The sequence below is a fragment of the Rhinopithecus roxellana genome, chromosome 1 (assembly GCF_007565055.1).
Source record: "Rhinopithecus roxellana isolate Shanxi Qingling chromosome 1, ASM756505v1, whole genome shotgun sequence".
Taxonomy (NCBI): domain Eukaryota; kingdom Metazoa; phylum Chordata; class Mammalia; order Primates; family Cercopithecidae; genus Rhinopithecus; species Rhinopithecus roxellana.
Window position 1 is genome coordinate 169,196,797 of NC_044549.1, and position 72,089 is coordinate 169,268,885.

At 40.2% G+C, this 72,089-nt stretch overlaps 1 protein-coding gene and 1 long non-coding RNA gene across 10 annotated transcripts in view; both read left to right on the forward strand.

Moving 5' to 3' along the window:
• The window catches only part of THRB (thyroid hormone receptor beta), a 389,921-nt gene extending 378,533 nt beyond the window's left edge, over positions 1-11,388 (forward strand). For all 8 annotated transcript variants that reach the window (XM_030933219.1, XM_030933237.1, XM_030933217.1 and 5 more), the window contains 2 exons: positions 1,892-2,150; positions 6,487-11,388. In XM_030933219.1, the coding sequence (XP_030789079.1) occupies positions 1,892-2,150; positions 6,487-6,728 (501 nt within the window). In that variant the 3' untranslated portion in view covers positions 6,729-11,388. The remainder of the gene's footprint in view (positions 1-1,891; positions 2,151-6,486) is intronic.
• Positions 11,389-26,221: 14,833 nt separating this feature from the next.
• LOC104657502 lies at positions 26,222-38,226 on the forward strand. Of its 2 annotated transcripts, XR_004059693.1 has the most exons (4): positions 26,231-26,897; positions 27,914-29,043; positions 30,029-30,077; positions 37,089-38,226. It is a non-coding gene; the product is annotated as an uncharacterized LOC104657502 (long non-coding RNA). The 2 variants fall into 2 exon arrangements; XR_747288.2 differs by lacking the exons at positions 30,029-30,077; positions 37,089-38,226 and having other exon boundaries at positions 26,222-26,897; positions 27,914-29,503.
• The last annotated feature ends 33,863 nt before the right edge of the window (positions 38,227-72,089 follow it).

A 72,089-nucleotide genomic window follows, 5' to 3' on the forward strand; every position in this document is an offset into this window, starting at 1 on the left:
CACAATGAAAGCATTTTGGCAGGTGTCTAAGAGATTATTTGCCCACGTGTTGAAACAAATCTCACCAGGATCCTACAAATCCCTCTTAAAGGAAAAGGCATCTGGCCCAGTTTTTAAACCATTGGTGATCCTTTGCAAATACTTATTCAGCTTTTATTTAAATTTGAACTAATCTTCAACAGTTGGTATTTAAACTAGAAATTTGGAAAGGAAAATTTCTATTTCATCTATAATCAGAATTGGTTTCAAAGGTGGGGCCTGCCCAAGTTTGCACACTTTGTGACACATTTTAAAAATAAATGGTTTGATCTGATTAGTAACTTCTTGTTGCTGTTCTATGCTAGTCATTCTCAAGAGTGGGCTCTGTGAACCAGCAACATAAGCATTACCTGGGAACTTGGGGGAAATGCAGAAACTCAGGGGTTGGGGCCAGCAATCTGTGTTTAACCATCAGAACCTAGACAAAAGCAAATCGCAGTGCTTTTTAAAAAACGAGTGGAAGGAGAGAATTCATATATGTATGGATTCCAGAATCAAATATGCAATGACTTATTCTGATAACTGGTAAAGTGACTAGGCTGAGCTAGTGAAAAATATAAAATGCCCAGTATTTTAGACGTAATTCAGTTGTATTACTTTTATATAATAACCTAAATTGGACTGGTCGAGTATTGCCAAGAGCATTTCCCAAAATAAATCTGTAACTGCTCTAATGAAGAGATAGATATTAGGTGTTACTCACATATTTGTTGTTTATGGAAACTCAGTCATATCCATGGTAAAAAGAGTTATGTTTCCTTCTTCTCTTGGCATTGGATTCTGACAGATCCAGTTTCAAATCCTAACCTCACTCATGAAACATTCATGTGACCACCTCACCCCCACACCCAGCTTGTTACCCTCTCAGTGCCTAGATTTCCACATCTGTAAGTAATATGGAATTCGAATATTTACCTCATTGTACTGCTGTGAAGATTAAATGAGGTGGTGCATGGAAATCTGGGCATGATGCCCAGTTCATCAAACACACCCATTTACTAATAGCCTTCCAACTACTTTGATAATGGCATTTAATTAAACAGTCTCCCCTTCCAGAAAATAAGATTCTGGTTTTTATTATTTTGCCTATGAGCAAAGGTATTTTTTATTATTAATGTTGCCACATTCTCACAAATCCTAATTAACAGGGTAACCAAATGAGCTTAAAAGGAGATTGCAACACTGGCAGAAAGACCCAGTGTGTTGAGTAATCCTGTGTCTAAGGTGCTGAGAAGAACACAACCTTGGGAATCAGGAGGACTGAATTCTGCTCTCCCTTCTGCCTTTAAGTCCCTGGGTGACTTTAGATGAAGCTTATATCTCAGGGCCTCATGGGCAACATGTATCTCTGCCAACCACCCTCTAGTTTTGTGCCAAGAGGCTCCAAGAGCAAATGTGCTTCAAAAACCAAAAGGAAGCCCAGTTGCCAGCTAAACAGTAGGGTAAGCCGTTACCTATTCAAGCTACAAGACAAAAAAACAAACAAAAATGGAGAGTTTCACATAAACCCTGCTCTCAGGCAGTTATCAGTTGAAGTTATAATACAAACCCCCAAACTGAGGGGTTATCAGCACAGCTTCACACACGACTGTTATAGCGTTTGGACTGTATCTGTCATAAAAGCAATGCAAACTCCTGACGTTAAAGTTGGTGCAGATTACAGCCAACTTTGAGTATGAAAAATGGTTGTTGAAAGCCTGTAGCCAAGTAGGGAAGGGAAAACCATGGGCTCAAACAATGCAGGACAAATGTTCATCACAAGGTTATTCCTATTGCTTTTGAGATACTGTATGTTGTTCCTGACTGGCATTTTTCCATTTGTTCTTTGCTGACATGAGCTGGTTCTTTTCAGCTGCCATGTGAAGACCAGATCATCCTCCTCAAAGGCTGCTGCATGGAGATCATGTCCCTTCGCGCTGCTGTGCGCTATGACCCAGAAAGTGAGACTTTAACCTTGAATGGGGAAATGGCAGTGACACGGGGCCAGCTGAAAAATGGGGGTCTTGGGGTGGTGTCAGACGCCATCTTTGACCTGGGCATGTCTCTGTCTTCTTTCAACCTGGATGACACTGAAGTAGCCCTCCTTCAGGCCGTCCTGCTGATGTCTTCAGGTGAGTGTGCCTAGACTCGTCAGTGGGCATCCAAAGAGCTTTTGCTTGTCTAGTGCTAATTCCAATCACTTGAGTTTTCAGTCCCCCTTTAGCTTCAGAATATAGCTCACTCTTCTTCAGTGAGAAATTGCAGACTTGCCACTGGATTGGGAACTTAAAGGGGAGTGTCAGATGTCTGATGCTTTTTGCAGTGTCCCAGGATAGAAAAAAGCCAAAGGAGCCATCTTAAAGACTCTATGAACTGATCCACCTTTGGTGGATACTCTGCAGCCCTCTTCGTAGTCTCTGGCCAAACCTGCCTCCTTCTGCTTTGGGGTATGCCAGATATGGATGTGAGTGACCACACGATTGTGTGTTAAGTTCTGTGTGTGGAAACCATGGAGGCAAGCTAGAATTTGTTCGTGGCTTAGCTACAACTGAAGTTTCAGTTATCTACTGCTAAATAGCACACCAACCCAAAACTTAGTGGCTTAAACATCCAAGATGACTGGAGTTCAGCTGGGACATCAAACACTGGTTCAGGCCTCCCTCTATGCGACCTTTCCTCCTGCAGGGTAGACTTCTTACTTAGCTGTTGATTTCCAAGAGAAAGAGTCCCAAGCACACAAAAGCAGAAGCTGCAGATCCCACGAGGCCCAGTCTCAAATCACACAGCATCACTTCATCCACATTGGATTGGCCAAAACAAGTCTGAGTGCCAGCCAGGACTCAACAGTCCCCCTGTAGATGGGAGGAGAGCACAGAATGGGCAGCCGTCTGTAAGCCACTACACATCAAACCCTTTCAGGGAAGATAGTTTTAAATAGAAGTGGTTTCAGAGTCCTCTGCATTTTCAGGGCACCCAAGTGTTGCTGTGCTTTGGCACTTGTCACTCTGCGCTGTAACTACCTGCTTCACTTGTCCACGTAAGTCCCTGTGGACTTTTTTTTTTTTTTTTGAGGACGTGAATATGTCTAATTTTACATCCAGCACCTAGGCCAGTGTTCAGTAGAATTCAAGAAATGTTTATTGGATAAATGGCTGAATATGTGGGTAAAATATACATCGAGAATCCTTTGTAGAGTCGCTGCTTCCTGGTTAACTCTATAGGATTTTTTTTTTTTTAAACCTGAGACAGGCTCTTGCTCTATTGCCCAGGCTGGAGTGCAGTGGTGTAAACACAGCTCATCGCAGACTTGACCTGCTGGGCTCAAGAGATTCTCCTGCCTCAGCCTCTCCAGGCACACACCACCACCCCTGGCTAATTGTTTATTGTTTTGTAGAGAGAGACGGGTCTCACTATGTTGCCCAGGTTGGTCTTGAACTCCTGGGCTCAAATGATCTTCTCACCTCAGCCTCCCGAAGTGCTGGGATTATAGGCACGAGCCACCATGCCTGGCCTAGAATTATTTTTTTAAAGCTGATCTAGAAATGTATTTACTATAGGAACTTTAGATATGGCAGACTTTTCAAAAAGAAACACTTCCTTTTATTATGGAAAATTTCAAGGGTAAGTAGATAGAATAGCATCATGAACTTCCGTGTACACTGTGGCACACAGACTCCAGACCAACCCCCCACACTCCCCACCTCCTAGTGTTCACACCCTGGATAATCTCCTGTCCTTCAGTGTGTGCAGGACCCATGCCTTGATCCTAACCAAGAGAATATGGCAAATTTGGTGTCACCCCCCATGTGATTACATTACATAATCTAAGATTCCCTCTTGCTGGCAGACTTGCTCTAGGAACTCTCCGTGCCAGCTTCATGAGGTAAACCACCATGCGGGGAAAGTTCCCATGACAGGAGCTGTAGACAACCTCTAGGGCTGAGGGTGGTCTCCAGCGACAGCCAGCAAGAAATGGGGCCCACAGTCGTTCAGGAGAATTATTCTCGGAGAAATGAAATTTATATCTTATCCAAGCTTCTCCTCACACACTCCCTGTGTGACTTTGGGTGACCCCTACCTTCTCTGGGCTTCAGTGACCTTTAAAATGAAGAAATTAAGCTACATACACGGGAATTATATTTCTGGAGGGACTCATGGTAATTTTTTTAGCTGAGATTTTAGAGGTACAAAGACACTTTTAAATAATGTTGAATCACACCATGAGATAGCTATTTCTTTGACAGTTTTCTCTTCCTGGTAAAATCTCCTTCCAAATAAGGCAAGGAGAGAGACTCAGTGTGGTGCTAGTCTGCCTTTAACACCTCTCTAACACTTACTAACCTTCCTTTTTAACAAAGAGAGAGTGGATCTCAGGAGCAATGTTCAGCCAGAACCTTCAGCTCCAGAGTAACAAAGGCTTTTGCCATGCATCCATTTTTGTGGTTATCTTCTTATTTATGTCAAATGGATTTTTATTACTGAATAATAAGATGTTTCCTCTTTAGTGAGTCAGTTTCACAGATTATTAAGCAAATCATAGTTAAGATAGATAAAGGGAGAAGTAGGTGGAGATGGCAAAAACTGAATGTGATGCCAGACACTATCAAACACCAAAGTGAATGATTCTTCCCAGTTCTCTCATGTTGTGAGGCTGACACTGCCTGACAGCTACAGGACAACTTAATAACTTTTCACACCCCACCCTCCCTAGTGATGTGGACCCTCTTCATTAATACTGCCAGGACCAGGAAAATATTACAAGACACTGTGCATTTGGCAAATGATAGCTGCCTGTCGGAGCCCCAAGTCTCCAATTCCTCTGCAGCCTGATGTTCTAAGCCCCATGTTTTGTGTGCCATTTCAGTTACACAATATCTTAGACTTTTTCTTCAAAGACTTTTCCAAGAGCCACTACTTCTAAGTTCCTTGGTCCTGCAGTGCAAAAAGAAAAAATGAAAATGATCTGAAAGACATTCCTTTGAGAACTTTTGTCTTAAGGAGTTAAAATGGTCTTCGGTCTTTAAAATGTTTCTCTCTTCATAAACCTGTTCAGTGCAACTCAAGCATCATCAAAATGTCAATTCGTACTCGCTGTGTCATTTATGTGACCATCTCATCTTTATCTCTTTAATGCCACAAAACCCACATTGTATTTTCCCTTTGAAAGAATACATCCGAAGCCATAATATGTTGATCTTCTATCTGGATTAAAAATTAAAGGATCCTGTGGAAAATTCTTGCACACTCAAAGAAAGAGAGAAGATAAGGGAGAGGGAGAAAGGGAGAACCAGCAAATCCACAGAGCAGCTTCATCAAATATGAAGGAAAACACAAGATAAAAATGTACAAATTTCCATTTGAGCTAAATAGGGGATTCCAAAAGCCCGTATGGTTTGTTAGTTTGTTTAGACTCAGAAGGGTGAATTGAGACATTAGCCCTGATTCTTCCTTTCCAATGAAGCAGAACCCTGTTTAGATTCCTACTGATACAAACACCTCCATAATTGGACCCTTGAAGTGTGAATTCATTTGAATTGAAGAGAACTGAGCAGGGGCGTGTTGGGCCTCCTGGAGCTATTTGAAGAATTCATCCAGGTTTATAGATTATTTTTGTCACCCAAGTGTCTGCAGCCCAGCTATTCCCCAGTTGTCCAGCCTCCTTGTGTCACCCCTTTGTTTATCACTTTTGGAAACTGACTTGAGCCTCTCCCACATACTGTGGGAAGCCCAGTAGTCTATGCAGGACTTGGGAAGATTTCCTGGGCTTTCCAGGGTCCCAGTGTCCTCTCACTCCAGCTCCCACTGTAGCTGTTCTCTTCTCTGCATGGGGTGACTCTGGCACAGCTCCCCTCCCCTTTTCTTTTCATTTCAATTCCAAAATCATGACTAAAACCAGGCTGCTATGGTAGCAATTTTACTAAAGGCATAAGGAAAGGGAAAGGCCAGTTCATTGCAGCCTGGAAGACAACACAAAGTTAAACATGGTGTTTCTTGGTCCTCAAGGAAATGTCTTACTATTCCGCATTCCTCCTTTGGCCTCAGGCCTGCTGCAATGTCCCCAGTCCCTTCATATATCTCCCCTTTCTATGCATGTCCGTGCTAGTCCTCTCCCCTCTCCCAGGCAGCCAGTGAAAATTCAAAATTGTTCCCCTAATCTTGCAGAATATTTCAGCTGTCAGCCTTCTCCTCCTGTACCCTAGGAGGGAGGCATCACCTTTCACACCCAAGAAGGTGATCTGTCTAAACAGAGATATTTATCTGAACAAAGTACTGCCTCTCTTCATAGAAATGATGCCACTCCCCTGGTACCTGGTCCCTGGAGCACCAGAGTTCACGCTGCATCCATGCTTATGGCTAAGAGGGAAGACCCTAGATCTGCCCGCCTCCCACTAAAGGCCTGGAATTGGACAAAGCAAGCCTTCCCTGTTCCATCTCTGAATCAATGTCCATCTTCTCTCTTCCCCACAGATCGCCCGGGGCTCGCCTGTGTTGAGAGAATAGAAAAGTACCAAGATAGTTTCCTGCTGGCCTTTGAACACTATATCAATTACCGAAAACACCACGTGACACACTTTTGGCCAAAACTCCTGATGAAGGTGACAGACCTGCGGATGATAGGAGCCTGCCATGCCAGCCGCTTCCTGCACATGAAGGTGGAATGCCCCACAGAACTCTTCCCCCCTTTGTTCTTGGAAGTGTTCGAGGATTAGACTGACTGGATTCATTCTCATAATTCCTACAGCACTACTGGGTGTCATTTCATTCCATTGCCTAGCTCTTCTTTGTTTGTTTCTTTGTGTCAGGAGGGATTATTTGGGAGGGAAAAGGGAAGTAGTCCTTGGCATAGACATGGATGAAATTGCCCCTGGAATGCGGGTACTTGAAACTATTGCATTTCGTTCTCCGGTCCTTTGATGTGAATGCTCTGAAGGTTTTACGGTTGTAGAGGTGGGGTGGGGGACAATCATTAACTCACCAGCATCAAGCATCACCAGCTCCCACCCATCCCCAGTCCGAGACTCGAGTCAGCAAAATGGCACTGCAGGACACTAAAGAAGCCTTAAAACCAAGATAATACGACCACCTCCACCCAATCCTGATGTGTGCAGGGCTGAAGTTAGCAGAGTACAGACCACGTTTAGTTAGATGTGGCTTTCAGCCTTTTAGGGAAAGACTTGAACAAATTTTCACCTGTTCAAGAGCATGCTGTTTCCAGCACTCTTTATCGTCTCCTAGGAGCATAACTTGGAATGCACAGGAATATTTGTGTCCTAAAAAATCAGTTGTCCTTCCAATATCAGTTTTATACCCTTATTAGATTTAATTCAAGTTATACAAGGGTGTGACTCAAGGATGTACAGATATTGACTGATTGAGGCCAACAAGGAAAATAATTATTTTCAGTGAGCCCAGAGAAATTAGAAATCTTCACCAATGTCAGTGATTCCATGGTTTCCAAAAATTCATAGTATTACCTCACAGTAGGAAGGCTTCTTTCCCATTTAGGCTCAGAAAATACTTACAGAAATCAAACCTATTCACAGGGTGGCACCCCTTTTCTGTGGCATCTGATCTGTCATCTCCCAAGCTCCCGAACTTCTTTATCCAGGTTGTATCTTTGCTGAGCTGACAACAGATTTCTCTATGGATCAAATATTCTAATCAAGGAAAGATACGCTGAAATTTCAGTCTTCTTCCAGAGAAATTCTGAGGAGAGATTAGTGCAGCTACATTCTCAGTTGAAGGAAATGCAGTGTTCTGAGGGCCCCTTTGTGTCCCGATAGCTGGAGGATGCTTCCTTCTGGTTAGATCCTCAAGCTCCTTGCCTCATTGACAAATGTCTCCTAGTCCCCTTTTTCCCTCTGACTCTGAGGCACTAGCATAGCTTGACTATCTCTAAACAGAGACTGGCCCTGCTACTGACCCTCCTGTCCCTCTTATAGCACACCCTGACAGATACTCAATAGAAAACACCTGCAGACCATGTGCACACTTACCTTTCCTGCCCAACCTGCCTTCCCAATGGCCCATGCGAGAATAGCTTGTGCCCAGAAAACAAACAGTGACACTTCATCTCTTCAGTGTCAGAAAATGGGCATAGAATGTACCCATGCAATTGAATGTATCTCATTCTCCACTGGCATAGTAGATATAAAGTATTCCTTTGCCTACCTTTTACTGCCTTATCCTGGAAATATTGGGGAAAATAAGCCATATCAGTGAGATTTACCTAAAAACAAAGGAAGGAAAGTCACTGTGAAAACCAAGTAGATGCTTTAAGTTTGGTGGGGCATAACTGGCCCAGAAGTCTGGGTGCCTGAGTTCTAGGGCGTGCTCTGTCAGCTGGTAGATTTGTAATTCTAGGTCTTGGTTTTCTCGCCTGGTGAATAAGTCATGATCTCTAAAACCCTTCCTGTCCTTAATATTGTATGCATTTCAAGGGGAAAAAATCTGGTTCCTTTGATTTTTTTTTAACACTTAAATTCCTAACTTTATTAGACAAGAAGTATGGCCCACTTAACACTTAAGGAACATAAATTTGGTATTGACTCGAAATAATAATTTGACACAATACTAGTCAATCATTTAGAGTCCTTGGAAAAAGAAGAGGAACAGCACTGAAAATTCCAAGTGTGATTGGAAATTATCTGGGAGCGGGGAATTAAATGTTCAATGCATGAAAGCAATTGTACTGGCTTCTGGGAAAAAGGAAACAAGAACATTGCTATGGAACTTGTTACCCAAAGAAAGGAAGTAAGTGAAAAGATTTACAATTATAAGCACGAAGGTCATTGGCAGATTACCTGCTTTATCTACAGACAGATCGTTTTGGGGTTTGGTTTTGTCTAGGCAGTCTCTGGCCAGGCTCCTTAAGTGCTTGCTCTGCTAATATTTCAGCTTCCTCTCGACTCCTTGAGGAACCACGCTTTGGAAGACAAACACTTAGCCACCTCTGTGCTCCAGGGTAACCCTGAGAAGCTCTGCTGTCTGGGGCAAGCTTTCTTTCCAAAGGGAATGAGAGGAAGGCAAGCAGGCAGGGTCCTGCAGCATCAGGCCTTCTGGGGAGTTTCCTCATTTTGTTTGACAGGGTCCTCAGTACATCGGACACCCAGATTTGAATATAAGTTCAGAGCCTGATCTCAAGCTAAATCAGAATGCTTTGGGGACTAACCATGATCGAGAATTGGCCAAATGGTATAGCATATAACAGTCATCCAGCCAGCCCAAGTAAAGGAACACTTGATCCTTGGCACCTTAAATGATTGCCTTCAATAGGCAAACTGCTGGTCTGGAAATCTTGTTGAAGGCTGAATACTTCATGTGGAGTAGGACAAGCCTTAGCCCACTTCAGGTTGAAAGGAAAGGCCATAGGACTCAAAAGACAATGACTCTGAAACTAAACTCCTTCCTTCTGAAGCTGACAGAGGTACTTAGTGCATCTCAAGACTCCATCTCATAAAACTCATTTGTGAGGGATTTGCTCTAGATTTTTCTAAACATTTTTTCATCTATTGTCCAGACTTGCAAATCCAGTGTGGACCTGACGGAGACACCCTTCACACCTGCGCTCCCACCCCCTCGGCAGGGAGACGTCTCAGTAGAGGAGAACACACCCATTATGCTGGGATTCGTATTTATAAGTCACTTCCCTTTTAGGGATGAGCGGTGTGGGGTGTGTGTGCGTGCGTGAGCGTGTGCGCGTGCGTGTGCGTGTGTGGCCCTCAAGTGTACTTTGCTGTTCAATTTAGACGTGCAGTATTTCCAGAAACAATGAAAAAAGTAAGATGTTTTCTTCTTTATGATTCTGCTCAAAACACCACGTGCCGCCTCAGAGCTTTTTCTAGAGCCTCGGTCCTCAATGACGCGCTTGACGTGTTGATGCCTCAGCCCAGCGAAACCCCCTCACCTGTGCCCCGGGCGACAGCTCTTCAGTGTGCAGTGCAGGCCTGGGGTGGACTGCCAGGCCTTCGCTCTGTACCAGCAACGCCGTTCTTGTTGCTCCTCCCTGAACAGGGGTACAAGCCCTGGCCCCTCCTCGACACTAAGCCCCCCACAGACTCAGCCTCCAAGGAACCGCTGAGCACCCTCGAAGCATGTCATTGTCAGTGATACCTTTTTATTCTATGGAACTCTAACCTATTCGTGTCATATTGACCTTTTGCTGCATGAGTCATAAATTATGAAATCAGTCTTACGGTTTTTGAAATGTAGCCAGCATTTGTAAGGCTAAACCTTTTTCATGAACTGAATTTAAGTGAATACCCAAGCCACAGTTCCTCTTCAAATGGAGAGTGATGATCGACGTTTGAATCTCTTTGCCCTTTCCAACGGCTATGGCATCAGGTTCTAAAATAAGCTCGTAATTTTTCCTGTTATTTTAATAATATGGAAATATTAGCATAGTGTTTCTTTTGATAGTGATAGACTATAATCCATATTTAAATTTTATAGAGAAGAAATTTTATTGTACTGTGATGTAGATATTTATTATCCAGGTAAGGATTTGCCCGGTGTGTATTTTTTACAATTGAGACATTTTACTTTAATCTTTAAAAAAAAAAAAAAATGCGTTAAAAACACACTCAAAAAAAAAAAAAGAAAAAGAAAAACAGACTGGGGGAAAAAAGGTTTGGCCTTATCACAGAATTTTTACTGTGCTGTATAAATGTTTGCAAATGCGAAAAGTGTGCATTTATAGTATGTTTCCACATTAATTAATGCCGCCTTCAAGAGCAATATTGTGCAGGTAAAACGCTGTTTGTGGCTTTCTGTTGCACAGTTAAAGTTGACCCGCCCTATGCACAAGACAATCAAATATAAATCTGTCCTCCTCAGGATGCAGATAATACTCATGTAAATTATGGAGCACAATGTAAGACAAAAGAAGACACTTTACATATGTTTTGTTGATACAGAAATTATCAGGGCATGAATGAGCTGATGTGACATTATGCCACTTCTTTCTTTTGGTTCTCTCTTATTAACTTGGCATTTTTAATTTGACCATAGAGCCAAATTGGTTCTCCATGCTTTCCTCATAGAAAATCCTTTTTTTTTTTTTTTTTTCCCATAATGTTTTCATGCCCTGAGAATCAGAAAAATACTACAGAATAGAAAAAGATTTAGTCATTGGGAGATTTGTGTTTTGCAAACAGTGTTAAGTGATATTGCTAGATGGTGATATTTTTTTCAGCCTAAAACTCTGTTGAAATCTGCGATCAAAATGTTTTAAACTATCCAAAAAAAATTTGTATATTTGGGAAAAATGGATTTTTACATAGCTTTTGTATGCAGATATAAAACTGTAATTATGAATATAGTGGGCGTAGATAAACTCATAAGCTTAAATTCTAAAAAAGAAAAAGCTTATAACAGATATATTTTCCTGTCTCTTTCTTTAAATATTATTATTTTCTACATAGGCAAAGAGTTGCCTTCACTTCTCACTTCAGCTGCTGCCAAAAGAGGGAAACAAAGATGTAAGGACATTTATTTCATAAACAGACATCTACTAGAATAAGCAAATGTACTTGAGAAGAAAGTATGGAGGGAGAGAAGAAACTAAATAAAATGCTGATGGGGGGGTTACCTCTTTGGAAGGGGCCACAGAGATGAGGGGAGGAGAGAGGTAAAGTTTTGTAGCTCAAGGACAACATTCATCTTCTCATCTCAAATTATTCAGGAATATTACTCATGGAATTATATTAACATCAGCTGCCAACTGTCAATCTCAGTTGCCCTGAACACATGTTAATTGAGATTCTTTCTATGACAAGTAACAAAAAGCTAACTCAAACTGGCTTAAGCATAAAGCTAATTATTGACTTTAATATCTGGGAAATCTAGGGTATTTGCAGACAAAAGCTTCAGACATGGCTGGATCTGGGTGCATTTACTCAGTATTCTCAGGAAGCTCCTTTCTTTATCTTATTCATGTAGACTTAACATTCACATGGTCTTTCACCTTATGGTGGCCTCCAATAGTTCCAGGATTAGCTTTACAGCTCCAAATATAGTGAAAAGAGAATTTCTTTTCTCCAACAATTCTAATGAAAATTCTGGCCTAATTCTCATTGGCCCAGTTTGAGTCATGTGCCCATTCCTGAGCCAATCACTGTGGTGAGGAAGACAGATGCATCATCAACCTTATCCTCAGGAATCCTGGAACTGGGTGAGGGGAAAGAAGGACAGTCAGCCTCATCTAAACTATGGACTGAGAGTTGAGGCAAGATGATTCCTCAAAGAAAATTCCAAGTCTTGCTGTTATAAGTGGAGGAGAATTGTGGGCAAGCAAAAGCAACCAATGCCCACACCAAAGGTAAATCTGAAACCACATCCCATTTCAGTACAGCAAGCGGGTCTCCTTCACACAGAGGAAGCTCAGCTCAGAGTGTTTATTTGGCCAGGACATGAACCAAATAAACACTTTCCAAAAAACAGTGTTTGATCGCATTCTTCCTGGTTCATGAAAACACCAGTCCAGGTAAGATGGGGCAAGCATCATTATTTCCCTAGGCCAGATCAGTTCATAGTACTATTTTCTGAGTTTTTCCACTCTTTATTCAAATGACTAAGTATAACCTTTATATATTTATCTCTTTTCTACATTATGTACCTCCCAACTGTATCCTAATGAACATATTTCCCTTCTCTGAGAAATTACTGGATTCATTTATTGTGGAGAGCTGGAACATATATATTCCAGCTAGGCACAGTTCTTAACCCCTTTACACAGGCAAAGCCAGAAGCTGTTGTCATGTCACAAACCAGGAAAAGTCTAATAATCTATTAAGAGAAGCAAGAAGACAAAGTTGGTTTGCTTCTCCACCCTCAAAATGACAGCTCACTCTGGTTTTATATTTAGACACTCAGGGCACTAGAGCTTTGTAAGTAAGTGGAATTAGGTTTGTGTACACAAATTCTGACACGTTAAATGTTATTTAAACCAAAGCAAAAGTTAGTAGAACTACTGAAATGCAGAATGTTACAGATACCATTTGAGCATGTATCTCAAGAGAATTCACTGACTACTTGATGAAAAGTGCCATGTAATACTCTTTAAAGACAATCTACCTACACCATACACTGATGAAATGATAAATGAAGTCTGTATCTGTATGGTGATATTGCCTGGAGGCTATATTAAAATGAGAAGAGAATTGCCTTAGCCTAGGTTCCCCAGAAAGCAAAGCTCATGCTGCAATTTTATTAGGCATTATAGCACCCGAGGAAGAAGGAGTGGAGGCAAAAGTGAATGAGGCATAGAAGAAAAGAGAATAAATATAAAGTGCATTGCTAAGTTGGCCACACTTAGTACGCAACACAACTGAGTATTCAATTGTGTAAGACCATCTTCTAGGAGGCCATATGAACTATGCTGATCTGGCACAGTGGCTCACGCCTGTAATCCCAGCACTTTGGGAGGCGAAGGCAGGTGGATCACGGTCAGGAGTTTGAGACCAGCCTGACCAATATAGTGAAACCCCGTCTCTACTAAAAATACAAAAAAAAAATTAGCCACGCATGGTGGTGCGCACCTGTAATCCCAGCTACTCAGGAGGCTTGGCAGGAGAATCACTTGAACCCAGGAGGTGGAGGTTGCAGTGAGCCGAGTTCACACCACTACACTCCAGCCTGGGCGACAGAGCAAGACTCCATCTCAAAAAAAAAAAAAACAAAAAACAAAAAACGAAAGAATTTATCTACTGGCTCTCCCATTATCAAAAATAGGGCTAACTTCCTCCATGTCTAGGTTGTATATACCTGGCCACAGAGCAGGTCCCGTGGTGCTTCATGCTTCAGGAGAGAAAGCAATCCTCATGTGGGAAAACTTGGTCTCTACTTCCACAGATGGGCATACCCCACATACACTGGTTAGCAGATCAGGTGGCAGGTGGGGTGAAGCAAGTTGCCCTGGGCCCTGGGGAGATAAGTGGAACTTGGAGGCTCTACAATTTTCTGATACAAGGGCTCCCTCAGCCAACAAGTTCTTCCAGTTGTCTGGACATGGGCTGTCAAGTTCCAAAGAGAATCATGAAGCTCAATAGACAATCAAACTTCAATTTCACTGTACCACTGGACCTGCCTGTATAGGGGCTTTTAATGTAATATAAACTGGTCATGTAAATTAATTGTCCTCTAAGTTACATTTTCTTGCAGAAAAAATTAAATACATGTAAACTAATCTTTTAATTACACTACCTTAGTTTTTCTTGTAGCTGTTTCATTTCAAGGGCAATTTTTTCTATATAAATATCTATCTGAAAGTTTTATCGAAGCCAATAAATTTTTTTTATTTTTCCATATATAACTTCACTTGGTATAGACATTTTTGGAAACAATGCGTATAAAGAGTAAAGTCAGAGGAAGTTGAAATAAACACTCCTTTTCTTTCAGGACAGACTGATAATGTCCTGTATATTTTGTTTTAAGTTTCTTGTACATAACACCAACAGCAATGAGGAAGATGCGTATAGAGTAAGACATCTTCAATTTACAAATCAGAAAATTCTTATGCCCACAAATCCCAATGGATACAGAGATATGAAAAACACTCCTTAGTTTTACCCTAAGTCCTAGAAAGAGGCTGTAGTCTTATTTGTTGCAGATATTCAGGTGGGTTTGCATTCCAAGGATTTTATGATTTCTCCAATGGGAATCTTTAGCTCTAAAGAGATCTTTTAGGATATCTTTCCACTACGTAAAGTCCAAGTAGACTCTGTATAATAAGTTACATCAAAAGATGAATAACCTGCCAGGTGCAATGGCTCGTGTAACCCCAACACTTTGGGAGGCTGAGATGGGAACATCACTTGAGACCAGGAATTTGAGACCAGCCTGGACAACATAGTAAGACCCCTGTCTCTACAAAAAATTCTAAGAAAAAAATTCAACAGTCATGGTAGCATGCATCTGTAGTTAGCTACTTAGGAGGTTGAGTCAAGAGAATCCTTTGTGCCCAGTTCGGGGCTTCAGGGAGCTGTGATCATACCACTGCACTCCAGCCTGTGTGACAGAATGAGACTCTGTCTCTTAACAAATGAAAAATAAATAACAAAATAAGATGTGAGATCACCAAAGATTTTTCATTCATGAGAATCCAGTTGAACATTTCAGAAAATTCACCTCCATTTTCCCCAGCACTTTGACAAAAGTTCCATTCATTGTTACTTTCCACTCAAGAGTCCCAGCAACCACCGCAAAGGATGTGTGAGGTGTTGGTGCTGCCTCCCAGAGTTCTTCACTATCATGTTGGAGTATGTAATAATTGCCCAACACATAATGAACACCTACTCTGTATCAGGAATCATACTAGACCCTTTATATTACCGCTAATCCTCCAAACAAATATGGAAGTAGATGTTAGTATTCTCATTTGACAATAGGGACATGGGACTCAGTGTGAATAAGCAACTTATCTAAGATGACACCATTGGCAATTGTCAGAGATTGTGGGATTCCAAGATCTATGTTCTTTTTACAATCTGCACTGAGACCAGGGTAAAGCCTTAGCCCCTTAAAAAAACAAAAAAGCAAGCCTGCTCTGGAAATGTTTGTCATTTTCCTTCCTAAAAGGTTCACCTACTCTAATGCCACAAAAAAAGTATACATTATAAAGGAAGGTTACCTGACCTCTCACTAGATTGTGTCCATTGCAAAACCACTCATTGGTGTTGCAACATAAAATGTAATTTCTCTTTGTAGGACCTATGTATAACCCAGCTGGATTCTAGATATGTCAGTCTGACAAGAGGACGTTTAGTTTGCTAAGCATTTGAGGGTCTGAGTCATCAAGTTTTTGGGGAGCCAAATTGCTCTGTATAATTGAAAAAGAATTTACAGTAATGGAGGTTGGAGGTGGGGACGGCAAGCAAACAAGATGACAGAAACACTTATGTGTCAAGATGTGACACTATGCTGTAGCTCTCTCAACTTTAGATAATCAACTTATTGGCAAATGCATGAGGCAGATGAATTTCTTGTGGAAACAAATGAAAAGAGGCATTCAGGTATCATATTTATATGGAACTGGTGAGCGCCAAAACAAAGGGATCTTAATAATATAATTATCCCAGAATGCATAGGATTCTGGGCATTACTTCATATTAACAAAGTTTTAAAGAATTGAGATAAGAGCTCTTCAAAGCAGTTTCATGTAGCTCTGAAGAGAGGACTCTCGCTGACATCTGGTAGATATGTTTACTTAAGACTGTACTTAGATGTGGGAATAAATTAGTAAATTGAAGGTTCTTGTGGAATTTTCCACAGGAAAGCAATAATAAAAGCCCAACTTTCCCGCACGACTGTAATTAAAGGAAAACAACAAGTCTTAAACAAAATATAGCAAACCAAACTCAGATACATTAGAAAGAGAACTTTTTTTATAAGATATTTGCAATATCTGAAATGTCACAGAATTAATATCAGGAATATGCAGGTAGATTTTGCACATCAACAAGAAAAATACATAAAATGCCATAGTAAAATAGAATATTCACAGAAGGAGAGGCCCAAATGGCTAACAAGTATATGAAGAGATCCCCCACCTCACGAGTAATCAGAAATATGAAAACTGACATCACTCTATACCCACAGATTAGGTAGACAGAAAATATCAAGCATTAACAGGAATGTAAAAAGATAAGAACCCCATCTCTTTCTAGTGAGAGTGTAAGTTGGTTCAGCCCGTTTTTCCTAGAGCCAGGATTCCCATTCTGGGAAAATACCCCAAGCTCTTACAGAGACCTATAGGTATAGGAATCCTGGCATCACATACTTTGCAATATTAGGGAGCTGAGTTCAGAGGAGGCAAAAGGAGACAGATACTGGGTGGAGGGATACCTACCATGGAAATCACTGCAGCATAGAAAGCATTGAAATAGACCTGCCTATTGGAGCTTGTGAAAAGAACAAAACAAAAAGATCTATAACATAATACTATTTATATAAACTGCAGACACAAAGGAATACCGTACATTTTGCATGGAATCATGTATAACCAAGGACATACATCAAGCACATCACACTGGGTGCCTGTATAGAAGAGACGAAAGGGAAAAAATGAAATAAATTGTAGCCATCATAAAATACGGAGTATGAGTATCTCAAATCCCCACACCTAAGGCCATTCCCCCACAAAAATGCCAGGTTTTAACCATCTCTTTACTATCTCTTCCCTGAGTCACCCATGTTGTAGCAGTTACTGCAAGAACATGGACATTACATGATTGGATAACAGAATGCTGGGTGAGAAGCACAATCTATGGCCTTGGAGCCAGGAAGATGACATTAAAAATGGCCTGAAGATGACATGGGAAGAAAAGAGAGAAAAAAAATAGAAAGCAGTAGACAGTCCTGGTTGATAGATGGTCTTCTAGCAGCAGAATCTATTTTTCCAATCAACAATATTGAACGTGAAACTCCAATACGCAAGAGAGAAAAGGCTATTCAGCCACGCCAAAGTCCCCAAAGTAAATCTGTCTTTAGGGATCCCTAAATCTCCAGTAGACTTCTGGAAACCTCTGATCTAGGAATTCTCATATGTTTAAGCCAAGTCTAGGTGCTGAGTGTATGAGTCAACTTTATTTAAAGGGCCAGAGTAGAGCCACTAAATCTCCTTTGCATCATCACCAGTCTACAGAGACACTGGCCCTAAGGCTATGCTGCCTGGGACAAGGATGGGGAAACCTGAGAGACAGTCTTTGCTGCCACTACTCCTACTTTATCCTCTGAAATCAAATTGACAAATGTATTTCATTTTTACAGGCCTGGTATTGAATGTTCAGTTTGTTTGTGTCATGCATGTGGGTTAAGCAAGTTTAAACTAAACTATCTCTGTCTCTTCCCAGTTTCCCCCAGTTCAGAGGCTTATGAACCAGTACCCAACCCATTTCATATGGGGAATGACCCAAGGAATTGGGAACAGTTAGTCTGTGGAAGACTTGAAATGGCATTCTAGCTCACACCCAAGCTAGCTGCCAGGTGGAACAGAAAATCAATTTGTTCCATGCTGCTTCCAAAGAGTATAGCCAGGATTAATGAATGAATAAATGGATACTACTCAGAAGTCAATATCAGCTCAAAAGAAGGAAGAATTATATCACACTTAACTGCCTACAAATGGACATAATGAGTTCCCCCATCACTCAAGGTGTTCAAGCAAAGACTGAAATATCATGACAACAAGGTTGTAAGAAGGCTGGAACCTCAAATAAATGACCTCTCAGATCTGCTTCAGTCCCAGGTTGTAGCATGACCATGACCGTGTCCTCAGGGATCAGCTTTTAGGCTGTCCCTGCTGCTGTATTTTAACTTCTCTACAAGGAAATGTGTGAGATTAACCTCAGTTAGATTTGACTTCTGGTGCCACTTACTTTGAATGTATAATCATTCCCTGCAAAAGCAGATGAGCCAGTAAAATAGTCTCCCATCTGCCTCTCCATGTTTTTTTTTTAATAACCATTCCACTAGCTCCTGAGAAAACCTTCTCTGTGCAGCCATGAATCAGACAAGCTGATTTGAAACCATTATCAGAGAGAATGATGTGCCAGAGTCAAAGAGCAACTCTAAAGTGAGAAAAAATATAGAAAATAAATTCTAGGATAGTCTGATACACTGGGGACATTTCTTCGCCATTGGTTCATTAGAATGATGTCAAAAACCACAGTAGTTATTGAGTCTCCACCATAAAATGAATCTCAATTTAATTGCCTCTGGTTGAGAATCTGCACATGGGTTGTTTGCTCAGGCACGAATTTATTTTGACTAAAATTAGTCTTAATCAGCTTGGCTGACTAATGATATAGCCCAAAAGCACAGCCAGTGGGCAGTTTGAGAGGCTTCGCTGACAATTCATGTATCAGAGACAAATAGAACTTTTAAAACATGTTCTGCAAGGAGTTAATTCTTCTTCCACATTTCAGACCACTTTCATTCAGTGCCATGGTCATTCATCATGGAAAGGTATCTGGGGAATGAAAAGTGCACTTTGACAGAGTGCTGCCTTAAAATAGTCAGGGTAAGGGGATTGTATTTTGCTGTTCTTCTTATAAGATCTCGGCTACTCCTGCGTGGGCGCCTCATGAAGCTTTAGAGCTAAGAAACTGGCTTATTTTGAATGTCTATCAGAAATGGGCATAATTAGATTCTGACCACTTTAAATTACTGTGGATTAGAAGCAAAACTAAAAATGTGCTGGTGCAACTTCTTCCTCCAAAATAGTGATTACGAGTCACATATTTACAAGGATTGATGACATCCAGTTTGTCATAAAAACATTGCAAATGCAATCAGTTTCATCATCTCTAGAAATCCTTTCATTCCACATCCAAGTGCAGCTTCTTTCTCTCCAAAAATAAAACCATATTTCTCCCTGAAAAAACAAAATGCACAAATACATCTGATACAGACAGGGATATTGGGGCAAGAGTGGTAAGGCAAAGGAAGTGCCATGATTCCAAAAGGCATGGTGTCCGTGGCATACAAAAATAAAACCACTGACTCCAGAGAGTCAAAGCCAGTATATCTTTAACTTGAACCCAAGTATCTCTGAGTTTCTGAGAACTTATTCCCAGATGTTAACAAAATGTTTATTAAAAATTTTTTTAATCTCATTTCATTCCAAAGTAATTTTTTAAACTTACATATATTTTTGCTATTGTGAACAGTACTGCAATAAACATACGTGTGCATGTGTCTTTATAGTAGAATGATTTATAATCCTTTGGGTCTATACCCAGCAATGGGATTGCTGGGTCAAATGGTATTTCTGGTTCTAGATCCTTGAGGAATTGCCACACTGTCTTCCACAAGGGTTGAACTAATTTACACTCCCGCCAATTGTGTAAAAGCATTCCTATTTCACATCCTCTCCAGCATCTGTTGTTTCCTAACTTTGTAATGATCGCCATTCTAGCTGGCGTGAAATGATATCTCATTGTGGTTTTGATTTGCATTTCTCTAATGACCAGTGATGATGAGACAGGGATGAAACTGGAAACCATCATTCTCAGCAAACTAAGACAGAAACAGAAAACCAAACACCGCAAGTTCTCACTCACAAGTTGGAGTTGAACAATGAGAACACATGGACACAGGGAGGGGAACATCACACACCGGGGCCTCTCAGGGGATGGGGAGCTAGGGGAGGGATAGCATTAGGAGAAATACCTAATGTAGGTGACGGGTTGATGGGTGCAGCAAACCACCGTGGCATGTGTATGCGTATGTAACAAACCTGCACGTTCTGTACACATATCCCAGAACTTAAAGTATAATTTTTAAAAACTTACATATATTTTTAATCATCTAGATCAACTCAAAACCAAATAAATTTCAATCATTCATTTGTATTCAGGTTTACAGTGCCTAAAATAATAATAATTACCTGCCTTTAACTGTTGCAAGCTAGTGAGGACAAAAGAAAAGCAGACAATATATAAATGATACAGTTCACACCCAAACCCACAGAATCTGGCTCACTGGTTCCATGGAAGGTTAGTAATCAATAAGAGAAAAGAGGTGGGCAACTTCAGTTATCACAACTGAGGATACTGTTCAGGACTTCCCAAATTTGAGGCATCTAACAACCACCTGACGCATTTGGCACACATACAAGCACATTTTTAAAACGAGATATATTACACTTACAATAATGTTTTTCAATTTATAAATTAAAACAGCATAGTTGTTTCGTCAATGAGAGAAGCTATTGTTTGAGATCTTTCCCCAGGTGTCTTTATCTACCTTGATGATGGATAGCTTGTGCTGTAGGTGAGATTCTTCTAGAACAAGGCAAATTTTCTTGCCTGAGACTAGAAAACATTATCTTGACTATTGAAGGGAGAAGGAAAGTAAAAGAAACTTCAGTTAAGTATGAGGCAATTTGAGAGTGAAGAAGACTTGGACTCCCATTCTGGGGCTGAGGCTATGAAGACAGCAAGACCCCATAAAAGAAATGGACGTGTGATGTATGAGTTCTCCAAGCCTCAGAGTAACAAGGACATGGCAGGATAATTTCATGATGTTGAGGCCCAAAGTAGCCTGAGTTTAGATTACAACCATAAAATTTCCCATAGCTCAATTTGATAGAGAAATAATAGAATCGTCATGTGCACAGGGCCATAAGAATGGTCCAAAAATTGGCTGAGAGAAAGAGAAAACTTCACATGAAAGAGCTTGCAGTCAGGAATAAGGAACAAAGCTGGACCCTGAGTGGATCAACAGGGGAAGACAACGTCTCAGCTGATGCCAATGTGGGCTGTGGACTGACGACATTACAGACTGCCTGTCCTCACCCATGACTTGACACCATAAGGAAATTATTCCCAGATTTTAACATGCATCAAAACTATCTAGAAAGCTTGTTATCACAGATTCCTGGGCCCCAGCCACACAGCTCCTGATTCAGCAGGCCTGGGGTGGAGAGTGAGTATCTGCATTTCTGAGAAGTTCTCAGGTGATACTGACGTTGCAGCTCTGGGAACCACACTTGGAGAATCGCTGTTCTGTTGCATCCTAACCCCCTGACTTACATGAAACTCAGATAGAAGAAGGAAATCCCAGAACAATGGAGCTCATGCTGGGAGTATATTGATGGGAAGATAAAGATTTACATTTCTCATACACCTGTGCATGGGGACTAAGGTTTGTGCCTATTCTGGAGATATGAGCAAATGGCTTTGCAAATCTCTATTTGATTATTTTCTCTTCTGGAAAGCATCACTTCCCTATTTCACTACAACACTGAATGTGATTATTAAATATACCCAATAACATAGTGATGTATTTCTTCAACATTTAATGAAAAAAGGTCATTAAGTGTTAAAACCCACTGTCCAGTATAAAATATTTTAAATAAATTATAGACAAGATAACAATGCTTCTAAAATACATTCTAGCAAGTCATTTATCCGCTCAATATTCCCCTGATGCTTCCTGCTTACCTAAGATCTTCAGGCCCTCAAGCTGTGGCCTGCAAGGCTGTACAGGGCCTGGGGCACAGCTAACCCCCTGTCCTCTTTCCCTATGCTCCCAGCTCACTCACTCTGCCCTGGCTACACTGAACTATCTTCTGTTCCTTGAAAAGCCCAAGGACGTTCACACTTCAGAATTATGTGTTCTGTTCCCTCTGCCTGAAATAGCAGCCCCTGAGCCCCTTCCATCCTTTCCATCAGGCCTCCACTCAAATAGCACCTTATCAGGAAGGATTTTCCCCTTCACCTGCAAAAACAGCTCCCTTCACCTTCATCTTCCTTCACTCTCCGTCTGCTCTAACCAGATCTGTTATTCTTCCCATCACTTATCATGACCTGATATATTTCATATTTTAGTTGTTTTTATCTTTTGTCTACTAGAACGTAAACTCCATGAAAGAGGAAATTTGCTTTGTTTACTGCTATATCCCCTGGAAGCATCTGGCACATACCCTCACTCAGTAAATAACTGTGAAATGAACGAACAGAAAGAAAGGTCCAGCAGGTCCAAGGTACCAACAACCCTATGCCTACCAACACCCAAAGAGGCCTGCAGGAAAACAGCCTGACCAGCATGGCAGCCCCAATTGTTTCTGCATACCCACCTTCCCCTTTCTCTTTCACCACCAAACACCCACCCACCTGCACTAAGGAAGAACTACTCATGTGCAATTTGCAAGAAAGAAAGGAGGCAACAACCCAGGGTGAAGTGAACTGCAAATTGGAAAGCCAGGGACAAGGAGAGAATTCTTGCTCCACCTGAAGTAACCCACCTTCAGGTGAGAATGCAAAAGAACCGCCTGTAAGTCCATGGCCCCAGGATAGCCATGGCGACATGAGTGGATAGACATCCTTCCCGACATTTTTATATAAATAATACACAGGCATATTAATCAGTGTTTCAAAGTAGACCTGGTTCCAGACAAAGATCTCTAGGAGTTCATTCATAAGGAATATAAAATCTCAAAATTAGATCAATAGAAGAGACAGGAATGGGGCGAGTGAAAGGGGTTACACTTAAATATTTTCCATAGGCTTTCTGGAAGCTGAGAATTTCCCTGCTCCAAAGCCCACAACCATAATTGCTTTTGGTAAGTAATGTGTTAAGTAATGTCAAAGGGGTCACATTTTTTTTCATTCTCAGCTTTTATCAGAAACACGGAAGTGCCACAATTGAACCCTCCATTATCACCATCTTCCTTGGAGACGTTTGAGAACTTAGTGAGTTTATCCTTTTGTATGAGCAGAGAGTTCAAATGGAAAGAATTTTTCCAATGAATCACATTAACATTTATTCCAAGTGTCTTTTTACATTTGCACCTTTAAAAAAGAGATTGAGTTTTTCAGAATCAAAATGTATCTTCTTCCTTAATACAGTGATAAATTCCCACTGAAGCTGCCCAGATTATACTTCAATGAAACCAAAGATCCAGAGAAGCTGCAGAAAAGAGATTGAAGTGACTTTCAATTTAAAGTGATTAGGAGTTCAAAAAAGGCAGCTTTTCTGAATGTCAAAGTTTACAGACTCTCAAGTTTTGAATTTGGAAATTTAGAACACTGTTGTGTTAAGTGGCACTGAGATATTCCACATATGAACATATTCTTAACTTTTCTACTCCTTTCTCTGTGTGTTCTCCATCCATTCCTACCACAGAGGCAGATACATAGATGGTTTTCAGTAATATATGTAAATGAATAGATGAATACATATCTTTGCATACCCATCAGAAATCTCAGTACCTTCTGGAAGTTTTTTAATATTAAGTTTGCATTTGTTACCATATGTGAATCATAATAAAAGACCGATGTGATATAATTATTTTTCCAAGAGTCCTCCCAGTGGACAGCAACATATGGTAAAAAGATCATGGGTTTCAGAATACAGATATGGATTTGAATCCTGGTCTCACTACCCCTTGTTTCCTTACATTAGCCGTTTAACTTTCTTTTACCTCAACTTTCCTGTTTGTGAAATAGGAATAATAGTACCTATTTTGTGTTGGGAGAGACAGTTCTCTCCATGGATCTCTCAAGCCCATATGCAGTGCGCAGGGTATGCCAAGAATGCAAGGCCCTGTGTACTCTTGACCCGGGCTTTTGTCAGGGTTGTGCTTGCAGTGAGCAACTTGGGGGACAAAGTAATGTCTCCCGCCCTGGAACAAAGAACACAACTACTTACTACTTGCTATAAAAGTAGTAGATTCTCCAAGTTCAATGTTCCTTGGCTATGACACAAACCCACTGTGGGTATAGTATACCTCTGGACCTGTGTCAGCTTACCCTTTAAATCTTAGTAGCAAAGGGAGCTGATGCTGATGCTCTTTGCTGTGATGGTGAGCAATAAAGTTCTTTGTCTCTGACCGAGGAGTCTCAGGTCTTTGGCTAGCATCAGAAACAAGAGACTAATAATCGCTGGAAAATACATTTTAAACATTAATAGGTTAATTTATTAGCTTGTAAGTAGGGTAAAAGAAAACCCCTCACCTGACATTTTACAGAGCTGTTGAAAGGCTAGATGCAGTAGCCTAAATAAAATATCTGGCACTGAATAGGGACTAAATAAACACACACACACACAATTTTCCTTTAGCATCTCATTTAAATTTCCTTAACTATCTTAGATAAATAGTTCTTGACAAAATCATAATGGCAGCCAGGCACAGTGGTTCACGCCTGTAATGCCAGTACTTTGGGAGTCAGAGGTGGGTGGATCACCTGAGGTCAGGAGTTTGAGACCAGCCTGACCAATATGGTGAAACCCCATCTCTACTAAAAATACAAAAATTAGCCTGGCATGGTGGCGTGCACCTGTAGTCCCGGCTACTCAGGAGGCTGAAGCAGGAGAATCGCTTGAACCTGGAAGGCGGGGGTTGCAGTGAGCCAAGATCGCGCCACTGCACTCCAGCCTGGGTGACAGAGCAAGACTCTGTCTCAAAAAAAAAAAAAAAAAAAAAATTATGATGTCAGGAGGGTTGTTCCTTCCTTTACCTTTCCCATATAATGTCTCAAATCTGTCCCACAGGGAGTGGTAAAGTAACCGAATTCTCCACAAGGGCTTATAGCAGTTACCTCTCTGGAGGTATAAGTGCATGTAATAGGGGAAAACTGAAGAAGATGCAAGCCATGGGTCTCTAATAATGAAATTTCAAACTCTGGGTGAGAGTATATTTGGGGGCAGGAGACCACATCTATACTCTTCAAACTCCAACACAACTTGCCATATTCATTACCCTTCCATCCTGACACTGGATCCTCTGAAGTTTACTTCGCATTAGGGAAGGGGAAGGAAGGAAATTTTAGAAACAGAGTTTATGCCAAAATACAAAATCATTTTCTGATAACTGAGAAGATCTATGTGATGCAAAAGAATGTACCAGAACAGACTCTTCACCAGATGCTTGTAACCTGGTCTTTACCTCCAAACATACCTAGAAACAAAAAGCTGCCTTGCTCTCTGCATTAGTTTTCTATTTCTGCTATAACAAATCACCACAAACTTGGTGGCTCAACAACACAAATTTGTTGTCTGACAGTTCTGCAGATCAAAAGTCCAACACAGGTCACATTAGGCTAAAATCAAAGTGTCAGCAGGGCTGGTGCCTCTGTGGAAGCCCTAGGACAGAATCTGTCTCCTTGCCCTTTCTAGCTTCTAGAGACTGTGCTCATTTCTTAGCTCCTGGTCCCTTTTCCCCATTCCTGGCAGGTCAAGCTCTTCTCACACTACCATCTCTCTGGTTTGCCATAGCCAGAAAAGATTCTCAGCTTTTAAGAACTCCTTTGATGACATTGGGCCCACTGGGATAATCTAGGATAAGCTCCCAATCTCAAGGTCCTTAACCTTAATCATATCTGCAAAGACCCTTTTGCTAGATAAGGTAACATATTCACATGCTGGGAAAAGGGGGATGATTAAGATGTAGAATAATTAGGACTAATTGGGACTTGGAGGGGCATTCTTCTGCTGACCACACTTGGCTTCTAGAAGCCTACTGAGATTGACTCATTCCCAAAGATGTTCAACTTGACCATTTCTCAAGAGCATTGAAATGGTTCTAAAGGTAAAACATTTCTACCATGGTGAGGCAAATGAACAGTGCCCAGTGATAGGGCATCTTTAATTTTTGTTTTAATTTCTACATATTACCAGAAAAAAAATAATTACAGGAATGTTTTTGAGATTCTAAAGGAAGCCACTCAGTGCCAGTAACCATGGTGATGGAAATTCTGAGAAGAATGTTAACTTCCATTATGTGAAAGCAGATGAAACCAAAGCCTTGGCCCACACAGCAAACCTTTGGGTAGCAACGTGTTCTAGAAAAATGGAGCCTGAAGAGTCCAGATTGTTTTTTCTTGAAATATCAAGCAAGTCTGAAATGATTACTACCCATGAGATATTTTTTTTAATGGTGTTAGGTTTGGGGGTGTGTTAGATTGTTTTGCATTGCTATAAATGAATACCTGAGGCTGAGGAATTGGTAAAGAAAAGAGGTTTATTTGGCTCACATTTCTGCCTGGCGCTGGCATAGTTGGCTTCTAGTGAGGCTTCATGAAGCTTTCACTCATGGTAGAAGGCAAGGTGGGAGCAGGCATGTCACATGGCAAAAGCGGGGAGCAAGAGAGAGGGAAGGAGGTGCCAGGCTCTTTTAAATTCTAAACTAACAGCAAGAACTCACTCATTCCCATGAGGAAGGCACCAGGCCATTCATGAGGGATCCTCCCTCATGACCCAAACAGCCACCACGAGGCCCTACCTCCAATTCTGGGGATCACATTCCAACATAAGATTCAGAGGGTGAAAACATTCAAAGTCTACCAGGAGGTGATGAAAGTGATATGACAACGTGAGGTTTATGTTACCTGGAAGGTAGCGGGAGGCAGAGCAGATGGTGGGAAGAAGAAAAGTGTGTATGTACCTTGGAGATAACGCTCACAGGAAAATCTGTTCATTCAAAAATATTTATTGAGCACCTCTGTATGAAAAAAGGCACTGTGTTAGGTGCTCTGGACTTGAGGATGAATTAATCAAGAAGCCTCTCCTGAGGGAATTTGCACTCTAATATTGAAGATAAGAAACAAATCATTCTTTGAGCGTAGGAGATGAACAGAACTCTCAAGAGCAGTGCTTCTCAAACTTTGTTGCCTATATGTCTTGTTAAAATGCAGATTCAGTATGTCCAGGGTGAGGCCTGAGATTCTACGTTTTTAACAAGCTCCCAAACAATGATAGTGCCAGCGCTGCTAGTCACAGGACCATGCTTTCAGTAGCCAAGATCTAGAGCAGCATTTCTTATACCTCATTGTGCTTGAGAATCACATGGGGAAATTGCACAAACGAAAGACGCCCAGGGCTCCTCCCACATATTTTGGTTATAATTAGCTACAGTGAGATTCTGGCAACAGTATGTTGTGAAAGCTTCCATTATGATTTTAATATGCAGCTAAAGACTGAGTACTGGTAACACAAAGCATTATAGCTGTTGAAAAATCTTGGTTGTTGGTTCTAAAAATGTGGGTCCCAGACCTACAATATCAGTAATCGTGGGGAAACTGGTCAGAAATGTAAATTCCTGGGCCCTGCCCCAGGCCTACTGAATCAGAAACTCTGGGGTGGGGCAAAAAAAAAAAAAAAAACTGTTTCAACACACTTTCCACATGATTCCAATGTGCAATCAAGTTTGAGACCCAGCAATCTACGGCAGCTGTTCCACACAGAGATGCACATTCGAATCAGCTGGAGTGTTTCAAACACACAGCTGTCCTCGCCTCACTGTGGTGGAGTCCTGACTGAGATATTATTGAAAACATCCACAAGTAGCTCAGATGTGGCCCCAGACCAAGAACCACTGATGGAGGGTGTTGCCCAGAAAAATCATCCCCTTCTCTTCTCATTCATTTTTTCATTTCTTCAACACATTTCACAGAGCAACTACCTAGTCCTCGGCATCAAAGAGCCCTCACTCATTTATAGAAGAAGACTAAAGAGCTTGGAAGTAGGGAGCAACACAAAATGGGGAGTAGACAAAGTAGTAGGTATCAGCACAGAGATAAAAGACTCTGAACAGAGAGGACGGATCCAAGGGGGACAGCCTGGAAGCTGGGGACCCAGCTGGAGGCCAGCACAATCGCCTGGGTGAGAGGTGAGCCCTCCCTCCTCCAGAGGTGAGCCCTTCAGAGGAAGAGATGAGAAAAAGAGACCCAGGACTCATTACCGGCGGCTCTGGCTTGCTGTTCCATGGGCAGCCCTTTCTACCTGTGATCAATACATGCCTATTTAGCAGCATACTCACTCTGTCTCTCATTCTAGACCGTGCTTCTGCCCAGAGTTAATCAGGTTTTGAATGTCGGCATCCTGTCATTTCATCATCTGCAGATTCAGTGACCAGAGAGGAGGAAACACAGGGAAGCTTTATATTAATAAAGGTGTCGCGTTGAATATTCCTAAGGAACAGTCAAAAGTAAGCAGTTCGTGTGCTTCTTTTCTGGTGACAATAATAGATTGGGACCCATGCCTTCCCAGAGCTCCCGATAAGCAATTGGATCCAGTCTCCACTCCAGAACCTGAATGGACTGTTTGCTCAATACAGCTACTGCCAGCCAGTCAGCTTCATGGGACATGTGCCAAGAGGTCTTCCATTCCATTCTATCTTGAATAAACAAATTAGAGTCCCAACAAAAACTCTTCCAATGAGCCCTTTACTGAGCTAAATTCAACATACATCATAATCTAGGAGGAAGCACCAGAATGGAAAACTACTTTAAGTCACAGAAGCTAAAGGAGCAATTGTAAGTGTTTTCTACAAAGTATATATGCAGGATCAGCAGGCATGGGAAATGCACACCAGCCCCTGAGGGATTCTGGGCTGCCAGTGCATGAAGGCAGACTCAAGACTGTGGATTCTGGAAGAGGAATCCGCTTGAGAGAGCATCTAATTCAAAATGCATCCATATATGGCTTAAAAGTCATCCAGGTTGTCATATCAGTGTAATGATTATTCACTAGAACCAAGAGCGTTTATATTTTGAAGATCAGAACAAGATTCCCAGCAAAACAGTAAGGGAGCATTTCAGGGAGCAGTGGGAATATGTGTGGGATGAAGCCAAATTATAAAGTCATTATTAGGGTGGCTCACACCTGTGGTCCCAACACTTTGGAAGGCCAAGGCAGGAAGAGCCCATGAGCCCATGAGCCCAGGAGTTCAAGTTCAGCCAGAGCAACCATCAGGCTGAGGCAGGAGCGTCACTTGACCCAGGCAGGTCGATGCTGCAGTGAGCTGTCGCAGCACCACTGCACTTCAGCCTGGACAACAGAGTAAGACCTTGTCTCAAAAAAAAAAAAGTCATTACTTTAAAGGGCTTCCAAAGTCTATACAGAATGAACTGCCAGCAGCTCAAGGAATTACAAATGGAGCTCCATGTATTTATGCAAATGTTGAGGGCATATATTCATTTCAAAGAGTGTTTGGATCCTGCTGTATTATCAATGCCTGTCAGTATAATATAATGTTTAACACTATCTGGGTTTGAGTCCTGATTGCTACTAATTGACATGAGACCCTATGCAAGGTCCTCACTCTTCTCATCTATAAAATGGGAATAATAATAATAGTAACATCTACATCCTAAAGATTATTGAGGCCGGGCATGGTGGCTCACTCCTGTAATTCCAGCACTTTGGGGGGTTGAGGCGGGTGAATCACCTGAGGTCAGGAGTTCAAGATCAGCCTGGTCAACATGGCAAAACTCCATCTCTACTAAAAATACAAAAGTTAGCTGGGCGTGGATTACAGGCAGGTACTTGGAATCCCAGTTACTCAGAAGGCTGAGACAGGAGAATCGCTTGTACCTAGGAGGTGTAGATTGCAGTGAGCCGAGACCACACCACTGCACTCCAACCTGGGTGACAAAGCGAGACTCGGTCTCAAAAAAGATATATATATATTATTGAGACAATGTATTAATAGATAAGGTTATTAACACTGTATTGGACACACTATAAATACTCAATAAGCTTTGTCTATTATTACTGTCCTTTCCAGGAAACTAGGGTTCTCAGCGCGTTCATGGAGGAGGATTACATGGGTCAGGGTAACACTAAAGACAATTTGTCAAGACATAGTGAACACAGTAAATTCTTCACTTAAGCGATACTGGTATTCAATGCCTGAACTCAATCAATTCCTTACTCTTTGAATATTAGAAAATAGCTGAGGGACTGCATTTTGATGATGTTGATCATGGAATCAGAAGAGACTAAATTCATGGAAAGACTTTCAGAAATTCCAATTGTTCATAAAATTATATAACTGAGTAAAAAATTAGAAATATAACATTGAGACTTGCAACAGAACCTGGTTAGACTTCCACATCAATTCTACTTCATCTTCCAAAAAAAGGCTTTCAGAGTCATTTTCAATAAAAATTAAATTTACTGAAGAAAATAATTTAAGAAGTTATATGAATTAACAAATGTTAAAGCCATAAGATTGTACAATTACCTTAATGCTGTCTATACTGGCCAAATAATTACAAAAAAAAATTCCTTTTATTTATTCCATTGGCCTAGCTCATTTGTTAGAATATCCATAATCTCCTATAGCCTTCTTACCTACAGATTTTATGAACCTAGGAAACCTAGATTCTATCTAAAAAGATTGAACTCACAGAGGCAGAAAGTAGAATGGAGATTACCAGAGGCTAGTAGGTAGGGACAGTGGGGACAGGATGGGGAGATGTTGGTCAAATGGTAAGAAGTTTTAGTCAGACAAGAGGAATACGTTCTGGAGTTCTATTGCACAGCGTAGTGACTATAGTTAATCCTGTATTACATACTCAAAAACTGCTAAGACAGTAGATTTTAAATCACCACAAAAAGTAAGTATATGTGGTGGTGAAAACGTTAATTAGCTTGATTTAATCATTTCACAGTGTATATATGTATCAAAACATCATGTTGTATACCGTAAATGCAAACAATTTGTATTTGTCAATTACAAAATAAAAACATAAACCTAATTTTATTTTTATATACAAAAATTAAACAACTGGGAATTTCAGAAGCAACATAATTTATATCTATCTAATAGGAGTTGCAGATAGGAAAAAAGATTGAATAAGAATGAGGAATAATGCCAATAAATAAACAGAAAAAGTTTTTCAAAATACATGTTTTCAAATTGAAAGAGCAGGTAAAGTATCAAGAAAGACGAAAAAAAAAAAAAGAAGACCAACATCTAGAATCCTGAGGTGACATTTCAGAAAATCAAAGATAAAAACAAAATCCTAAAACTTCCAAAGAAAATAAAAAAACGGCCGGGCGTGGTGGCTCAAGCCTGTAATCCCAGCACTTTGGGAGGCCAAGATGGGCAGATCACGAGGTCAGGAGATAGAGACCATCCTGGCTAACCCAGTGAAACCCCGTCTCTACTAAAAAAATACAAAAAACTAGCCAGGCGAGGTGGCGGGCGCCTGTAGTCCCAAGCTACTCCGGAGGCTGAGGCAGGAGCCTCAGCAAACCCGGGAGGCGGAGCTTGCAATGAGCTGAGATCAGGCCACTGCACTCCAGCCTGGGTGACAGAGCGAGACTCCGTCTCAAAAAAAAAGAAAAGAAAAGAAAAGAAATAAACATATAGATAGATAAGCAAATAAATAAACACATGTCAATCAGATGGTATTGCATTTCTCACTAGTAATATTAGGAGCAGAAAGACAAGAAAACAATATCTTGAAATTATTTAAAACTTATAATTATTAATTGATCTTTCAAGAATGAGAGAAAAATAAATATTTTCCAATATTCAAAGACTCAGAAAGTCTGTGATTCATGAGCCCTTTCTGAAACAGATGTATAGACAGCATGCCTAGAGGAAAACAGAACAGGAACAAAAAATGAACCTAAAAGATGATGCAGAATAATAGCAATCCGGAATCCCTCACCGCATGAGGAGTAATGAGGAAAGCATCAGAGGAAAGAAAGTAAAGAAAGGCACATGGCAGAGTTTTTTAATTGTTTGAGAGACAGAAACAGATATTCAATCAGAGAAATGTATAATTTAATGTGTGTGTTAGCAGGTTTTACTGGTTTTTTTACACAGTAGTAAATAGAAAGGTAGGCGTATATAACCTTAGGAAATCTTTCTGAAGCAATACACTAGCAACGGAAGCCATAAAAAAAAAAATAGACTGACAAATTTGGGTACGTAAGAATTTAAAACTCTTACGGGACAACAAAACTTCTAACAATGTTAATTTGGCAAGGAAGAGATAAGCTTCAGACTTGGAAAAAATATTTGCAAATCACATATCTGACAATTTGTATCCAGAATAGATAAAGAACTCTTAAAAATCAATAGTAAGAAATAAAACAACCCTATTTTTTAATGACCAAATTACTTAACAAATACTTCACCAAAGAGGGTATGCAGATGGCAAACAGGCACATGAAAAAATGTTCTACGTCATTAAACATTAGAGAAATGCACATTAAAATCACAGGAAGATGCCACTGCACTCTTCATTAGAGGAGCAAAATACAAAATACAACACCAGATGTTGAGTAGATGTAGTGCAACTGGAACCCATTCAGTGAAGAAGGGAGTGAAAAAATGGTAAAGATACTTTGGAAAACAGTTTGACAGTTTCTTATAAAGTTAAATGCACACTTAACAAATGACCTAGTAATTTCACTCCAAAGTACCCATAAGAAACAAAAATTTACTTTACCCAAAAACCTATACCTTGTGATTCATAGCAAGAGTTGTCATAATAGCCAAAACCTAGACACAACATAAATGTCCATCAACACTAGAATAGATAAGGAAATGGCTGGGTGCAGTGGTTCATGCCTGTAATCCCAGTGCTTTGGGAGGCCGAGGTGGGAGGATCACTTGAGGCCAGTAGTTCAAGGCCAGCCTGAACAACATAGTGAAACCCCCCCCCCCACAAGAGAGAAAAAGAATAGATAAGGAAATTATGATATATTTACACGTAGAATACTAGACAGCAATGAGCAGAAATTGCCTACAACTACATGAAATGATATGGAGGAATATCTCAAATATAATGTTAAGAAAAAGAAGCCATATTGTATAATTTTATTTATATAAAATACAAAAAAAAAGCAATGCTTGAAAGGGATGATGGGTGGGAGGGTGCACAAGCCGGATGCTACTAATATTTAGTTTCTTCATCTGGGTGATGGTTAGAGGGGTGTGTTCAGTTGTAAAAATGTACTAAGGTAGACACTTAAGATCAATGCTCTGTCCTATTGTAAATTATACTTGAAAATGTTTAAAGAAAAACTATATAATGTAAGCCCCAGGAAAACCATTAAACATGCAAAATGATCAAACTACTAATATTTAGGGGAAGACTAAGGCAAACTAAATCATTTAATTTACCATTTTTTACCCATATGATATTGGCAAAATCATAAAGATCAAAAAGATTAATGTTTTAGGAGTGCGTGAGAAATATATACTCTCACATGCTGTTGGTGGCTACCCCAAAGGACTCAGCCTTCTTGAAGAGTAATCTGGCAGTATTTATCAGTGGGCTTAAGTATGCACGCCACGTGACTAAACATTTCCACTTACAGGTACCTGTTCCTCCTATATAAAGAGGCATGCACAAGACTGGCTATTGCATCATTTGTAATACCAGAAAATTGGGGACCATGTAAAGTCCCATACAAGCAAAATAAGTTTTGGAACATTTATATTGTGAAATACTGCACATCTTCTATAGAGGATGAGTTGTATATAACATAAGACATAATTTTAGGCATTTTAAAAAAGTATATCATAGAACAGTATATAGAATATATCATTTATTTGTTAAAGATATCTATACATGTAGATACAGTTTTATATATATATAAATGTACTTGGAATGTATAGAAGAGAGAAGCAGAAATATACTCCAGGTTGTTGACAGTGATTTTTTCCCTTCGGAAGGAAGTGAGAATGGGTGGAGGACAGGAAATAAGAGAGGTGCTTTCATGATTCATGCTCTAGGCTCTGCAGTTTCTGTACTGAATCTCTTACAATCATAACATATTCTCATATTATTAGTGAAATTTTAAAATGTTAAAGGGTATATTGATAATTTTAAAGAAAATACACTACAGAAAACACATAAGGTAGAAGTAAAACTAAACGCTAACAACAGTTAAGCTAAATTTAGTGACACTTGGTAGATAGTGCAAACTGGTTAATTGTAACAATAAGTAATCATACTCCCACATAAAATGTGGGCTGTATAATATAATAAACTCAACAATTGGCTGGTGAAAACAGACACAAACAAAGTATAATTTTTTTTTAATTTACAGACAAAAATTAGGGGGAAATCTATGGCAGGTGCAGAGATTGGCATGTTGTGGCAAATGCAGCCAGCCTGTGGACAACAGTCATGATGCTTTAAAAGGCAATGCAGTGAGTCCAGAGCTGCAATGGGAACTGGGGCCATCAGCCATTCATTGACTACCTTTCCCTCAGCCTACTACTCACATATGTACTGTCTGCGTGGCCCATGTGGGCATTTGACTTAGGAGGCCCCAAAACTGTAAGAACATTATACAAGTAGAGTTATAAAAGCATATTGGTAACAACCATAAAAATAATAATCATAATCCTAAAAAGTACCTAATGGTTAACACCAGTATCATAGTAGAAAGCATTGAGATGCCGGGACCGGTGGCTCATGCCTGTGATCCCTGCACTTTGGGAAGCTGAGGTGAAAGGGTCACTTGAGCCCAGAAGTTCAAGACCAGTCTGGGCAACATAGGGAGACCCCATCGCTACAAAAAAAAAAATTAATTAACCAGATGTGGTAGTATATGCCTATAATCCCAGCTACTTGGGGGGCTGAGGCAGGAGGTTTGCTTGAGCCCAGGAGCTGGAGGCTGCAGTGAGCCATGATTGTGCCACTGCACTCCAGCCTGGGCAACAGAAAGAGACACTGTCTGAAAAAAAAAAAAAAAAAAGCCGGGCACAGTGGTTCATGCCTGTAATCCCAGCACTTTGGGAGGCCAAGGCGGGTGGATCATGAGGTCAGGAGATCAAGACCATCCTGACTAACATGGTGAAATCCCATCTCTACTAAAAATACAAAACATTAGCTGGGTGTGGTGGCGGGCGCCTGTGGTCCCAGCTACTTGGGAGGCTGAGGCAGGAGACTGGCATGAAGTAAGCCAAGATCACACCATTGCACTTCAGCCTAGTGACAGAGCGAGACTCCATCTCAAAAAAAAAAAAAAAAAAAAAAGGAAGGAAGGAAGGAAGGGAGAGAAAGCAGCATTGAGAGATGAAATCATCATTAAATAAGCATAGTAAACTGTAAATTAAAGAAAGCAAAATTCAACAATTCTGAATTATATGCCCCAAACAACAGATGAACATAACATATACAATTAAATGAATATCTGAAATTCAAGAAAAACAGGAATAGATTGAAATTATAGACCTAACTATTCCAATATAAAAACAGCCAAATGTACCAGTTTTTGAGATTTTTCCATCTGCCTGGTACCGCTCTGAGCACTTTACATACATCGTCTCATTTAATCCTCGCAACTCCATGCAGTAGGTATTGTTATTATCATTCTCCCCATTTCACAGATAGGAAACCAAGACCTTAAAAAGTTAAGTGACTTTGCCAAGAAAACTCAGCTAGTAATAGGTGAAGCTACGACTGAGACTCAAGTCTAACTCCACAGCCCATTCTCATAACCACAGTTGCCTCTCAATATGAAATAATCAGAAAGTTAATAATCAATAAATAATAAAATAATAGAAGACATTGCAGAGTTGATCAAGAAAATCAATCAGTTAGACAATGGAGAGAGGCAAAAGGTAGAATAGAATATACTTCATTTTTAAGAATATAAGGATGTTTACAAATTTACCATATTATGGATGAAGGTAGACAAAAAGAAGTCAGAAAGTCTAATATTTCACCATATTAAAACAATAAAATTAAAAACTAAAATTTCAATCAGATTTATGTCAGCTTTATTTATAATAGCCAAAAACTGAAAACAACCCAAATGTTCACTAACTGAATGGATAAGAAACTGTGGTGTGTTTACACGATGGCATACTATGCAACAATTAAAAAAAAAAAAAAAAGAGCATTGTGTGATACATGCAACACATGGATGGATCTAAAAAATCTGATTTTGAGCAAAAGAAGCCAGATGCAAATGACTACATGCTGTAAGATTGCATTCCTATGACTTTCCATAAATGGTCAAAACTATAGGGACAGAAATCAGACCAGCGATGCCAGGAGCCAGGTGTAGGAGAGGAGGTTGACCGCCAAGGGGCATGGGGAACTTCATACAGAGATGTAAGCGTTCTATGTCTTGATGGTGGTGGTTGCCACAAATTTTTTTTTTTTTTTTTTTTTTTTTTTTTTTTTTTTTTTTGAGACGGAGTCTCACTCTGTCACCCAGACTAGAATGCAGTGGCGTGCCTTGGCTCACTGCAGCCTCTACTTCCTGGGTTCAAGCAATTCTCTTGCCTCAGCCTCCCGAGTAGCTGGGACTACAGGTGTGCACTGCCACGCCCGGCGAATTTTTGTCCTTTTTTTTTTTTCTTTGAGATAGAGGCTCGCTCTGTCACCCAAGCTGGAGTACAGTGGCATCATCTCAGCTCACTACAACCTCTGCCTTCTGGGTTCAAGCGATTCTCCTGCCTCAGTCTCCTGAGTAGCTGGGATTACAGGGGCGCACCACCACGCCTGGCTAATTTTTGTATTTTTAGTAGAGACGGGGTTTCACCACATTGGCCAGGATGGTGTTGATCTCCCAACATTGTGATTCGCCCACCTCGGCCTCCCTAAGTGCTGGAATTACAGATGTGAGCCACCATGCCCAGCCAGTTGCCACACAATTTTACACATTTGTAAAACCTTATTAAACTCTTTGGTTAGAAGAGGTAAATTTTTATTATATATAAATCACATCTCAGTGAACTAGAGTTTTTCAATGCACGCAGAATATAAAATCTCCACATCATGTAAAAAAATGTTAAGTCCCTGAACACTTTCTACATCAAGAAAATAATTCTGTGCCTGGTGTGATTCCGTCCTGCACAGCTGTTCTCTGGAGCAGTAGTTGTTTATCTCCCTCTGCCTTCTCTCTCACCGAAGTGTACGTCACCACCCCATGGAAGATTCAATGGACATGAAGACAAGCCCCCTGTGGCCCCAGAATCATCTTTTGGTTGTGAACTAAAGGCCGACAAAGATGATCAGTTTAGGGTGGATAACGATGAAAATGAGCTCCGGTTATCTTTAAGAACGGTCAGTTTAAGGGCTGTGTAAAAGATGAATTGCACATTGTTGAAGCAGAGGCAATGAATTATGAAGGCAGTCCTACTGAAGTAACACTGGCAACTTTGAAAATGTCAGTACAGCCAACGGTTTCCCTTGGGGGCTTTGAAATCCCATCAGCCATGGGATTACAGTTGGAGTGTGGATCAAGGCCAGTGCATATTAGTGGGCAGCACTTAGCAGCTGTGGAGGAAGAGGCAGAGTGAGAAGACGAAGAGGAGGGGGATGTGAAACTCAGGTACTTAATGTGTCTGGAAGGTAATCCTCCCCTGGAGATAGAGGCAAGTTTCCACAGAAAAATGTAAAACTTGCTGCTGCTGATGGTGATAATTTTGATGAGGAAATTGAAGAAAAAGCTCCAGTGAGGAAATCTATATAAGACACTCCAGCCAAAAATGCACCAAAATCAAACCAGAATGGAAAAGACTCAAAACTATCAAGACCAAGATCAAAAGTTCATGAATACTTCAAAAAACAGGAAAAAACTCCTAAAAATCCAAAAAGGACCTAGTTCTAAAGAAGACATTAAAGCTAAAATGCAAGCAAGTATAGAAAAAGCACATTGAACAGTCCTGGACAATACTGCAAAATTAAGTCCAAAGATGGGGACAGAGGAAAGAGACAAATACAGTCCATGCTGAGTATCATCAGCCATCCAGACTGAAGTCTTCTGTTTTAATCCGAATCCCCTTTCCTGATATGCCAGCCATGCTCCTTCCAGGCTGGAAACAAACTCACTCTTGATGTCCTAAAGCACTTTCTTTTGACAGCTGTGATTCTGTGAACCTAGCCCCTTGCTTTCTGTTACTTGTGCATTTGCCTCACCTCTCTGACCATGTTTTAATCACTTTTGGGTCTCCTTGGCTGCTCAATAAATATTTGAATGAATCAAAAAAGAAAAGAAAAAAGAAAAAAATCCCTATATTACAGAATATTTTGAAATGATATTTCTGTATTATAATTGATGGAGTACTCCCATAGCAGTGCTTAGAAGAACACTCATTTTTCCAAATTAAGGAAGAAAAAAAAAAAAAACACTATAAAAGCAAAGCCTTTATCTGTTAAGAAGCTAAAGTGAAAAGTCAAAAGAGAATAGTAAAATGAAAATAATAAAACTAACAACATAAATGAACAAAATGCTTATAAAGTTGAGTTGAGGCCGGGTGCAATGACTCACGCCTATAATCCCAGCACTTTGGGAGGCAGAGGCAGGCAGATCACTTGAGGCCAGGAGTTCAAGACCAGCTTGCCCAACATGGTGAAACCCTGTCTCCACTAAAAATACAAAAATTGGCCAGGCATGGAGGTGCATGCCTGTAGTCCCAGCTACTCAGGAGGCTGAGGCAGGAGAATCGCTAGAACCTGGGAGTCAGAGGTTGCAGTGAGCAAAGATCACTTCACTGCACTCCAGCCTGGGCAACAGAGCAAGAGACTCTGTCTTGAAAAAAAAAAAGAAAAAAAGAATTGAATTGGTAAATCAAATTAATAGTTGGCTTTTTAAAAATTAATAAAGTTGGGGACATGTTCCAATTAAAAAAAGGAGAATTGGCAAATTTATTAAAAATAGTAAAATATGGGGAGATAAATTATAAAAGGGAGAAATGGCAAATTTATCAAAAATAATAAAATGCAGGGAGAGAAATAAGATATCAGCAATGGAAAGAAACAACTATTTTAAGTAGGGATGATAATATTCTAAACTATGTATGAATAATTATCATTATCAATACTCTATGGATAGCTGCTAAAGTATTAAACACTAAAATGAGTCATAGCAAAACAGAGAATACAAATGCACAAATAAACTAATCACAGAAGTAGAAACAGTTATAAAAAGTTTATGCCCCCCTTCAAAATGGTACTAATGAAGTCACTTAAGTATTTTCTTAAATTTTCTAAAAACAATTTACTCCTTTGTTACTACCAAAACTATTCCAAAATAGAACAGCATGTAACTCAATTTATTTTTATGAGGTAAATGTGGTTTTGATCACAAAACCTAAAGACACTAACAAAAAAATTAAATGATAGCTCAATTCACTTGTGAACTTTAAAAATTGAAAATAAAATCTAGGATACAAGGTATAAGTTTACAGAACAAATTCTGCAGCAGGGACTGGCTCCAAGAGAGAACAAGGAGCACCCCGAGGGACACAGAGTACAAGACATTGCAACAAAAACATCACAGACCTCACCCCAGACCCAGAAGGCTTGGTTTACCGAGCTCCAAGCTTATCCAACCTGCAGCCCAGGACGGCTTTGAATGTGGCCCAACACAAATTCATAAACTTTCTGAAAACATCATGAGTTTTTTCTGCGATTTTTTTTTTTTTTTAATCTCATCAGCTATCATTAGTGTTTGTGTATTTCGTGTGTGGCCAAAGATAATTGTCCTTCTACCAATGTGGCACAGGGAAGCCAAAAGATTGGACACCCCTGGTTTAGACAATCATGCCAGGTACTGTGCAGGGCTTGGGACTTAAGATCACATAGACCCCAGCATCGTGGAGCTTACATTCTACAGGAGGAAGTAGACATTTATTAAGAACAAGTATTCAAGTCTTGGAAATAAGACCAAAAGAGGACTGCATGTCTTTTCAAAGTCATACCAAAACTTCACCTAATAGTCCCTGCCTCTACTCTGGTGCTTATTTCATTATCTAGCAGAATGTATCTTTATTTGATTCACTATTTACCATTGATTAAAGTGGAGCCTCTGTGTAGTTATACATTACTTTGTAGACTTTTGTCTAGTGAAATACAAAAGACAACCCCAAAAGTTATAATTTTTTTGCCTCTAGAACATATCAGGAAACAAGAGTAGGATTTTTGTCTATAATGTAGCAAACTTGCTTCAACATACCTTCCACAACTAACAAGTGCTCTTTGAACCAGCCTAATTATGCTTCTAGTTTCCTGGGTTAGATCTCTTTGGCATGCACTCACTACACATTTGCATGAAAATCGTTTTTAACTTTTTGAAAATTAAGCAGTTGATAAAATAGACAAATAATTACATAAATAACCACCTAATTACAATTGTGGTCAGCAATTCAGAATGCAAAAGGGGTAACATACCTTGACCCTAAGGGTGCTTGGAAGCTTAACCAAAGACCTGAAGGATGGCTGCGTTTAAATGAGGCCAATGGGCAGGAAAGAGCCCTGCATGACCTTGTCCTTCCCTGGGTGACTTTGTAGCTATATGTAGAGATTCCCCGAATCACAGAGTAAAGGAATCAAAAATTACTGTCTATAATAGCTAAAGTAAACTTATCTTGTATTTTTGAACCAAAGCAAATTTAAAAATAAAACTAATAATAATAATGACAATAATATCTACTGTTTACTAAGTGTTTTTTTTTACAGTGTCTCAGGTCTTGTACTAAACACTTGTCAATTATCCTATTTAATCGTTACAACAACCCCTTAAGGTAAGTACCCTTATCTGCATTTTACAGATGGGAAAACTGAGACTCCGAGAGGTTAAGTTATGTGCTCAAGGCAACACACCAGGCTTGCCTGATTTTAAATTTTATCTCCTTTGCTATCCTGTCTGTCTTCCAAAAATAGTTCTTGTTTGTGCTACTTTATAATGGGGAAGGAGGACGTTATTTTGGTGTTTTAACATATTTCTTGCAGATTAAAAGAAGGGAATGGAAAGGTGATGTGTGTGGAGGGTATTCAACATTAACATTTGCTAGTCCTGTTCGTTTCCTGGAGCTTCTCACTGAAGTAAAAAGCAGGATTTTGCTCAGAGTGGCTTTTCTTTTTTTCTTTTTTTCTTTTTTAATTTTTTTATTTTATTATACTTTAAGTTCTAGGGTACATGTGCATAACGTGCAGGTTTGTTACATATGTATACTTCTGCCATGTTGGTGTGCTGCACCCATCAACTCATCAGCACCCATCAATTTGTGATTTATATCAGGTATAACTCCCAGTGCAATTCCTCCCCCCTCCCCCCTCCCCATGATAGGCCCCAATGTGTGATGTTCCCCTTCCCGAGTCCAAGTGATGTGATTGTTCAGTTCCCACCTATGAGTGAGAACATGCGGTGTTTGGTTTTCTCGTCTTGTGATAGTTCGCTAAAAATGATGGTTTCCAGCTGCATCCATGTCCCTACAAAGGACGCAAACTCATCCTTTTTTATGGCTGCATAGTATTCCATGGTGTATATGTGCCACATTTTCTTAATCCAGTCTGTCACAGATGGACATTTGGGTTGATTCCAAGTCGTTGCTATTGTGAAAAGTGCCGCAATAAACATACGTGTGCATGTGTCTTTATAGTAGCATGATTTATAATCCTTTGGGTATATACCCAGTAGTGGAATGGCTGGGTCATATGGTACATCTAGATCTAGATCCTTGAGGAATCACCATACTGTTTTCCATAATGGTTGAACTAGTTTACAATCCCACCAACAGTGTAAGTGTTCCTATTTCTCCACATCCTCTCCAGCACCTGTTGTTTCCTGACTTTTTAATGATTGCCATTCTAACTGGTGTGAGATGGTATCTCAATGTGGTTTTGATTTGCATTTCTCTGATGGCCAGTGATGATGAGCATTTTTTCATATGTCTGTTGGCTGTATGAATGTCTTCTTTTGAGAAATGTCTGTTCATATCCTTTGCCCACTTTTTGATGGGGTTGTTTGTTTTTTTCTTGTAAATTTGTTTGAGTTCTTTGTAGATTCTGGATATTAGCCCTTGGTCAGATGAGTGGATTGCAAAAATTTTCTCCCATTCTGTAGGTTGCCTGTTCACTCTGATGGTAGTTTCTTTTGCTGTGCAGAAGCTCTTTAGTTTAATCATATCCCATTTGTCAATTTTGGCTTTTGTTGCCGTTGCTTTTGGTGTTTTAGACATGAAGTCCTTGCCCATGCCTATGTCCTGAATGGTACTACCTAGGTTTTCTTCTAGGGTTTTTATGGTATCAGGTCTAACATTTAAGTCTCTAATCCATCTTGAATTAATCTTCGTATAAGGAGTAAGGAAAGGATCCAGTTTCAGCTTTCTACTTATGGCTAGCCAATTTTCCCAGCACCATTTATTAAATAGGGAGTCCTTTCCCCATTTTCTTGTTTCTCTCAGGTTTGTCAAAGATCAGATGGCTGTAGATGTGTGGTATTATTTCTGAGGACTCTGTTCTGTTCCATTGGTCTATATCTCTCTTTTGGTACCAGTACCATGCTGTTTTGGTTACTGTAGCCTTATAGTATAGTTTGAAGTCAGGTACCGTGATGCCTCCAGCTTTGTCCTTTTGACTTAGGATTGTCTTGGCAATGCGGGCTCTTTTTTGGTTCCATATGAACTTTAAAGCAGTTTTTTCCAATTCTGTGAAGAAACTCATTGGTAGCTTGATGGGGATGGCATTGAATCTATAAATAACCTTGGGCAGTATGGCCATTTTCCCGATATTGATTCTTCCTATCCATGAGCATGGTATGTTCTTCCATTTGTTTGTGTCCTCTTTGATTTCACTGAGCAGTGGTTTGTAGTTCTCCTTGAAGAGGACCTTTACATCCCTTGTAAGTTGGATTCCTAGGTATTTGATTCTCTTTGAAGCAATTGTGAATGGAAGTTCATTCATGATTTGGCTCTCTGTTTGTCTGTTACTGGTGTATAAGAATGCTTGTGATTTTTGCACATTAATTTTGTATCCTGAGACTTTGCTGAAGTTGCTTATCAGCTTAAGGAGATTTTGGGCTGAGACAATGGGGTTTTCTAAATATACAGTCATGTCATCTGCAAACAGGGACAATTTGACTTCTTCTTTTCCTAACTGGATACCCTTGATTTCTTTCTCTTGCCTGATTGCCCTAGCCAGAACTTCCAACACTATGTTGAATAGGAGTGATGAGAGAGGACATCCCTGTCTTGTGCCAGCTTTCAAAGGGAATTTTTCCAGTTGTTGCCCATTCAGTATGATATTGGCTGTGGGTTTGTCATAAATAGCTCTTATTATTTTGAGGTACGTTCCAACAATAACGAATTTATTGAGCGTTTTTAGCATGAAGGGCTGTTGAATTTTGTCAAAAGCCTTTTCTGCATCTATTGAGATAATCATGTGGTTCTTGTCTTTGGTTCTGTTTATATGCTGGATTACGTTTACTGATTTGCGAAGGTTGAACCAGCCTTGCATCCCAGGGATGAAGCCCACTTGATCATGGTGGATAAGCTTTTTGATGTGCTGCTGAATCTGGTTTGCCAGTATTTTATTGAGGATTTTTGCATCAATGTTCATCAGGGATATTGGTCTAAAATTCTCTTTTTTTGTTGTGTCTCTGCCAGGCTTTGGTATCAGGATGATGTTGGCCTCATAAAATGAGTTAGGGAGGATTCCCTCTTTTTCAATTGATTGGAATAGTTTCAGAAGGAATGGTACCAGCTCCTCTTTGTACCTCTGGTAGAATACAGCTGTGAATCCATCTGGTCCTGGACTTTTTTTGGTTGGTAGGCTATTAATTATTGCCTCAATTTCAGAGCCTGCTATTGGTCTATTCAGGGATTCAACTTCTTCCTGGTTTAGTCTTGGAAGAGTGTAAGTGTCCAGGAAATTATCCATTTCTTCTAGAGTTTCTAGTTGATTTGTGTAGAGGTGTTTATAGTATTCTCTGATGGTAGTTTGTATTTCTGTGGGGTCCGTGGTGATATCCCCTTTATCATTTTTTATTGCATCTATTTGATTCTTCTCTCTTTTCTTCTTTATTAGTCTTGCTAGCGATCTGTCAATTTTGTTGATTTTTTTCAAAAAACCGACTCCTGGATTCATTGATTTTTTGGAGGGTTTTTTGTGTCTCTATCTCCTTCAGTTCTGCTCTGATCTTAGTTATTTCTTGCCTTCTGCTAGCTTTTGAATCTGTTTGCTCTTGCTTCTCCAGTTCTTTTAATTGTGATGTTAGAGTGTCCATTTTAGATCTTTCCTGCTTTCTCTTGTGGGCATTTAGTGCTATAAATTTCCCTCTACACACTGCTTTAAATGTGTCCCAGAGATTCTGGTATGTTGTATCTTTGTTCTCATTGGTTTCAAAGAACATCTTTATTTCTGCCTTCATTTCGTTATGTACCCAGTAGTCATTCAGGAGCAGGTTGTTCAGTTTCCATGTAGTTGAGCGGTTTTGATTGAGTTTCTTAGTCCTGAGTTCTAGTTTGATTGCACTGTGGTCTGAGAGACAGTTTATTATAATTTCTGTTCTTTTACATTTGCTAAGGAGTGCTTCACTTCCAATTATGTGGTCAATTTTGGAATAAGTGCGATGTGGTGCTGAGAAGAATGTATATTCTGTTGATTTGGGGTGGAGAGTTCTATAGATGTCTATTAGGTCCACTTGGTGCAGAGATGAGTTCAATTCCTGGATATGCTTGTTAACTTTCTGTCTCGTTGATCTGTCTAATGTTGACAGTGGAGTGTTGAAGTCTCCCATTATTATTGTATGGGAGTCTAAGTCTCTTTGTAAGTCTCTAAGGACTTGCTTTATGAATTTGGGTGCTCCTGTATTGGGTGCATATATATTTAGGATAGTTAGCTCTTCCTGTTGAATTGATCCCTTTACCATTATGGAATGGCCTTCTTTGTCTCTTTTGATCTTTGATGGTTTAAAGTCTATTTTATCAGAAACTAGGATTGCAACCCCTGCTTTTTTTTGTTCTCCATTTGCTTGGTAGATCTTCCTCCATCCCTTTATTTTGAGCCTATGTATGTCTCTGCCTGTGAGATGGGTCTCCTGAATACAGCAGACTGATGGGTCTTGACTCTTTATCCAGTTTGCCAGTCTGTGTCTTTTAATTGGAGCATTTAGTCCATTAACATTTAAGATTAATATTGTTATGCGTGAACTTGATCCTGCCATTATGATATTAACTGGTTATTTTGCTCATTAGTTGATGCAGTTTCTTCCTAGCCTCGATGGTCTTTACATTTTGGCATGTTTTTGCGATGGCTGGTACCGGTTGTTCCTTTCCATGTTTAGGGCTTCCTTCAGGGTCTCTTGTAAGGCAGGCCTGGTGGTGAGAAAATCTCTAAGCATTTGCTTATCTGTAAAGGATTTTATTTCTCCTTCACTTATGAAACTTAGTTTGGCTGGATATGAAATTCTGGGTTTAAAATTCTTTTCTTTAAGAATGTTGAATATTGGCCCCCACTCTCTTCTGGCTTGTAGGGTTTCTGCCGAGAGGTCTACTGTTAGTCTGATGGGCTTCCCTTTGTGGGTAACCCGACCTTTCTCTCTGGCTGCCCTTAAGATTTTTTCCTTCATTTCAACTTTGGTGAATCTGGCAATTATGTGTCTTGGAGTTGCTCTTCTGGAGGAGTATCTTTGTGGTGTTCTCTGTATTTCCTGAATTTGAATGTTGGCCTGCCCTACTAGGTTGGGGAAGTTCTCCTGGATGATATCCTGAAGAGTGTTTTCCAACTTGGTTCCATTTTCCCCCTCACTTTCAGGCACCCCAATCAGACGTAGATTTGGTCTTTTTACATAATCCCATACTTCTTGCAGGCTTTGTTCATTTCTTTTTCTTCTTTTATCTTTTGGTTTCTCTTCTCACTTCATTTCATTCATTTGATCCTCAATCGCTGATACTCTTTCTTCCAGTTGATCAAGTCGGTTACTGAAGCTTATGGATTTGTCACATATTTCTCGTGTCATGGTTTTCATCTCTGCCATTTCGTTTATGACCTTCTCTGCATTAATTATTCTAGCTATCAATTCTTCCACTCTTTTTTCAAGATTTTTAGTTTCTTTGCGTTGGGTACGTAATTCCTCCTTTAGCTCTGAGAAGTTTGATGGACTGAAGCCTTCTTCTCTCATCTCATCAAAGTCATTCTCTGACCAGCTTTGATCCGTTGCTGGTGATGGGCTGCGCTCCTTTGCAGGGGGAGATGCGCTCTTATTTTTTGAATTTCCAGCTTTTCTGCCCTGCTTTTTCCCCATCTTTGTGGTTTTATCTGCCTCTGGTCTTTGATGATGGTGACGTACTGATGGGGTTTTGGTATAGATGTCCTTCCTGTTTGATAGTTTTCCTTCTAACAGTCAGGACCCTCAGCTGTAGGTCTGTTGGAGATTGCTTGAGGTCCACTCCAGACCCTGTTTGCCTGGGTATCAGCAGCAGAGGTTGCAGAAGATAGAATATTGCTGAACAGCGAGTGTACCTGATTCTTACTTTGGAAGCTTCCTCTCAGGGGTGTACTCCACCCTGTGAGGTGTGGGGTGTCAGACTGCCCCTAGTGGGGGATATCTCCCAGTTAGGCTACTCAGGGGTCAGGGACCCACTTCAGCAGGCAGTCTGTCCCTTGTCAGATCTCAACCTCCATGTTGGGAGATCCACTGCTCTCTTCAAAGCTGTCAGACAGAGTCGTTCGGGTCTGCACAGGCCTCTGCTGCTTCCCCTCTTGTTTTTCAGCTGTGCCCTGTCCCCAGAGGTGGAGTCTACAGAGACAGGCAGGTTTCCTTGAGCAGCTGTGAGCTCCACCCAGTTTGAGCTTCCCAGCGTCTTTGTTTACCTACTTAAGCCTCAGCAATGGTGGGCGCCCCTCCCCCAGCCTCGCTGCTGCCTTGTGGTTAGATCGCAGACTGCTGTGCTAGCAATGAGGGAGGCTCCGTGGCCGTGGGACCCTCCCGGCCAGGTGTGGGTATAATCTCCTGGTGTGCCCGTTTGCTTAAAGTGCAGTGTTGGGGTGGGAATTACCCGATTTTCCAGGTGTTGTGTGTCTCAGTTCGTCTGGCTAGGAAAAGGGATTCCCTCCCGCCTTGTGCTTCCCAGGTGAGGCAATGCCTCGCCCTGCTTCAGCTCTCACTGGTAGGGCTGCAGCAGCTGACCAGCACCGATTGTCCAGCACTCCCCAGTGAGGTGACCCCAGTACCTCAGTTGAAAATGCAGAAATCACCTGGTCTTCTGTGTCGCTCGCGCTGGGAGTTGGAGATTGGAGCTGTTCCTATTTGGCCATCTTGCTCCGCCCTCCCAGAGTGGCTTTTCAACAATAAAGACTGTCTTGTTGAAACCTGTTTACTCTATGCTTTTGCTTTTAATTCTCTCCAACACAGCTCCCTCTGTTACCTTTGTCTCATCTGTAAGTCCTGAAGCACTTCTCCAAAGGCTTTAAGCCCAGTTGAGTGGGCAAAAAGCCTTTTCCACCTTTTACCTTGCAACTGGTTTTGAGTTTCTCTTGAGTGTTTGTTTGACTGTTTAGCCAAGGATTGAGAGTCCCATTTTGAGGAGAGAAACCATTTGCCTCGGTTGTGTGCAAGCTTTCCAGAGTTCACCGATTAGCTTTCTGTACCTTTTCTTTCTCCACTGGTACTTGCAGCTCTTAGGCAGAGGATTATACAGCAACGTAATTATACAGTCACCTTTCTTAGTCTTATATTTAAAGAGAATGTATGTGTCTTCTACGTTTACAGAAGTATTTTCCAAGTGACCCAAAGTGATATTGAATTCCATCCTGGCTGACTTCTAACATCTCTTTTTCCCTGTGATTTGGAGTCTAATACTAGCCATGTTCCTTGTGATTCTAAAAAAAAAAATTCTTGAACAGCCTACAATATAATCACAGAATTTCAAAATACTCAAACTAAGACCCCTTAGAGACCATCTAGTCCACATTTTACACAGTGCAAAACTAAGGCTGGTAAAGTTCCAGTACTAAGAACTCCACAGAGTTTATTAATATTTAACTTACACATTTGCCTTTCCAATTATATACTCTTTGAGAACAGAGACCTTTACTTACACTTTTTTGGTATGTCATTTGCCACATATATTTATGCACGTAGTAGATACTTAGAAGGGATGGATCCCTGGATGTTTTATAAGAACTTTGCTCTAAACTGAATGGGGTCAGACCCAGCCCATAAGGGATGCACAAGGTTTTAAATGACACAGTCAGAGACCTAGAGAAATTTCATCCCAGCCCAGTGGGTCCCCTGGGGGATGCTTTGGGTTTTGTTCTGTTTGCTTTTTATTATGTAAGTAGTATGTGGACACATCCTTGTAAAAATTCAGGCCCTACATAACTACACAGAGTAAAATATAAAGGACCTCCAAGTTTCCATCTGTTTTTTACTTCCCTCCCCAACATTGGCCACTACTTATAAAGTCTATTCTTCCAGTCCTTTTCAATATATTTCTTCACATATGCAGAGTTTGTTTTTTCTTTTACATAAATGAGATTATGTTTTATTCATTGTTTTTGCAACTTTCTTTTTCATTTAAAAATATATTGGTGGTCTTTCCATATTAGTACATATGCATAGTGTTTCATCAAATGGACGTACGATAAGGTATGTAGCCACTTTTCTATTGATGAACCCTGAAGGTGACTAATTTTTTGCTACAGTGAACAATGCTGCACATATGTGAATATTAATTCAGAATAGATTCCTAGAATGGCATTGGTGGATTGATGCTTATTTTCTCTGAGTGAATAGATCGAAGGTAGCAAGAATGATCCAAACTAAGTATTTCAACAGATGGTCTTCGACAAATCACTACACCTCCCCTGAACCCAAATATCTGGATGCCTGACCTAATTCATAGAATGATACAGGTTTAAATGAGATAGTTAAGAAAAGTCTCTGGAAATCATGAACTGCTTTATAAATGCAAGGAACTGACAACCCCCAAGATAGTAATATGTTATTGCATCAACTAACCATACACATGGCTACACTATACGATTGTAAAGCACACAGTACAGCTGTCCAAATATCCTTTTCTTGTTTAAGTATGACTCTCCCTTTCTGTTAGGAAGTTGCTCCTCTCCCAACTCCAACCATGTGGTACTAGTGATGGTTATCAATTATAGCACACAATGACTGGTACAAGGGTAGACATATTACTTCCACAAGGCCTATAAGGACTTTTTCCTTGGATTTTTCAAACTGGGCCATGGGAAAGAAATGCATTCCTCATTGGTCCTGCAGTTGTGAGACGTGGTGTGGCATGACACTGCCAGGGGCCACACCTCCAGCTATGTGGAGGAAGTCAATCTGAGAGATGCAGAAATGCATGTCCTGATGGTATTGAAGGTCCTAGTTCTGGTTCAGTCCCACTCCTCTTCTGCACACATGTGTCTTCTAATGTATTCCTCCTTTTGCCAAAGTAATTTGAGTTGGGTAAAGGTAGCCTGTAATCCTATGTCTGCAGACTCCGGCCCATTCCATCCATGGTTCTTCTCTTGACACTGTCATTTTCTCCTTTCCCACCCACCTGGTAGGAAGCATAATGATTGCTCTTGGCAGAAGGTTGATTTGATTTGTTTTCTTTATTGAACAAGATAACCACATGTATACTCCAATAGAGAGTATTTTGACAAGGAAAACATGAGACCTCCCTGGGTATGGCAGTCTCTGTTTCAAATTTCTGATCATCTGCAATAGCTTTAGCCACATGATAGGCAGAGGTAAAGCTGGGGTGGGAACCAGGTTTCTATAAACAACAGTGTTCAGCTATGGTAACATCTAAGATACTGATACTTTCCGAACTTCACAATCTACTTGCACCCTTAAAACTGAACTCTGGTTCTTACAAAGTGAGGACCATCATGGCATTTCCTAGAAGAAAATATTTCTTTTTAAAACAGCAGTTCTGGCCCTGAATTTTCTTCCGTCCTTGCCATTAGGGCATATTTAAATATAGTCTAAAAAGAATTATCCAAAAGAAGATTTGTCACTATTTCATCTTTGACCCCCTTCTTTGCTTCAAATGTTCATACTCAAGAGCTAGTTCTGTGGCACTAAGAAAATGGCATTGTCATTTTAATAATGTCTAAGACTCTTAAATTGTTTTGAGTAAAATTAGAGTTAAACAGCAGCAGCATACTAGCTAAAGAAGAAATGTATGACTTTCAAAGCCATAAAAACCTAGCTCTACAACACGGAAGATTTAGAGAGGCCTGAAGTAAAATATCTGACCTGCTGCTTACTGTATTAGTGACCTTGGACAAACCATTTTAACACCCTTGAGCCTCAGTGTCTTCATCTGTAAAATTAAATTTTAAGTTAGCTCGTATGGTTATTGTGATGATTAAATGAAATTTTATACATATACTTTATATATTAAACTATCAACACAGTGCCTGGAGCATATTATGTGTTCAGTAAAGGGTAAGTATTACCATTAACTATTAGTAATAATTCTTCATTTTGATCCTAATAGCAAAATCATGTACAGCACAAGGGATAAATGTTCTCTCCACTTCAGAGGTGAACAAACTGAGGTTGAGAGAGCACGAATGGCTCACTCAGTGCCTCATAGATAGCTAGCAAATGGCAGATCTGAAATTCAAACCAAGCCTCTGTGAGTTAAGACCCCTTTTCTTGCCTTCTGCAATACTATCTTTCATTAATGATGAGAAATGAGATTCAATCAACAAGATTTTTTTAATTATTGACTGTCTCATAGGTGCCAGGTTCTGTTCTACGCACTAAGTCTAAAGCAAAGAACAAAATAGACAAAAATCTCTCTTCTTATTCTTGAGGGTGAAGGCAGTCAATGGAAGAATAAATAAGTAAAATATATAGTATGCGGTGCAGGATCATCATGGCAGACGGGAGGCAGGACTAGATTGCAGCTCTGACTTGGACAGACAGAGCAGCGTGTGGACGCTCACATTGTGGATTGTAGCTCCAGATTGACTACAAGAACAAACAGCAATCCTGAGAGGGCCCACAGACCCTGTGAAGGAAGCACACTGCTCCTACAGGACCCAGGAGACACCCAAACACTGTGAGTGTCCCAACTGCAGAAGTGGGAAAGGGATTCTCCTCTCCCGAACACACACCTCTCCTGGAGAAAGTGAAGGTCTGTTTGCAGGAGAAGTTTCCTGCAGATTTCTCAGCAGAAAACCTACAAGCTAGAAGGGATTGGGGCCCTATCTCCAAACTCCTCAAACAAAACAAGTATTGGCCGGTTGGAGAGGGGGGCAGAGCAAGATGGCCGAATAGGAACAGCTCCAGTCTCCAACCCCCAGCGCGAGCGACACAGAAGACCGGTGGTTTCTGCATTTTCAACTGAGGTACTGGGGTCATCTCACTAGGGAGTGCCGGACAATCGGTGCTGGTCAGCTGCTGCAGCCTGACCAGCGAGAGCTGAAGCAGGGCGAGGCATCGCCTCACCTGGAAGTGCAAGGGGGAAGGGAATCCGTTTTCCTAGCAAGGGGAACTGAGACACACAACACCTGGAAAATCGGGTAACTCCCACCCCAATACTCCGCTTTAAGCAGACAGGCACACCAGAAGAATATATCCCACACCTGGCCGGGAGGGTCCCACACCCACGGAGCCTCCCTCACTGCTAACACAGCAGTCTGCGGCTATCTATCCGCAAGGCAGCAGCGAGGCTGGGGGAGGGGCGCCCGCCATTGATGAGGCTTAAGTAGGTAAACAAAGCCGCTGGGAAGCTCGAACTGGGTGGAGCTCACAGCAGCTCAAGGAAGCCTGCCTGTCTCTGTAGTCTCCACTTCTGGGGACAGCGCACAGCTGAAGACCAACAGGGGAAGCAGCGGGGGCCGGTGCAGACGTGAACAACTCTGTCTGACAGCTTTGGGGAGAGCCGTGGATCTCCCAACGCGGAGGGTGAGATCTGAAAACGGACAGACTGCCTGCTCAGGTGGGTCCCTGACCCCTGAGTAGCCTAGCTGGGAGACATCCCCCACTAGGGGCAGTCTGACACCCCACACCTCACAGGGTGGAGTACACCCCTGAGAGGAAACTTCCAAAGGAAGAATCAGACAGGTACACTCGCTGTTCAGCAATATTCTATCTTCGGCAACCTCTGCTGCTGATACCCAGGCAAACAGGGTCTGGAGTGGACCTCAAGCAATCTCCAACAGACCAACAGACAGTCCTTCTGACTGTCAGAAGGAAAACTATCAAACAGGAAGGACACCTATACCAAAACCCCATCAGTACGTCACCATCATCAAACACCGGTGACAGATAAAACCACAAAGATGGGGAAGAAGCAGGGCAGAAAAGCTGGAAATTCAAAAAATAAGAGCGCATCTCCCCCTGCAAAGGAGCACAGCCCATCGCCAGCAACGGATCAAAGCTGGTCAGAGAATGACTTTGACGAGATGAGAGAAGAAGGCTTCAGTCCATCAAACTTCTCAGAGCTAAAGGAGGAATTACGTACCCAGCGCAAAGAAACTAAAAATCTTGAAAAAAGAGTGGAAGAATTGATAGCTAGAATAATTAATGCAGAGAAGATCATAAACGAAATGGCAGAGATGAAAACCATGACACGAGAAATACGTGACAAATCCACAAGCTTCAGTAACCGACTCGATCAACTGGAAGAAAGAGTATCAGCAATTGAGGATCAAATGAATGAAATGAAGCGAGAAGAGAAACCAAAAGAAAAAAGAAGAAAAAGAAATGAACAAAGCCTGCAAGAAGTATGGGATTATGTAAAAAGACCAAATCTGCGTCTGATTGGGGTGCCTGAAAGTGAGGGGGAAAATGGAACCAAGTTGGAAAACACTCTTCAGGATATCATCCAGGAGAACTTCCCCAACCTAATAGGGCAGGCCAACATTCAAATTCAGGAAATACAGAGAACGCCACAAAGATACTCCTCCAGAAGAGCAACTCCAAGACACATAATTGTCAGATTCACCAAAGTTGAAATGAAGGAAAAAATCTTAAGGGCAGCCAGAGAGAAAGGTCGGGTTACCCACAAAGGGAAGCCCATCAGACTAACAGCAGATCTCTCGGCAGAAACTCTACAAGCCAGAAGAGAGTGGGGGCTAATATTCAACGTTCTTAAAGAAAAGAATTTTAAACCCAGAATTTCATATCCAGCCAAACTAAGTTTCATCAGTGAAGGAGAAATAAAATCCCTTACAGATAAGCAAATGCTTAGAGATTTTGTCACCACCAGGCCTGCCTTACAAGAGACCCTGAAGGAAGCCCTAAACATGGAAAGGAAAACCGGTACCAGCCATTGCAAAAACATGCCAAAATGTAAAGACCATCGAGGCTAGGAAGAAACTGGATCAACTAACGAGCAAAATAACCAGTTAATATCATAATGACAGGATCAAGTTCACACATAACAATATTAACCTTAAATGTAAATGGACTAACTGGTCCAATTAAAAGACACAGACTGGCAAACTGGATAAAGAGTCAAGACCCATCAGTCTGCTGTATTCAGGAGACCCATCTCACAGGCAGAGACATACATAGGCTCAAAATAAAGGGATGGAGGAAGATCTACCAAGCAAATGGAGAACAAAAAAAAGCAGGGTTTGCAATCCTAGTCTCTGATAAAACAGACGTTAAACCATCAAAGATCAAAAGAGACAATGAAGGCCATTCCATAATGGTAAAGGGATCAATTCAACAGGAAGAGCTAACTATCCTAAATATATATGCACCCAATACAGGAGCACCCAGATTCATAAAGCAAGTCCTTAGAGACTTACAAAGAGACTTAGACTCCCATACAATAATAATGGGAGACTTCAACACTCCACTGTCAACATTAGACAGATCAACGAGACAGAACGTTAACAAGGATATCCAGGAATTGAACTCAGCTCTGCACCAAGCGGACCTAATAGACATCTATAGAACTCTCCACCCCAAATCAACAGAATATACATTCTTCTCAGCACCACATCGCACTTATTCCAAAATTGACCACATAATTGGAAGTGAAGCACTCCTCAGCAAATGTAAAAGAACAGAAATTATAACCAACTGTCTCTCAGTCCACAGTGCAATCAAACTAGAACTCAGGACTAAGAAACTCAATCAAAACCGCTCAACTACATGGAAACTGAACAACCTGCTCCTGAATGACTACTGGGTACATAACGAAATGAAAGCAGAAATAAAGATGTTCTTTGAAACCAATGAGAACAAAGATACAACATACCAGAATCTCTGGGACACATTTAAAGCAGTGTGTAGAGGGAAATTTATAGCACTAAATGCCCACAAGAGAAAGCAGGAAAGATCTAAAATGGACACTCTAACATCACAATTAAAAGAACTAGAGAGGCAAGAGCAAACACATTCAAAAGCTAGCAGAAGGCAAGAAATAACTAAGATCAGAGCAGAACTGAAGGAGAAAGAGACACAAAAAACCCTCCAAAAAATCAATGAATCCAGGAGTTGGTTTTTTGAAAAGATCAACAAAATTGACAGACTGCTAGCAAGACTAATAAAGAAGAAAAGAGAGAGGAATCAAATAGACGCAATAAAAAATGATAAAGGGGATATCACCACCGACCCCACAGAAATACAAACAACCATCAGAGAATACTATAAACGCCTCTACGCAAATCAACTAGAAAATCTAGAAGAAATGGATAATTTCCTGGACACTTACACTCTCCCAAGGCTAAACCAGGAAGATGTTGAATCCCTGAATAGACCAATAGCAGGCTATGAAATTGAGGCAACAATTAATAGCCTACCCACCAAAAAAAGTCCAGGACCAGATGGATTCACAGCTGAATTCTACCAGAGGTACAAGGAGGAGCTGGTACCATTCCTTCTGAAACTATTCCAATCAATAGAAAAAGAGGGAATCCTCCCTAACTCATTTTATGAGGCCAACATCATCCTGATACCAAAGCCTGGCAGAGACACAACAAAAAAAGAGAATTTTAGACCAATATCCCTGATGAACATCGATGCAAAAATTCTCAATAAAATACTGGCAAACCGGATTCAGCAGCACATCAAAAAGCTTATCCACCATGATCAAGTGGGCTTCATCCCCGGGATGCAAGGCTGGTTCAACATTCGCAAATCAATAAACGTAATCCAGCATATAAACAGAACCAAAGACAAGAACCACATGATTATCTCAATAGATGCAGAAAAGGCTTTTGACAAAATTCAACAGCCCTTCATGCTAAAAAGGCTCAATAAATTCGGTATTGATGGAACGTACCTCAAAATGATAAGAGCTATTTATGACAAACCCACAGCTAATATCATTCTGAATGGGCAAAAACTGGAAAAATTCCCTTTGAAAACTGGCACAAGACAGGGATGCCCTCTCTCATCACTCCTATTCAACATAGTGTTGGAAGTTCTGGCTAGGGCAATCAGGCAAGAGAAAGAAATCAAGGGTATCCAGTTAGGAAAAGAAGAAGTCAAATTGTCCCTGTTTGCAGATGACATGATTGTATATTTAGAAAACCCCATTGTCTCAGCCCAAAATCTCCTTAAGCTGATAAGCAACTTCAGCAAAGTCTCAGGATACAAAATTAATGTGCAAAAATCACAAGCATTCTTATACACCAGTAACAGACAAACAGAGAGCCAAATCATGAATGAACTTCCATTCACAATTGCTTCAAAGACAATAAAATACCTAGGAATCCAACTTACAAGGGATGTAAAGGACCTCTTCAAGGAGAACTACAAACCACTGCTCAGTGAAATCAAAGAGGACACTAACAAATGGAAGAACATACCATGCTCATGGATAGGAAGAATCAATATCGGGAAAATGGCCATACTGCCCAAGGTTATTTATAGATTCAATGCCATCCCCATCAAGCTACCAATGAGTTTCTTCACAGAATTGGAAAAAACTGCTTTAAAGTTCATATGGAACCAAAAAAGAGCCCGCATTGCCAAGACAATCCTAAGTCAAAAGGACAAAGCTGGAGGCGTCACGCTACCTGACTTCAAACTATACTATAAGGCTACAGTAATCAAAACAGCATGGTACTGGTACCAAAACAGAGATATAGACCAATGGAACAGAACAGAGTCCTCAGAAATAATACCACACATCTACAGCCATCTGATCTTTGACAAACCTGAGAGAAACAAGAAATGGGGAAAGGACTCCCTATTTAATAAATGGTGCTGGGAGAATTGGCTAGCCATAAGTAGAAAGCTGAAACTGGATCCTTTCCTTACTCCTTATATGAAAATTAATTCAAGATGGATTAGAGACTTAAATGTTAGACCTGATACCAGAAAAACCCTAGAAGAAAATCTAGGTAGTACCATTCAGGACATAGGCATGGGCAAGGACTTCATGTCTAAAACACCAAAAGCAACGGCAGCAAAAGCCAAAATTGACAAATGGGATCTCATTAAACTAAAGAGCTTCTGCACAGCAAAAGAAACTACCATCAGAGTGAACAGGCAACCTACAGAATGGGAGAAAATTTTTGCAACCTACTCATCTGACAAAGGGCTAATATCCAGAATCTACAAAGAACTCAAACAAATATACAAGAAAAAAGCAAACAACCCCATCAAAAAGTGGGCAAAGGATATGAACAGACATTTCTCAAAAGAAGACATTCATACAGCCAACAGACACATGAAAAAATGCTCATCATCACTTGCCATCAGAGAAATGCAAATCAAAACCACAATGAGATACCATCTCACACCAGTTAGAATGGCAATCATTAAGAAGTCAGGAAACAACAGGTGTTGGAGAGGATGTGGAGAAATAGGAACGCTTTTACACTGTTGGTGGGATTGTAAACTAGTTCAACCATTATGGAAAACAGTATGGCAATTCCTCAAGAATCTAGAACTAGATGTACCATATGACCCAGCCATCCCACTACTGGGTATATACCCAAAGGATTATAAATTATTCTACTACAAAGACACATGCACACGTATGTTTATTGCGGCACTATTCACAATAGCAAAGACTTGGAATCAACCCAAATGTCCATCTGTGACAGACTGGATTAAGAAAATGTGGCACATATACACCATGGAATACTATGCAGCCATAAAAAAGGATGAGTTTGCGTCCTTTGTAGGGACATGGATGCAGCTGGAAACCATCATTCTTAGCAAACTATCACAAGAAGAGAAAACCAAACACCACATGTTCTCACTCATAGGTGGGAACTGAACAATGAGATCACTTTCACTCGGGAAGGGGATCATCACACACTGGGGCCTATCATGGGGAGGGGGGAGGAGGGAGGGATTGCATTGGGGAGTTATACATGATATAAATGATGAATTGATGGGTGCTGACGAGTTAATGGGTGCAGCACACCAACATGGCATAAGTATACATATGTAACAAACCTGCACGTTATGCACATGTACCCTAGAACTTAAAGTATAATTAAAAAAAAAAAAAAAAACAAGTATTGGCCAAGAATTGTGTATCCAGTGAAGCTAAGCATCATATATGAAGGAAACATACAGTCTTTTTCAGACAAACAAATGCTGAGAGAATTCACCACTACCAAGCCACTGCTACAAGAACTGCTAAAAGGAGCTCTAAATCTGGAAACAAGTCCTGGAAACACATCACAACAGAACCTCTTTAAAGCATAAATCACACGGGACCTATAAAACCAAAATTCAAGTTAAAAAGCAGAAACAAAAAACAAAAGAACCAAAGTACACAGGCAACAAATAGCATGATGAATGCAATGACACCTCACATCTCAATACTAACATTGAATGTAAATGGCCTAAATCCTCCACTTAAAAGACACAGAACTGCAGAATGGATAAGAACTCACCAACCAACTATCTGCTGTCAGAAAACTCAACTAACACATAAGGACTCACATAAACTTAAAAGGGGTGAAAAAAGTCATTTCATGCAAACGGACACAAAAAGCGAGCAGGGGTAGCTATTCGTATATCAGAAAAAAACAAATTTTAAAGCAACAGCAGTTAAAAGAGAAAAAGAGGGACATTATATAATGGAAAAGGCTCTGTCCAACAGCAAAATATCACAGTCCTAAACATATATGCACCTAACACTGGAGTTCCCAAATTTATAAAACAATTACTAATAGACCTAAGAAATGAGATAGACAGCAACACAATAATAGTGGAAGACTTCAATACTCCACTGACAGCACTAGACAGGTCATCAAGACAGAAAGTTCACAAAGAAACAATGGATTTAAACTACACCATGGAACAAATGGACTTACCAGATATATACAAAACATTTTATCCAACAACTGCAGAATACACATTCTATTCAACAGTGTATGGAACTTTCTCCAAGATAGACCATATGATAGGCCATAAAATGAGCCTCAGTAAATTTAAGAAAATTGAAATTATATCAAGCACTCTCTCAGACCACAGTGAAATAAAACTGGAAATCAACTCCAAAAGGAACCTTCAAAACTATGCAATTACACGGAAATTAAATAACCTGCTCCTGAATGAGCATTAGGTCAAAAACAAAATGAAGATGAAAATTTAAAAGTTCTTCAAACTGGGCTGGGCACGATGGCTCATACCTGTAATCCTAGCACTTTGGGAGGCAGAGGTGCACGGATCATGAGGTCAGGAGATTGAGACCATCCTGGCTAACATGGTGAAACCCCATCTCTACTAAAAATACAAAAAATTAGCCAGGCGTGGTGGCGGGCACCTGTAGTCCCAGCTACTTGGGAGGCTGAGGCAGGAGAATGGCATGAACCTGGGAGGTGGAGCCTGCAGTGAGCCGAGATTGCACCACTGCACTCCAGCCTGGACAACAGAGCAAGACTCCATCTCAAAAAAAAAAAAAAATTCTTCAAACTGAATGACAATAATGACACAACCTATCAAAACCTCTGGGATACAGCACAGGCAGTGCTAAGACGAAAGTCCATAGCCTTAATGCCTACATCAAAAAGACTGAAAGAGGGTTTTGCACAGAGTGCCATGGTCGGACTTACATTTTAAAATAATCACTCTGGTTGCTATGTTGGGATTAGCCTATATGAAGGTAAGGGTGGAAGTAGGGAAACATGTTGAAGATGACTGCAGTAGAAACATGGTGATAGCTTGATTCTGAGCAAACTGTCGCAAGCACAGAAAACCAAACACCGCATATTCTCACTCATAAGTGAGAATTGAACAATGAGAACATTTGGACACAGGAAGGAGAACATCGTACACCGGGGACTGTCGTGGGGTGGGGGGAGCAGGGAGGGATAGCATTAGGAGATATACGTAATGTAAATGATGAGTTAATGGGTGCAGCACACCAACATGGCACATGTATACATATGTAACAAACCTGCAGGTTGTACACATGTACCCTAGAATATAAAGTATAATTTTAAAAATCTTAGATATATATTAATAAGTGAAGAAAGCCAATCTGAAAAGACTCCATACTATGTGATTCCAAGTTTGTGATATCCTGGAAAAGGCAAAACTATGGAGCCAGTGAGAAGACCAGTGGTCGCCAGAGATTGGTTAAGCACAAAGGATTTTTTTGGGCAGTAAACAAACTCTGTATGATATTATAATGGTAGATACATGTCACTATACATTTGTCAAAACCCATAAAATGTGCAACACCAAGAGTGAATCCTAATATAAACTATGGACTTTTGGTGATACTGATGTATTAATACATGTTTATCAATTGTAACAAATGTACCCGCTCTAGTGGGGGATGTTGATAGTTGGGGAGACTGTGCAGTGGTGGGAGAAGGAGATAATGGAAAACCTTGGTACGTTATTCTCAATTATGCTGTGAACCTAAAACTATTCTTAAAAAAAAATTAAGTCTTGAAAATGGTTGCTTTGAAGTTACATAAAAATTCATGAAAATATATGCAAACATAAATAAGAAAAGAAAAAATAGTATCAGACATTTTCAAGTAAATAACTCAAACAACACTAAAATATAATATAAAGTGAAACCTGAATAAAACTTAAATCCTCAAAAAAAAAAAAAAAAAAAAAAAGGTGATGGCTTGAACCAGGATACGAATAGTGTAATGAGTGAGAAAATGGTCAAATTCTGAAAAGATCCTTTTTTATTATGAAAATTTTCAAGTATTAAAAAAATAGAGAGAGTAACACAGCAAACTTCTGTAAATTCATCACCCAAATTCAATAATTATCAAAACGTTGCCACATTTGCTTAACCAGCTCTTGTTTTTTCATGGGTTTTTTTGTTTTGTTTTGTTTTTTGTTTATTGGTTTTTTTTTTGACTGAAGTATTTTAAAATAAATTACGTACATTTGACCCAGCAATCTCATTATTGGGTATATGCCCAAAGGAATATAAATCATTCTATCATAAAGATATATGCACTTGTCTGTTCATCACAGCACTTTTTTTTTTTTTTTTTTTTTTTTTTTTTTTTGAGACGGAGTCTCGCTCTGTCGCCCAGGCTGGAGTGCAGTGGCCAGATCTCAGCTCACTGCAAGCTCCGCCTCCCGGGTTTACACCATTCTCCTGCCTCAGCCTCCCGAGTAGCTGGGACTACAGGCGCCCGCCACCTCGCCCGGCTAGTTTTTTGTATTTTTTAGTAGAGACGGGGTTTCACCGTGTTAGCCAGGATGGTCTCGATCTCCTGACCTCGTGATCCACCCGTCTCGGCCTCCCAAAGTGCTGGGATTACAGGCTTGAGCCACCGCGCCCGGCCTCATCACAGCACTTTTCACAATAGCAAAGTCATAGAATCAACCTACATGCCTGTCAATGGCAGACTGGATAAAGAAAATGTGGTTCATATACACCATGGAATACTACACAGCAATAAAAAAGAATAAAATCATGTCCCTTGCAGCAAAACAGATGCAGCTGGAGGCCATTATCCTAAGAAAATTAATGCAGGAACTAAAAACCAAATACTGCATGTTCTCGCTTATTAGTTGGAGCTAAACATTGAGCACACAGGGACATAAATAGACAACAAGGCTTACTTGAGGGTAGAAGGTAGGAGGAGGGGGAGGATAGAAAAGTATCTATTGGGTACTATGCTCACTACCTGGGTAATAAAATCATTTGTACACCAAACCCTAGTGACACACAATTTATCCTTGTCAAACCTGCACATATATCCCCTGCATCTAAAATAAAAGTTGGAAGAAAAATAATTAATAAATAAAATCTCTTCTTCAAAAACATTACGTTGTATAATTTCACTGCTACATATTGTATGCAGTATGCATTTCTCTGAAAATCTGAACATAAATATAATCACATTATCACACCTAAGAAAATTATCAATAACTCTTTGATATCAACCCATACTACAAACCAATTTCCCTAATTGTCTTAAAAATTTCTATCACAGTTGAATTGTTTGAATCAAGGTATAAACATTGTAATACACTACATTTGTTTAGGTCTGAGTCTCTTTTAACCTAAAGGAGCACACATGTACACACACACAAGCACACACACACACACATGCACACACACTTTTTTCCCTTTAGCATTTCCCTGTGATTTACAAAATCCCCATAATATTCCTGCATAATGCCCCACATCCCAAATGTGTCCCTTTGCTCCTCTGTAGTGTAATTAACTCTAGAAGCTTGGTTAGACTTAGTTTCATTTTTTTTCAAAAACTTTTCATAGACAAAGTATATTTTATAAATGCATTACATCAGGAGTTACCCAATATGATGTTGTTCCATTTATAGTGACATTCATGATAGTGACCATTCCCCATCTACATATAAATAATGATTCCAATCCACTGACAACCATTGTGTAAAACAATTATTTCATGAGACCAAGGAGGAGAAGAACAAGGTAGTTGTAATACTGGGTATATTTTTTCCACTTACCAGTATGTTGAAATGTATCCATGTTGACATCTATACTAGTCATTTCATACATGTCTAGTTATTTTAATTACTGTATAGTACTCTACTGCATAGAAAAATAACACATTTCATTTATCATTTCTTCTACTGGTGAAAAAAAGGATATATCCTTTTTTTTAATCAAAAACAGTAGCAAAGAATATCCTTGTGCATTTTTCAGTGTGTATGCATATGAGAGTTTCTCTAAAATCAAGGGCAGGAATCAGAAACCTTTTTCTATAAAGAGCCAAATAGTTCAGGCTTTGTGGGCCATATGGTCTCTGTTGCCATTACTCTGTCATGTAGCAGGAAAAGAGTCATCAACATTGTGTAAATGAATAAGCATGCACACAGCTGGGTTTTTATAAGAGCAGATTTACAAAAACAGGTCATGGGCCAGATTTGGCCTGAAGGCCACAGTTTGCTGACCCCTGGTGTAGAGTATGAAAATAGAGTATGTTCATCTTCAGCTTTGTTATATATTTCTATTTTCTTTCTCCAAATGAGTTATACCTGTTTACACTTCCATCAGCAAAGTATACAAGTGACTGTTTCTCCACATTCTTGCCAACACTTGGTGTTATCTAATTTCTTAATTTGGGGGCAATCTGATGGTTGTGAAATAGTTGCTTATGAATGTTTCAATTTTCATAAGCCCAATTACAAATGTGTTTGAATATTTTTCATATGTGCTTTGACTATTCAGGTTTCTCATCCCTAAATTGCCAGTTTATAACATTTACCTACTTTCTATTGCGTTGTTTGCCTTTTTCTTACTAATTTGTGACTTTTATATATATTCTATTAATAGATTGCATTTTTCTGTTGATTATATGCATTACAAATATCTTAGTGTGAGTTTGACTTTGCTCACAGTATCATTTGTTGAACAGAAGTTTTGTTTGGTTTTTGCTTTATTTTTAATGTCCATCGATACATTAATCCTTCCTTTTTCTGTGTGTGTATGTGTGTGTCTTTTTTTTTGCTTTGTATAAGAAATCTTGTCCCACCCAATTATCATATTTTTCTATATTTTCCTTTCCAGGAAAATAATTTCCTTTCTACGTTCAGGTTTTAGTACATCTGAATGTATCTTTACATATGGTAGTTATCTAATTTTATCTTATTCAATATGAACAATCAATTATCTGAGCCCCCTTTATTGATTAATCCATATATGTGTTCGCCACTGATTTTAATGCTACCTTTGACTTACTGCACATTCCCACATGTTCTAGGTCTGTTTCTAGGCTCTGCGTTCTGCTTTCTTAGTCTGCTTTTATTGGTCTATCTCTAGGCTGACACTGTATCATTTTAATGCGATAATTTCATAAGTAGTCTTAATATCAGGCAGAATTAATCCCTCCCTATCGCTGACATCTTTGAAATAGTCTTGCCTTGTCTTTACTCTTTATCTTCCATACAAATTTTAGATAAATTCCAATGTAAAAGTTTGGAAACAAATGTTTTAAAAAAATCTAAGTAACTTTCCCAAGGCCCCACGATTAATAAGTAGATGAGATGACATTCAAATCCATGCAGAATAATTTCGAAGCCCAGTTTCTAAGCCACTATATCCAAAATACCACCTCTACATCTATATTATAAAGTGGTAGAACAGGCTGAATTTAATGTCAGTAATCCTTAGGCTCTGGACTTGGCTCATTTGCAGACAAGTTGCTTGGGTATCCCTCTGGACCTAGTTTCCTCACCTACAAAATTTTTACAAAAATAAGATGTCTCAGAGCTATGAATAAACAGTCAATATAAACTGTAAAGCATTGATTCTGTAAAAGCCCACCAATACTGGTTAATTTTATATGTCAACTAGACTGGGCCACAGGGTGCCCAGGCATATAGTCAAGCACTATTCTGTATTTATCTGTGAGAGTGTTTCTCAGTGAGAATAACATCTGAATCAGTAGATTGAGTAAAGGGCATTGCCCCCCCTAATGTGGGTAGGCCTCATCCAGTCAATTGTAGGCCTGAGTAGAACAAAACACTAGGTAAGAGGGAACTCTTGCTGCCTGACTGCTGAAAGATGAGACATCAGACTTTTCCTGTCTTTAGACTTGAACTGAAACCTTGGCCTTTCTTGGGTCTCAAGCCTGCTAGCTTTTAGACTGGAACTTACATTATCAACCCTCCTGGTTCTCAGGAACTAGAACTACACCACAGATTCTACTGAGTTTCAAGTTGTTCAACTGCACTGTACCTCCATAATCATATGAGCCAATTCCTCATAATCAACAAACACACACACATATATCCTATTGGTTCTGTTTCTCTGGAGAACCCTGACTAATACAGATTTTGCTACCAAGAGTGGTCCTAGAGGAACATAATTTTTAGAATGAGTTTTCTGAATTGGTTTTGAGGTATTTGCAATCAGATCTCTAATCTGATTAAAGACACTAATGATTCTATTTCCAGTAGTAAAGAGAGCATTGAAAGTCCATGGTGTGATTTGGCAATAAAAATACACAAAATATCACCATTGAATACTCCTAGTCAACTACTTATAAGAATCAAAGAGCTTGGTAACCGTGTATGTACTTTCAAACATTTTTGGGGCAAGCTAACAAATGTAATGAGATTGGCTGGTTGTTCCTACTATTGCTGGACAAGGTGGAGAAAGATAAGGATGAGCTCAGGGGTTTGAGTTGCCAGCCCAAGCATTGCATAAATGACTGGAAAACTTCTATGTTTGCCCCAAAAGATATCTTTATCTCTTATAGCTGCAGAGCTGAGATTGCTGAAAATTAAAAGGCAGAGCCTCACCCTATGACTGGCTGAATTACAACACAAGTTGAACTCCCAGGCTCGCACGGTGTCTACTGTAAAGGTGAAGGCATTGGTTGGGAAGAAGTGGGCTTCTGAAAAATTGTAATGGGAACATGCAGGAAGACCTTGATGAATTTGGGGTCATTGAGCCCCTAAATTCTGATGAGCCTTCTTTGCCAGTGGAAGATTTCTCCCTACTCCAGAAAGGGAGTCATCTCCCAATCCCTTGTGGTATAAGCCTCTGTACCCTTATCTAAGGAGATTAACCCTGAATTGCCTAAAAAACTCCAGTGCTCTCCCTTGAGGCAGTTGCCATGGAAGACAATGCTGAGTCTCCTCAGAACCTAACATCATCAACTCTCTTTGTTTCTAAACCTATAATTAGACTCACGTCCTAGTAGGTCCCTAAAGGTAAAGTACAAAAGGTAACCCATAAGGAAGTGTGCTACACTCCAAAAGAATAACTGGAGTTTTCTAATGTACACAGAAATCTAAGGAATATGTATGGAAACAGATATTGAGAATGTGAAATGATGATAGAAGGAACATAAAGTTGGATCAAGCCAAATTTTTTGATATGGTCTCACTATGCAGAGATTCTGCATTTAATGTTGCAGCTCAGAGATTAAGGAGTCTAATAGTTTGGTTGACTGGCTAAAACATGGACCTAAGACCACAGTGCACAAGTTGGAAATGCTGGACCTGCCTTGGTTTACTACAGAGGAAGTGATTCAAAGGCTGAGGGAGACTGAAATATTAGAGTAGATTTGTCATTTAAGACCTACTCATCCACCATGACTATGAAAAATAAATGTGTAAGAGGAACTTCAGCATCCTTGAAGAGCCCTGTGATTCCTCTTCCCTGTAGGCCAGACCCTAATGCAAGAACTACAGTCACTGGATTGGAAAACCTAAATGCAATGGGAGTAGTTGGGTCCTAGGGTGGCAGGGGCCAGATGGCAGGACTCAACTGCCAAAGGCAAGAGGGGTATGGATACCATAATGGACATCAGAGTCAGAGCAGCAATCAGAATAGTCTAACTCACACAGACCTATAGCATTGGCCAATTGATTGCAGTGTCCCTAGAAGTAAAATAGGAAGCCTATTAAATGCTTATTTGATCTATATAAGCAGAAAAGTTATAGGTCAAGTGAACAAAAGTCTAATCTGAATCATAATCACAGAGAGTCACAGTTACTCAATTTACAGTTTACAAACTTAAGCTAGTTTACAAACCCAGAGTATCTTGAATGATGAGTAGGCCAGGTCTCCTTGAGAAAGGATCCCAGTGTACAGCCAAAAATTTAAACTGTTGGTCTCCGATCGGCCTTTCCCCAAAGGAACATACAGCCTTCTACCAGGACAACATTGTACTGGAGGAAAGGAAATAATCAAACCTTTTAGGGACTACTGGACAGCGGCTCTGAACTGACTCTAGTTCTAAGGAATCCAAAACATCACTGTGGTCCACCTGTCAGAGTAGGAGTTTATGGAGGTCAGATGATAAATCAAGTTTTGGCTCAAGTCTGTCTCACAGTGAGTCCGGTGGATCCCTGAACAAATCTTGTCATTTCCCCAGTTCTGGAATGTATCATTGGAACAGACTTACTCAACAGCTAGCAGTAACACCTCATTGGTTCCCTGACCAGTGGATGAGGGCTTTTATGGTGGGAAAGGCCAAAGGGAAGCCACTAGAACTCCCTGTACCTACAAAACTAGTGAATCAGAAGCAATACAGATTAGTATTGCAGAAATTAGTGCCATCATCAAGGACTTGAAAGATGAGGTCATGGTGATTCCCATTACATCCCCATTCAACTCTCCCATGTGACCTGTGCATAAGACACACAGATCTTGGAGAATGACATGGATTATTGTAGGCTTAACCAGGTGGCGACCTTAATGACAGCTGCTGTACCAGTTTGTTTCGGGTGGCAAGGCTGGCAATACACTTTCACTGTCCTATCTCAGAGGTTTATCAGCTCTCCAGCCCTATGTCACAATTTGGTTTGCAGAGATTTTGATCACCTTTCCCTTCCACCAGATATTACACTGGCCCCATTACATTGATGACATTATGCTAATTTGACCTAGTGAGCAAGAAGTAGCAACTACTCTAGACCCGTTGGTAAGACATTTGCATGTGAGAGGATGAGAAATAAATCTGACAAAAACCCAGGGGCCCTCAACCTTTGTGAAATTGTTCTGGGTCCAGTGTTGTGGGGCATGTTGATAAATTCCTCCTAAGGTGAATGACAAATTGCTGCATCTGACTCCTCCTATAACCAAAAAGTAAAATAAAATGCCTACTAGGTCTCTTTTGATTTTGGAGGCAAGGTATTTCATGGTGGGTGTGTTACTCTAACCCATTTGCCAAGTGGCCCCAAAAGCTACTTATTTTGAGTGGAGCCCAGAACAAGAGAAGGCTCTGCAACAGATCCAGTCTACTGTATAAGCTGCTGTACCACTTGGGCCATATGACCCAGTACAATGATACTGGAACTGTCAGTGGTGATGTGTGTGCTATTTGGAGCCTTTGACAGGCACCTGCAGGTGAATTTCAACACCGGTCCTTTGGATTTTGAAACAAAGCCCTGCCACACTCTGTAGTTAACTACTCTCCTTTTGAGAAATGGCTCTTGGCCTGCTACTGGGCCCCAGTAGAGACTGAACATTTATCCATGGGCCACCAAATTACCATGCAAATTAAGCTGCCCATCAGAAAATGGGTGTTATCTGACTCACCACACCATAAAGTTGGGTGTGCACAGCAGTACTCCATCATCAAATGGAAGTAATGTATGTGTGATCAAGCTCAAGCAGGCCCTGAAGGTATGAGAACGTTACATGAAGAAGTGTGCCAAGACTGAGCGTGGTGGCTCACACCTGTAATCCCAGCATTTTGGGAGGCCAAGCCAGGCAGATCACTTGAGGTCAGGAGTTCGAGACCAGCTTGGCTTCACGTGGTGAAACCCTGTCTCTACTAAAAATTCAAAAATCAGCTAGGTATGGTGGTGGATGCTTGTAATCCCAGTTACCCAGGAGGCTGAGGCAGGAGAATCACTTGCACCTGGGAAATGGAGTTTACAGTGAGCCAAGATCACACCACTGCACTCAAGCCTGGGTGACAGAAACTCCATCTCAAAAAAAAAAAAGGGGGGGGTGCCAAATGCACAGTCTCCACTCCTGTTTCTCTATGTTCTCTCTCCATCATGTGAGGACACAGAAAGAAGACAACTATCTGCAAGCCAGGAAAAGAGCCCTCATTAGAGCACAACCATGTTGGCACCCTGATCTTGGACTTCCAGCCTCCATAAGTGGGAGAAAATAAATTTCTGTTGCTTAAGGCACCCAGCTATGGCACTTTGTTAAGGCAGCCTGAGAAGACTAATACACTATCCAAATTTAAGATTTGGTACAATAAACCAGTTTATATTTTTCTGTAAAAAAACTATTTTAAATCTCTTATTTATATTCTATGTGAATTCTCTTCTATTGAATGTAGATTTGAGGATCTTCAGGAAAACTATTTTGCTTTTCCTGAGATCAAAATGGAAGTCAAGGAAAAAACTGCCACTAAAGTTCTTTTGTCTCTAAAGATAACACAGAAAATCTTCCAGAACTTACAAGATCCCAGTATTGCTTCAAAGTCGTGCTCAGCCAGTCCCACACCCTGCAGGAAGCCCACTAGAAGATGAGCGTGGGTCCAAATGAGGAAGAAAAAAATCACTCGGAGGTGAAAGCAAATTCCAGATGTGCACAGCAGGTTGAGAAATTGGGAGTAAGAAGTTCAAATGTTTTGGAGTCAGTATCTTTAGAAAAACACCTAGATGGCAGGCTCTAGCTGTGGCGTTTTCATACCAGAGTTAGACTGAGCCAAAAAGAAACCAAAGTATCTGACAGCGTATCTAAGTCTGCATTTCTTCCTCTATTCCTTTCAACTTCTGCTTAGGCAGAAATAAATGAGCAACTATAAAATAAATCCTAAAAATAAAATAAGGTTAGTTTTTTTTACAGTCCTCAAGATGGAATACAGAAATTTGTAGGCTGTTTTGGCCTGAGTATCACTGAGAGATGGATTTGTTTATCCCTAAGTTTTACTTTTGTCTGCCCATCTAATTTTGCTTTATTGATCGATGTTGTCCTAGGTCAGGCTCTCCCAGAAACAGAAGCTAAGCCAAGAATTCAGGTACAAGTTATTTATTAAGGAAATTCTCCCAGGAGAAACCTGTAAGGAAGTGGAAAACAAGCTACCAGCAGTCTCACAAACTGAGGCAATATAAATCAGAGTTCACACCATTAAGGTCAAGGGGCTCTGATAAACATCCCCAGATTTAATTAGGACCTCTGAAGGATTACATCCTAAGAGGAAGGTCGAATCTAAAAAGACCAGGCCTTCCAAAAACTAAAATCCAATTTCAAATCAGCTCAGTGACTGAATTAAAGCAATGTGCTCCTACTTTAACTGCCTGACAGAAACTAAAGAAATCTTCTTTTGACTAAGATAATATCACCCAAGCAGCTATTATTTTTCAACACAACGTCTTGCATTTAATAAAAAAATGTCCTTGTATGCCAAGAGACAGGTCCAAGAGAAAAAAAGCAGACAATAGAAACAGAACAACAGACGACCCAGAGATCAGAGTTATTAGGTATGGGCTTTAAAATAATAAAAATAGGCCGGCACGGTGGCTCACGCCTGTAATCCTAGCACTTTGGGAGGCTGAGGTGGGTAGATCACCTGAGGTCAGGTGTTTGAGACCAGCCTGGCCAACATGGTGAAAACCCCAGCTCTACTCTAAATATACAAAACAAATTGGCTGGGCTTAGTGGCGTATGACTGTAATCCCAGCTACTCGGGAGGCTGAGGCATGAGAATTGCTTGAACCTGTGAGGTGGAGGTTACAGTGAGCTGAGATTGTGCCACTGCACTCCAGCCTGGGCGACAGAGCTAGACTCCGTCTTAAAATAAATAAATAAGCCAGAGATCTCTGTCCCACTCTAACCATCCTTTAATCCTGCATCTCCAAGAAATACAATAAACACTTCCAGCTCTTTCTTCTGGTGTTTACCTCCAGCATAGTTGAGCATATGTCACATATATCTCATATATCATTTCAGCATATTTCAAATGATATGCTTATGCTGATATCTCTGGATTCATCCATTTTAGACATTATCTATTAACTTCCTATTATGGTTAATAATATCTTAGTTCTCTCACAACTTTCCTGCCTTGCAAATCTCTCTTATATATCTTCACTTCTTTCCTTCCCTCCATCCAATATAGTTACAGCCAATATATGGTTAATTCACTCTCTCCAATGAATTTATAAAGCCTCTATCAATACTGTTTTCCACATGGTCAGAAATATATATGGTTAACTATAAGTTCCATTTTATTTTCTCTAGAAACATCCCTCCTAAAGTCTTCCATATCCTCCTGCTCCAAAGTGGACCGATTCCTCTCTAACACTACTGCACAGCTATCATCTTGGGACTTCATTGTTTGTGAAACTAGGAATTCCTTTATTAATATGCTGTGTTGAACCCCACCTTTCCTGGCTCCCAAGTCTTGCTTTGCTCCTTTTTTTGATGCACCTTCTTAAGAAAGTATACATTTGAAATTTGAAATAAAATGCTTGGGATGTTGCATGTCTGAAGATGACATTATTCACCTCTCCCACTTGATTGAGTGGTTCTTCTGTGCATAGAATTCTCATTAGAATATTACTTCCCTCAGAATTTAGAGGGAAAATTCCCTCCTCATTGTCTTCTAGTTTCCCTTGTGTTGGTTGAAATATCTGAAATCTTATTCCAAACTCTTTATGTGTGACCTATTTTTCACTATCTGAAAGCTTCTAGAATCTTCTCTCTATATCTGATACTTTATAATGATGTGCCTCAGGAAAGAATATTTTTAAATTTATATGGAGACATAAGTCTTTCAGTTCTGAGAAATTGTCTTGAATTATTTCTTTGATAAGTTTCTTCCCATTGAAACTCTTATCAAATTTTTATTATCAATTTCTGGATCTCCTGTAATGAACTTTAACTTGTTTACCTGTAGGACAAATCAACTTGCTTCTCCTAGTTTCTAACAAAATCGAGTTTTTATGTCCATTTCTTATTCTGTCTGTTTCTTTGATGTGATTGGAGAGAGAAGATGGAGCTGGGACATTTTACTCTGCTCTCTTTAAACTGAGCAGCACTATATTGCTTTTTATTGTTTATAGAGCCACAAAAACAAAAAAAAAGTTTCATTGAAACTTCCAGTGTGTGGTTCAATGATAGACATTACAAGGGAAAACTACCACCATATATCAACAGCTGAGGAAATTCTGTCACAAACACGGTTGAATATTGTCCAATCCTTCAACACTCTTCTCATTTCTCTTTAATTGAGAGAAAATCTAAGAGAACTTTTTAAGGGAAATATTAATTTTTCTACTGAATTGGAATATTAGACACTATTTTTAAGCTACTGCAGCACTGAGATTAGAGTCATTTATCAAAAGTTACAGCCCACACTCAAGACAGCCTGGAGGGAGAGAGCTGTTGGAAATCCATTCAACTCAGTCTGACTGACCAAGGCTAACGTGGTTGGGGCAAATTTTTCATGCAGGGGCTCAGCAGTGTTACTAAACACAGCCACTTCACGCTGGGACACAGTACTTTACAAAGCTATGTAGAAGCCAAAAGCACTTCTATTTTGAAAATGTTTCAAAAGCACTAAAGGAAATTTTCTTAACCACTAAATATAAGTGTTAGAACCTTTTATTGCTTTCACCTCATTTTCTAACTTCTAATTTACTTGGAGGGTATTGGAGAAAGAACTCTTCAAATTCTTTCAATGTGTTTAAATGGCTTTAAAGTAATTAGCTTTTAAGACTTTCTACTCTGAAGCAAGAGAATATGTTTTCATGCTTCATTTATCCAGAATCCTTGAAGAACGAAGGATCCCACATAAGTTAAAAACTCCATGGGACGCTGCTTTAGATCTCACCCCCCCCCACACACACACACACACATATACACACTCAAGTTTTAATCCATTTGGAAGAATTTCTTTGGAGCAGAGGGTTCTAGTAAACACCAGGGTGTCACTAGGTGCAGGCTGAAACTCACAGGCAACAGGCAAGAAATGCACACATTTCTTGTTCACTCAACAGCCCATGGGGAGGCCCCAGTGGGCCAAGCACAGCTGGACACAACTTGCATCTGTGCTACAGGAGGTAGCTTCAGACCTATACTACGTTCCCTTTTTTAGAGGAAGAATAGAACTGTCTCATAATCAGGACACACTGTCTGAGTTTAGGTGCCACCTTTGCAAAGGAACGCCAGGATCACCAGATGCCCAGCTCTGGAGGCCTTTTGGGAAGTTGTGCTCACATCCAGCACCTTCTACTAGGAGGAGAGGGAGCTCCAGATCCAGAGAGCATAATGCCAG